The sequence below is a fragment of the Bufo gargarizans genome, chromosome 2 (genome assembly GCF_014858855.1).
Source record: "Bufo gargarizans isolate SCDJY-AF-19 chromosome 2, ASM1485885v1, whole genome shotgun sequence".
NCBI lineage: Eukaryota > Metazoa > Chordata > Amphibia > Anura > Bufonidae > Bufo > Bufo gargarizans.
In genome coordinates, this window is record NC_058081.1 from 172,798,161 (window position 1) to 172,870,249 (window position 72,089).

The window sequence follows — 72,089 nt, forward strand, 5'->3', positions numbered from 1 at the left end:
CATGGAAAATTAAAAAACAACAAAAATTCTTTAAAAATGTCAAAAATATGATTTAAATAGGTCATATTCTGGTGACACATTCCCTTTAAACACTTGTCTAGAAATGCTCTTCCAGTTTTCCCCACACACTCCTCTACTGGCATGACTTCAATTTTTTTTTGTTTTGTTTTTTAAAAGGCCCAGACATAAATGACAATTGAAATTTAACAGCTTACCATGTCCACTTCTCAACCTACTTTTTAAATCTGGATTGGGTAGTGTAAAATGCAAGGTTCAGAGCTGAACCCGGACATACATCAATTTTTCACCCAGGCAGCCCCCCTGACTTGAGCATCTCCTTTGCCCTGTGCTAAATCGCGCAGGGCAAAGCCATTTTCAGGCGTTCTGGTGACAAACCAGACTCTCCATGGGGCTGCCAGGAAGCCCGGTGAGGTCACTGATGGGCAGGCTTTAGCGCTACCCTAGCCAGTAAAACTGCTATGGGAGTTCTAAAGCACGTCCATCAGAGCCGTTGATGTCACCGAACACACTGCCAGGCGGAAGCTTCCGCCCAGCAGTTTGTTATTGTAAACAAAAGAGCCCTTGCCCTGCACACAACCGTGCCATTTTTTGCGGTCCACAAAAAACGGACTGCCGCCCGTGTGCCTTCCGCAATTTGCGGAACAGGAGGCCCATTATAGAAATGCCTATTGTCCGCAAAACGGACAATAGGACATGCCTCAATTTTTGCAGGGCCACTGAACGGAGCAACGGATGCGGACAGCACACAGAGTGCCGTCCACATCTTTTGCGGACCCATTGAAATAAATGGTTCCATATACGGAATCAAAATACAGTTTGTGTGCAGGGCTGCCTGGGTGAAATTATGGGTATGTCCAGGTTCAGCTCTGAACCCGGACAACCCCTTTAAGATGCCAGAATTCCAGAGTGTAAAGGCATGATACATTCTCAATTGTATTTTAGGACTTTGACGGCTGTTTTGGGTTTTGTTTTCACAGTGTGCAGTTTATTATACCAATATTAAATTTGGGCTTTTTTTTTTTTATAATGCTTTTCTATTTTTGCACAATGTATATATTTTTGAAAATAGTGTTTGTGTCACTGCAAAGATGAAATTTTTTATTTTATCCCCAATGGAGGACAATAACTCGTTTTGCCAGATGACTTTGTTCCTATTAGTACCTTTTTAGGGTATATTTCTTCACTTTTTACGCATTCTTACGGAGGCAAAAGAACAGCAGCCATTTTTTACTTTTTTTTTTTTTTTTATGTATCCACTATGCAGGAGAATTTTAGGGGTCAGTAGGAGTGTGGCAATACTAATTACGTCAATAAAGCTCTTTCTACACCTTATATGTCCAAGTAGATGCCTTAAACATGCACCGGTAGTGTGAGACTGAACTATTTCTTTTTTTAAATCAACGACACATACAGTATAATTCAGCATCCAATGGCATGTATAATAAAATAAATTAGTGCCCTTTTTTAAATATAAATACAATGTTGTTGTGTCAGCTTATTATTTCCAAGGAGTACACATTAATCACAATGTATCCAGGGCGTACATACATCATAATAAAACCCAATCATTAAACCAAACTCCCCACCACCCTCAAGCATTTCAAACCTGTGAGACAACCGAGCCCTACAAAAGCAGCATCTCTTCGGTGTTGTGTTTCGCAGTGGAAAGTGCTACTAGTGCACAGCCATGATGCCCAGCGTTCCCATTATACCAAGCCAACCTACTGCAGTCGCAGTCCCAGAAATTTGGTCTCTTATGCATTCCGTAGCGAGGGTCCATGACACAAGACCCGGAGCACTTAACCAGCCCTGACAAATAGAAACTTATTGGGACACTTCCTTTTGAAGTATATTCCCCTTTCATATCTTAGGATGGTGTTCATTCTATTAAGGTATTCCCGAGAGGTGGGCAGGTCATGATCGGTCCAGTGTTTAGCTATTACTATTTGGGCCTGGAACAGCATTCTCTGCATACATATAGATAAGTTAGTATCCCGTTCAAACTTCTAGCAGTCCCAGAAGACAGAACCTAGGGTCTCCACGAACATCCATTTGGGTAACTTCTCTGATAATCCTGGCAATATCCATCCAGTATGTACCTAACTTAGATCAATCCCAGAACATATGTATAAGAGAGGCATTCTCAGCCCCGCAGCAGGAGTTAGGGCAAAGACCAATTTTATATAGGAAGGCAGGGGTCCTATAGACTATGTAATAGATAGAGCTGAGACAGGCGCTGCGCTTCATTAAGAGTCAGGCTGGGTATTAAGGCTAAGGTATCATTCCATTGCTCTTGGGAGATAGCACCCAGATCTCTTTCCCATTTGTCTTTAACTGGAAGGGATCCACCAGGAGTAGCCCCCCCCCCCCATGCAATTGGCGATATAGTAATGAAATCCCCCCTTTTGTGCTCCCAGGGCTCAATAATTGTTGCATTAAGAATGGGGTAGATGAAACGAATCCACTTCCTGGAAATTGTGCCCGATACGCATGTCTCAGCTGTAAATACTGGTAAAACGCTGTTTGGGAGGTTAAATTCCTCCTTCAAACAGGCAAAGGTCTTCAAGATGCCTCCATCCTGTATGTGCTGCAGGCAGTGAACACCCCTCTTTTCCCATGTGGAGAAACCCTCCAAATCGGAACATTTCGGGCAGGTGTGGATTTTGCCACAAGGGGGTACACCCATGAAATCATGTGAGACCAAGTACAGCCTTAAATTTTGACCAGACTTTGTGAATTAGAGATAGCGTGGGAGTATCTCCAACTCCCTGTATCTTTTCAATTTCCACCATATGGAAGGGGCCATCATGTCCCGATAAGAAAGATATTATCCTTGCCAACAGTCCGACGCCCTTAACCTGTCCCCAGCCTTTCAAGTGCTGCAACTGCGCAGCTATAAAATAGTGCCATGGGCTCAGAACAGCAAGTACTCCCTCATCCTTGCTTTTCTGGAAAGTTTATAATCTGATCCTAGGCATCCTTTTTTTTTCCAAATAAGGGAGTGAAAGAGACCCTGAATTTTGTAAAACACTCTCTGGGTAATCCAAACAGGGGAGTTGTGGAGAACATACAACAATTGAGGCATAAGGATCATTTTAATCAAATTGCAGCGTCCCACTACAGACATAGGAAGTTTAGACCAGGTCAGCACCTTTTCTGCAAATTTACCAATCAGGGGGGTCTATATTGACCTTAACGTAATCTGTAACCCTTGGCGTGATAGTCACCCCTATTTAAAGCTGTCCACTATCTGCAGCGGGATCAGCGACCTATCCAACTGAGGGTGGCAGAATTACCAATTTGCTCCAATTAATATGCAGACCCGACCACTTGCCGAATGCCGCAACATGGCTCATCACCAGTTGGAGGGAACGCTCTACATCTCCTACATAAAGGAGCATGTCATAGGCGTATGATAGCCACTCCTCATGGGAGCCCAAACTGTCTTTAAGGGTGGGTTCACACTGATCATCTGTGGCAGGCTTTGCTGCTGGTAGAGTGCCAGCAGACCTGCCAGGCCTTCATCTCTCAAGCCTGCCTCCACCATGCTTGCAGCACCATCTTTGCACCACCCATGTTTCCCATTTTCAGCCTCTGCTGGCATATTATTGGGGGGGGGTGAATTTCTCCAGGTGGGACTCGGCATCCACCGCTCTGCCCACAGCACCATGTTTAGCCGCCGACAAGCCCGAGCCCTCCTTGATCTCCTCCTCCCTCTGGCCAGCTGTAGTCATTCGGGCAGGGAGGCAGACTACTTCCTCACCCGCTGTGCGGTGTCCACAGGCCTCCGGTCGCAGGATGTTGTCAGTGCCAGGCGGGAGCGCTAAGATGTGCAGCTGACCAGGCCACACCCCCAGACTGAACCATTTCTAACCACCTATATGGTATTTAAACAGCAAAGACCACCATTCTCTCAGTGTTGGGGCCCATGTTATTAGAGCAGTTCATCCTAATCAGCTGCTTACCGTGACATACAATGCCACAGGACAGTAACAGCTTGAACCAATAAAGGGAATCTGTCACAATGCTCTTGCACTTATCTGCAGTAATTAAGAGTAGTACTGCACATACAGAGTCCAGAAATATATATTTGTTTTCCAACTACCCTCCCTTCCCACAAGGTCTTCCCTCAAAGCTGTAGTGAAATACATAGTCTAGACTACTGTACCATGCCAAATATTGGAGAGGATGCCTGTGCGCATGCATGGAAGTCCCAACAATCTATTTCAGCACAGCTCTGAGCGCAGTGGGAGGACATATGAAAATAGTGATCTGGACTTAAACAACTAATCATGCATTACTGCAGATAATAGTCCAAAATCATGGTGACAGGTTCTCTTTAACCACTTCAACCCCGCTAGCTGAAACCCCCTTAATGACCAGGCCACTTTTTACACTTCTGCACTACACTCCTTTCACCGTTTATCGCTCGGTCATACAACTTACCACCCAAATGAATTTTACCTCCTTTTCTTCTCACCAATAGAGCTTTCATTTGGTGGTATTTCATTGCTGCTGACATTTTTTGTAATCAAAATTTCACGATTTTTTTGCAAAAAAAAAAGACATTTTTCACTTTCAGTTGTAAAATTTTGCAAAAAAAACGACATCCATATATAAATTTTTCACTAAATTTATTGTTCTACATGTCTTTGATAAAAAAAATAATGTTTGGGTAAAAAAAAAAAATGGTTTGGGTAAAAGTTATAGCATTTACAAACTATGGTACAAAAATGTGAATTTCCGCTTTTTGAAGCAGCTCTGACTTTCTGAGCACCTGTCATGATTCCTGAGGTTCTACAATGCCCAGACAGTAGAAAACCCCCACAAATGACCCCATTTCGGAAAGTAGACACCCTAAGGTATTCACTGATACTTCACTGATGAAGTGATCAGGAAGTCTATATGGGTGATCACCCCCCTGTAAGGCTCCATTCAGACGTCCGTATGCATTTTGCGGATCCGATCCATGTATCAGTGGATCCGTAAAAATCATACGGACGTCTGAATAGAGCCTTACAGGGGGGTGATCAATGACAGGGGGGTGGATCAGGGAGTCTGTATGAAGTGATCAGTGGTTCATAAAGGGTTAATAAGTGACAAAGGTGGGGGGGGGGGGGGGGGGTGTAGTGTAGTGGCGTTTGGTGCTACTTTAGTGAGCTGCCTGAGTCCTCTGGTGGTTGATCCAAACAAAAGAGACCACCAGAGGACCAGGTAGCAGGTATATTAGACGCTTTTATCAAAACAGCGTCTAATATACCTGTTAGGGGTTAAAAAATAAATAAAATTGGGAGATCCACTCGCTTACCTTCCGTTCCTGTGAGCGCGCGCGTTCACAGGAAATCTCGGCTCTCGCGGGAGGACGCGTATATGCGTCCACCCAGAAGAGCAGGGCCGCCGGCAGGCCGCAATCCTGCGTACGGCGGTCCTGTAGCGGTTAAAGCACATAGGACCGTAAATGAGGAGTTGTTCCACCATGAGTATCTATACAGTCATACCATTCACTCAAGGATCCCCATTCCATGACTGGTGAGGGAACCAGTGGTTGGGCCACCATGATCACATACCTCTCTCCCATTGAGTGGATGGTTACAAGTTATGCTGTGACTTTTCTATGACAGACCCAACAAACAACTATCAAAAGCAATGGTATATTAACATAGGCCTCTATGTACCAAGAATATACAAAAGTGGCTTGTAGGCTCAAAACAAGATGTAAACAGAGCTTTATGCTTCAGTAAGACAAGAGCACCAAGAATCTCTAACCCCCCCCCTTTCCTTTATTTCAGCTCTGTACTGAGCCTCCCAAGTAGAGAGGTAAAAATAAACCAGGAAGATTTTTTTTATATAAGTCTGGGTGCTGTTGCCTTACTGGAGAACTGGACTAACATAGCAGGGCTGGATGCACCCTGGTTGATGTGTTACAACCAGTTGTGTGTTTTTATGTAAACAGAGTCTTAGTCATCTCATCATGCATCATTGCTCAGTACTTTTCTATTCCAAACAATTTTGATGTTCATGTGGCAAATTGTATACAAATCGGTATACTTACTGCCATTCAGAATTGTCCCCTTCATGGCTAAATTTATCCTACACTATAGCTTAGAATTGAAGCAGGTCAATGCTAAGCTAGATATTGAGAAGTTAAATAAGAAACAAACTCATAAAACAAAAAACAAAGCTGTTTATTTTCACCACCTAAAAGTGAACAAGACATCAAAGGAGGAGAAAAAAAAAAAAAAACTAAGTACACCAATTCTGTAGCCTGAATTCACAAATACAACACTGTATCCAGAGTAAGAGCAAATAAAAGAAAAATAATACTATACAATGCTCAGGGACGTCTACATCAGGTTTCCAAAGCGTGTATAAAAAAAAAAAAAAAAAAAATATATACTACAATCTGGAAATGGAAACAAAGTCTAATAGAAAGTGTGCCATACATACAGCTTTCTTTTTAGAATATTGCTTAGATCAATTTATACTTAGTTTGGTTTCCATACCCTCAATCAATATACTGATCACATATCAAGACCGAAACATCAATGGTCGACTGTTCGCTTCATGAAGTGCAACCTTAAGTTATAGGTACAGCTATACAACCAGTACACATTGGGACAGATTTATTAATGTGGTTTTAAATTTAGACAGAACTAGACTACACGCGTCAAATTTATCAAAGTGGCTCATGTTGTATGATAAATCTGGCACAAGACATGAGCATATTTTCGGCGCAAACTGAGAACGGATTCTGGTGCATTTAGCTAAAATTGGCCCCACTGACTAATATAACCACATAAATTGTGTCTTTCATTTTTACCTCATGAAGCAAAATGACAGGCTCCTTGACAGTCGGTGCTGGACTGTTTGAAGTACGGATGTTATTGGATAAGGAGGATTTTACAGATTGTTTACAATACGTTAAATCAACCAATGAAAATCCTCCGTGATAAAACTAAATCAAAACACGGGACAATGTATTAAAGCCCTGTCAAATGTAGTAAGGTATATAATAAATGAATAAGTTATCCTGAAACACGTCTTAATATCTACGAGGAGGTGCTCCCTTAAAGGGCTTGAATCCAGAACCACTTCCTCGGGGAACAGATCCGGGCATCGGCACAACTCTGTTGATTGCAGAATTACTGGAAAGGTCAAAAGGTGAAAAAAACATTAAGATGATTTAAAACTACTAATGCACTTAAAATCTGAATATGAGTGAACTTTGTAGAAGACTGAATTTTGGTGTCAGTTATAGCTATACAGATGAAGTACGAGCAACATACCTAGAATTTGATGGCATCATGCCTCCACTTCGATTATCTGGCATCCTTCTGCCATCATATCCACTGCCTTGTGTGCTGGGACCATGCCATTCCTTTCCTGGCCCAGCATTGTCACGGCCAGGGCCAATATTTCTTCCTTCGTTGTAATGCTATAATGCAAACATTAATACTTGAATGAAGGAAATAATTGTCGCCTCAAACCTCTCTTGCAGGAAGCTCTGTGGGGCCTCTTTGGTTATATGTTTCACTAAAAAGTAATAGCCAGAACTCTAACGGCACAATTTGTCTACTGCTGTAGAAGAGTGAATGTCATAGCAATGTACAGTGCCTCACATTTAGGCTTGCTGCGTTGGAAAAGTTGTGTACAAATATATGTCCATGACTTACCCAAATATAAATGGGAACAGTTAGCTGCTCCCTTCAACCCCTTAAGGACCAGCCCAGTTTGGCCTTTTAGAGACATTAATTCCTTACCACATATGAAGGAGCCATAATCATTATGCTATTATAGTGGTATGAAGGCTTTTTGTTGCATACTGTAATAGAACCATTTTGTGGTACACAATTTACTAATAGTTTTTTCCATTCCCCCCTCCCCCTTTTAATAAAAAAAAAAAGCCATTTAGCCACTGTATTTAGAAAGTCATTTTGAGGTAGTTATACTAGAATTACTAGAATGGAAAGTAATCTGGATCTAGACACCGCCATTTTACACTAAGGGTTACGCCTGAAAAATGCATAAAATACTGACTTGTCCACCACTTCCACGGTCTCCTACAATTACACCTCGATCATCATCTCTGCCACTATAACCGGATTTACCACCACGATTGCCATGCCCATGCCCACCTCTGGCAGGATGACCAGGAGCATCTCGCCCAGGTCGGTCAGGTCTGTTGAATTAAAGGAAAAAAAAAAAAAAAAAGCGCATTTTTAAAGGAGGAGTAGAAAATCTTTGTATCATAATCTTGTGTGTATTCCCTGTCAGGAGGGTCTGAATCTTTGACAAACTCAGAACAGGAAGGACTGTCATGGATTCACGTCCTTCTATATCAATTGCATTATGCAGCACTCAGACCTGGTGGGGGTATCACAACCATGGATTATATCTCACAGGTAGGGCTGAAACGATTATTCGAATAACTCGATTAAATCAAGTCAAAAAATTCATTGATGCAGTTTCCCTGCATCGAGGAATCGTTTAGATCACGTGATCACGGAGCGGGAGTGAAATTAAGCGTCTCACTCACCGCTTCCGTGTCCTCCGGAGGCCAGAGAGGCAGGACTGAGCCGGCCGGCACAGCTGAGGAGGCGGAGGGAGTCTCTCCCTCCCCACTGTGCGCGGCTGCCGCTGAAGACCAATGAGGACAGAGTAGGAGGAGGAGGGGAGGGACTGTGGCCACTGCGCTACCAATGACTGTGCCGGCCATATCCCACAGGGTCCTCCTCCTCCCCCCCATCATCAAGCAGATCAGAGGCTGGGGGCAAGCAGATTAGAGGCTGGGGGAGGCAAATGGAGAGAGAGTGGTTAATGGAGGCTGCAAGCACCACCTTGGCATGTATAAAGTTATTGGTTTAGAGAGGGGTTAATGAAGGCACCTCCAAGGTGCTTTCATTAACCTCTTCAAACCAATAACTTTATACATGCCTAATGCCAAGGTGCTTTCAATAACCCCTCCAAACCCAATGGGCATGTATAAAGTTATTGGTTTGGAGGGGTTAATGGAAGCACCTTGGCATTAGGCATGTATAAAGTTATTAACCCCTTCAAACCAATAACTTTATACATACCTAATTACATACGTTATTTTAAGTAGCTTTTTCTTATTAGATTACTCGATGAATCGAGAAATATAATCGATAGAATACTCGATTACAAAAATATTCGTTTACTGCAGCCCTACTCACAGTACTTTCTCACTTCTATCTATGAACTGCTCCATACTGACTGCAGTTTCACATCACTTCTCATTTACCACACTGTCCCTACATCCTTTTGTGTATAAACAGGTGAGTCCTCAGATACGGTCTTACACCATGCTTGATGAAGAGACCTAAAAACTTAGTAAACCTAACCTAATAAGACCTATATTATTAAAAAAGCTTAGGACACCATTAAAGGGCCTCTCTTCTGCATAATTATACAGGTAGTTGACAATTTTCCCAAAGTAACATGGTGATTAAAGGGACTCTGTCACCACTTTCTAACCCCCACTTTTAAAACTATAGTTCTGTCCATGGAGCCCCTGTGTTTTCAATGGTGTTGTTATACGCGAAATCCGCAGGCTCGTTTTGATAAAAAAAACTTTTATCTAACCTGTCAGTCATGAGGATAAGGTGCCCAGGGCGTTTCTCCTGGTCTGAACATGCCGCCAGCCGCCGCCGCCGTTGGTGCCCAGCTCCTCCTCTGCCTTGAATTTGCGCCGCCTGAATGTCAAGAAATACGCCTCCGGCTCTCCCTCAGTCCCCCCTCCTTCTTTTCTAAGATCCCGCGCGTGCGGCAGTGTTCGCGTTATCGGGAGGTTGAGCGAAGTGCGCATGCGCACTTCGCTCAATGAGGCTGAATCGAAAAGTCTGCACGGGCGCATCAGGCACAGGCCTGTGCGCACGCGTGAAATTTTAGAAAAGGAGGGGGGACTGAGGGAGAGCCGGAGGCGTATTTCTTCACATTCAGGCGGCGCTGAAAGGATCAGAGGAGGAGCTGGCCACCAACGGCGGCGGCGGCGGCATGTTCAGACCGGGAGAAACGCCCTGGGCACCTTATCCTCATGACTGACAGGTTAGATAAAAGTTTTTTTTATCAAAATGAGCCTGCGGATTTCGCATATAACAACACCATTGAAATCACAGGGGCTCCATGGACAGAACTATAGTTTTAAAAGTGGGGGTTAGAAAGTGGTGACAGAGTCCCTTTAAAACTACATATATGAATGATTTTTTAAGTTGAGATCTGAAGTACCTTGCTTCCCGTTTATCTGTTCCCATTCCTCCATCTTTCCAGTTTGACGACCGTGCTGGTTGTCCATGCTGCATATCCGGATTACTGAGTCTTCTATCTGGGCCTTGGACCTCAGCTCTGTTTGCGCCTGGTCTGTCAATACCTACTGGCCTTCGTTCATCCCGATCTCGCCGGTCAGTGTCTCGTGGCTCATTTCGTGGCGGTCCTGGATCATTTCTCCTTGAATCGTTAAAACCCTTGTTAAAGTTCTTCTTATCTCCCTGGTTCACAAAGCGGTCACGTCTAAAAAAAAATTATTTAACAGAAGTTCAACATAGGTAAAAACAATAATATTATGTAGAAGAAAATTACTAAACACTTTGAATTATTACCTTTCAAAAGATGAACCCTCTGAATACCGACCCCGTTCTCGAAGATCAAAGTCATTGAATCTGGTCTGTTGTCGACTGTAATCAGATCCTTGACCAAAGCGTGAATCAGTATCCACATTCATTTTCTTGCCCTCACCCCAGTAGCTATCTCTTCTATGGGAGGAAAGAAACAGCCGTATGTAGATTACCAGTACAGATACCAGCATACAAACATTAACATACACACACACACACTATCTGCATGTATCTCACAAACATACCCTTCTATAGACTCAGAGACCCACACACTAGCAGAATGACCTGGCTTTGCACAGGTCTATTTATTGTTTGGATAGTGACATCCACAGTGCCCCATAAAGATGAAAAATGGTTGGGTTATGTAAATCTGGTGTAAAACTGTACATCACTGAGGCTAAGAATAAAGGACCTGCAAGCTTCTATTAGCCAATAGATGTCATGTGACAGAAAGGCTAAGAACGAAGGACCTACAAACTTCTACTGGCTTATACAGGTCATGTGATTGTGTAATTTTTTTTCTTGAATATCTTAGGTCCTAGAGAGCTGAAACCTAGTCTAAACCCTTAGGCTGGGTTCACACCTGAGCGTTTTACAGCGCGTTCAAACGCGCTGTAAAACGCTCAACACATGAAAACCAATGCTTCCCTATGGGAATGGTTCTCACCTGGGCGTTTTACAGCGCGTACGATCGCGCTGTAAAACGCCCGATGCTCAAACAAGTACTTGAGCTTCTTTGGGGCGTTTTGACGCGCGTTTGTGGCCATAGGACGCGTCAAACGTGCGTTTACTATTACAAAAAACACGCATAAAAATGCGCGACAAAAACACGCGTAAAACGCTCGTTTGCGCAACGCTCAGGTGTGAACCCAGCCTTAGGCAACCTTCACTCGCGTTCTGGGCAGATCATTGATCTGCAAAAACCAACCCGATACAATAATATAACCGCATCTATCCGTGCTAAACGGATCCGTTTGTATTATCTGTAACATAGCCAAGACGGATCCGTCATGAACTCTATTAAAAGTCAATGAAAGACGGATCAGTTTTCTATTGTGCCAGATTGTGTCAGCGAAAACGTATCCGTCCCCATTGACTTACATTGTGTGCCAGGACGGATCAGTTTCGCTCAGTTTAGTCAAGCGGACAGCAAAATGCTGCAGGCAGCGTTTTGGTGTCTGCCTCCAGAGCGGAATGGAGACTGATCGAAGGCAAACTGATGTATTCTGAGCGGATCCTTTTCCATTCAGAATGCATTAGGGCAAAACTGATCTGTTTTGGACCGCTTGTGAGAGCCCATGATGGATCTCACAAACGGAAAGCCAAAACGCTAGTGAGACAGTAGCCTTAGGAAGCTCTGTGTTATACGCACAAAATGGAAAACCCAAATCATTAAATGTATAAAAATAGTACCTATGGTCAACATCTCGTGGACGCTTCAAAGGGTTTCTTTTCTCTTGCTCAAAGCGAAGCTGTTCTTGCTGACGTCGTAGCTCTTCTCTCTCTCGTGCAATGCGCTCAGCTTCTTTGCGTCGTTCCTGCAAAGCAATTAAGTTGCGCATAGTAAACAGTACATCCCAAATTTCTATAGTGATTCTCCCCCCCCCCCTTTTCTTTAACCCCTTAAGGACATGACGCACCGGTACGTCATGTGTTGTTCCGATCATTGCCTGCCTCCTCTTGAATAATCATTGGTGGCCAGTGGGTATATACCAGTGTTAGCACATTGCTGACACTCTGGTATAAACTGCTGACATCTGTGCTGTGATGTCAGCCGTTTAACCCTTTCCATACCGCTGACCGTACAGACCATGGTATGGAAGAGCAGAGGTTAACAGTTGGTAGCTCCCTCCCTAATTTAATTGGCCCCAATTTTTGGTCTATGCAGATCACTTTACTGCAGTTACATACTGTATTCTAATCCTGCCTGTGATAAGGAGTTATCACCTCTGTGTATAGATCAATCAGGATCCACTATCCACAATAGGTGATTGTACAAAGAAAGAATATATAAGCTTTGACAATGACCTCTGCACTGACCATAGAACATGCTTAGAATACTCTCCCAGTGCAGGCAGACTCTCGTCCCCAGAACTCTGACATGATCTGGTTGTGGTGCAATTTTAATAGACTATATTATTTGGACCCCTGATCAGAGTAATAATCTCTGGCACGCCTTGATTACACAGTGCTGCATCCTTAGTTAATTTTAAATTATATATTTAATAATGACTATACAGACGTGCTTTTATGTTCTTGCAAAATAATTTAATGAAAGAATGAACATTTGTAAGATCTGCTGGGTACAGACTTATTTGCTTACCTGTTCAATACGCATACGCTCCCTTTCCAGACGTTCACGCTCCATTCTTTCACGCTCCAACTTTTGTCTTTCTATCTCTAATCTCTCCCGCTCCCTCTGTAAGCGGTCTAGTTCTTCCCGCTCTCTCATTATTCGCATCCGCTCTCTCTCACGGCGCTCCCTTTCAGCCATCTCTCTCCGTCTAAAAACACAAAAAAAATAAGAATGAATACACAACCTAAATACACTTGTCACAAGAACAGAAAGGCTGGGTCTGCCCATTTTGTTAGGTATGCTACAAACACCACTAACTGACAAAGTACTACAATGCATTTGGAAGGTCTTCAGACTTACACATTCTTATGATGCGGCCTTGTTCCAAAAAAGCAGAAAAACAAAAAACACAATCTGAAAGAAAATCTCGCCTGGACATAAGTATTAATACCCTTTGCTTTAACACTTGAAACTTTGCTCTAGAGAGCACCCAGGATGGTTGACCTACTGGAAGCTTCTTCCATCCGCACACAGAATCTTTGGAGCTCAACAAGTGACCATTAGCTTTTTCCTCTCAACAAGGCCTCTTTGGCTTTTTCAGTATTTTGCAGTCGGCAAAGAATACGGATGACGTCCGGGTGCATTCAGTTTTTTGAGGAATAGAACAGCTGGCCCCTGATAGAACAATACTATCCTTACACGTTATGCGGACAGTAATAGGACATGTTCCATATTTGAACGGAACGGAAATACGGAAGGCATACAAAGTACATTCAGTTTTTTTTTTTTATGGCAGATCCATTGAAATGAATGGTTCCGTATACGCAATGCAAAAACTAGAAGGAAAAAAAAAATACTTGTGTGCAAGAGGCTTAAGGCTGTTCTCCCCCGATTACTTTGGTGGGGCGGCGAGCTCTAGACCTTGTTGTTCCAAACTTCTTTCATTTAGTAATTATGGCAGGACTCTACCAATCAGGGCTTCATAGCAGAGTGGCCAAAAAGTAGTATGAAGGCATTGCTTTAGTTTACAAAAAAGGACTGCGAGAAACAAGATTCTCTAATCTGATGAACCCAAGATTGAACTTTTTGGCCTCTGTTCTAAGAAACAGGTTGGCAGAAAACCAGGCACTGCTCATCACCTGCCCAATCCTTCAGTAAAGTATGGTGGGTCAGCATAATGCTGTGGGATGTATTTTATCAGCTGGGACTGAGAAACAGGTCAGGGTTGAAGGAAAGCTGAATCAAGCAAAGTACAGATATTTTTAAAGAAAACCTGACCTCAGACTGGCCCAAAAGTTTACATCCGACAAGACAATGATCCTAAGCACACAGCCAAGACAACACAGAAGTGGCTAAGGGACAACTCAAGAGTGCAAACCTTGTGGCATCATACCCAAAAGGTCTAGGGGCTGTAATCGCTGCCAAAGGGGCTACAACAAAGTTCTGGACTAAAGGGTCAGAATACTTATGTCAATTAGAGATTTTCCTTTCGAATAAATTAGCGAAGATTACCATCATTCTGTTTTCACTTGGTCATTATAAGCATTGAGTTCATAATAATGGTGAAAACTAATTTTCACACAAAGTGAAAAGGTCTGAAGAAGCATATGGGTGTTCAGCCTAACCAATCAGGTGACAATCAGATGACATCACCTAGATCTTTACAGATCCATAACAATGTCGGAGCATATTTTTTTATAGCTCTGTCCTGTTCCTATGCTTGGCTGGGAGTCCTCCTACGATAGACATTATCCAATTAGCGCTGTCCGTGTTAGACTGTGTAAGGACACTTTTACAAGAGGGTATGGTAAAACCCACTTGTCAATTCATTCATAAACTGAAAAAAGTCAAGAATGGCGCAAGACAGTTCGAAGAAAACATGCACCAGAATGAGATGTTCCATGTAAAATATCAAAAGACAAGGGAGCACTGCCTCAATCGGGGGGGGGGGGGGGGGGGGGGGGGAGATGTGGAAAGTCACCTCAGGTTGTGGTCACAGCAGTGAAGGTGTTAACTGAATTAAAAGTAAATAACATGGTTCTCATTTTGCTTTAAAAAAATAAAATAAAAAATAGCCATCCCCACCTATGCCTTGGTTGAACTTCATGGACTCGTATTTTTTCAGCCTAACTATTCTATATATAAGAATTGTTGCTTTATGAGTAATTAAATAAAATGGCCAGGGACAAATCACCAATTCAAAAAAGTGAGAAATTCGTAAGGCCTCTTGCACACCCCGTGGCAGTGCAGCGGCCTGCAATGCACGAACACCCACTGTGGGGCAGCCGCAGCGGACCCATTCACTTTAATGGGTCCGCGATTCGGCCGTTCTGCAAAAAGTTAGGATATGTTCTATCTTTTTTGCGGAATGGACGCAAGACGAAACCCCACGGAAGCACTCCGTAGTGCTTCCATAGGGTTCCGTTCCGCACCTCCAGACCCTTTGAAGTGAATAGGTCAGCATCTGGGAGGCGGAATGCACACAGAACATTGCCCGTGTATTGCGGATCCGCAATACGCCCACGGAGCACACACGTCCGTGTGCAATAAGCCTAAATTCTAGATGGCCATGCTTTTCTGAGCATGACCTAACTCACTTATTAATACCCTCTATGGCTACTTATGTCCGACTGACACGTGGTGCCAGGGGGCATTACTGTAGAAAAATGGAGACTATGCCTTAGGCCACCTGCACACGTACGTGTGTGCCCCATTGCCGTGCTGCGGTCCGTAATGCACAGACAGCGACCGTTGGGCAGTCCTCTCGTTCCGCAAAGAGATAGGACATGAAGGGTTCCGTTGCACACCATTCCGCATCTCCAGATTTGCGGACCCATTGAAGTGAATGGGTCCGCACCCGTGCATACGGTTACGGAGCGCACACATTCGTGAGAAAGAGGATTTACATAAAGCCCACACCAGTATCCAGAGTATTCCATTTATTTCCCCATCTAATGACCATTGCTAGACAGCGTTACATGATTGAAATCATAGGTTTCTTGTGCCCATTACCTTCGCAGTTCCACCGCTCTGTGGTATCGCTGTAACCTCTCCAAACGTTCAACGTTTTCTCTGAGTCTTTGGGCTTTCATTTTCTGAAATGTCATAATTTCCTTTTTATCCCGGAACTCATGGAATTTCATCTTGTTTGGGATAAATCTTTCCCTTGGTCTTGGCTAAAATAAATACAAATTAAACAAGTAAACTGGCTGCCCATAGAATAATTTAACACTTTAAAGGGGTCTGTCAGCCAGATCGAGACTTTGGGCACGGCCACAAGGGATGTTTTTAGGTGAACAAAATCTAATTTTTCACATGCGTACTCTGGTGCAGATTTGTGAAATCTATAAAGGAAATACACAGTATAGGATGACACGCTGAGGACTTCAAATCCACACTGCAGGTCAAGATATGAGTAGATTCTGTTGCAAAATGTGGCTGAGATTTAGCAAAATCTCACCTGTTTTGCTGCATATTTTAAGAACGTAGCTCTCCTGCGGAAAAGCCACCACAACCGCCATGCCATTTGAGCATTAGTAGAGATTTGCTCTTTATGGTCAATAAAGCACTTAAGAAAGCAGCTGTTAATTTTACCTTTTCAAATCTTCCTCTTCTCATTTCCGGTCTCATGTTGCTCAAATCCCCTTTTGTCTGGTCTATCACCACCATTTGTCCTGGGCTTTTACCTACAATTTTAAAAAAAAATTAACGAAAAATATTGAACTTCAGTAAAATAAAACTGAATAGTCACATCCTAATATAAAGTTATTTTTGCCCAGCACTCTTTACCAATTCAAAGTTATCATCCTAATACTTCCAAATAAAATATACAACACACACACTCACTCCCTGTTCTCATTAGACTCATGTTCATTGATTTGCTTAAAATTTCCTGATCTTCTGGCACCAAGCCTAAAAACTATATACTTTCCATTATACCTCATTTCCTGTCACTCTGCATAAACCATCTACCTCCAATTCATGGGTGATAAAGATAGGTGTCATTCTGGGGGTGCTCTGCACCAAGGAGGAAATGTCACGAGCAGTAATGCTTTGTATTCTCAGGGTTTAAAGTGCTGAGAAATTGGCAAATAATGCAAGAGTCGTTGATTAGGGTCAGAGGCAGCAGGGTCTGTGGCCATATTACATCAGGGAAACACCACATCTTGGAAAGTACAAATCTATTAGTAAGTGCTGTAAACTGTAGAGATTAGCTGAATTATCACAAAAATATTGGTCAGAGGGAAGAAATGGCATAAAAACCACCAATACTCGCCTGTTTAATCCCAAGATCCTCAAGATCTTTCTTTACTGGAGCAATAATATGCCCATCTAATCACTGGACTCAGCAGTCTTGTTTTGGTGTATACCGCTAACAGTTCACATCACATTTATGTCTCCCGTTTAATGTACACTACTGAATTCTGCAGGATGGAAAAGCTTAGAGTACTGCGCTTTAATGGGGTTATCCAAGATCTATAATGTCCCCCATAGCGGTTGTACTTACCTCGCTCCCCATACCTGCAACAGCTGCTGCATCTCCCTGTCGCACAGATGAAAAAACATACTGCGACGGGCAGGGCAGCCAATAGCAGGCCGCAACGGGGACGAGCCTCCCTAGCATTGCAGGTGACGCTAAGGAAGTCGGTTCCCGTCGCAGCCCGCTATTGGCTGTCTCCCGCCTGCCACCGAATGTTTTCATCTGGGCAACAGGGAGAAGCAGCGGCGGCCGTGCCGGTAGGAAAAGCGACGCCGGGGGGTGTTGGGATGCGAGATAAGTACCTCCTCTGTGAGCGAAGAAAGTTGGAACCATTTAGCATAAAAGGGATTTTCTAAGGGGAGCATTTACTTGAAGGATTGCAGCGAAATACTATAGTGCTAAAAGTCATTACACAGGCATATCACACAACATGGTTAACCAGCGGGTTAAACATAGATCGTTCCATTCCGCACATTTGAGGCTCTTCTTACCTGGCCGCTTCCTTTCTTCGTTCTTGTCTGCATTGTCATGGTGAGAACTTCCAGCTCCAGTATCACTCTCATTTTTGCCATCCTTCTTGACATCTTTGCTATCTTTTTTTTCAGGCTTGTCAGATCTTTTGTCCTCTTTCTTAGAAGAACTTTGACTCCTTCAGCGGGATCAAAAGTAGCCATTTTAGTGTCATATATTGGACAAGTAGAGAAATATTTCATACCAGAAGTACATGTGTGATTCTTACTTGCTTCTTCTGTCCCCTCCAGAAGATCTTCTCTCAGACGTTCTGCCAGACCCACTTTTCTCATCACCTTCCTTCTTCTGCTCTCTTTTTGAAGGATCATTCTTCCACTGGACGAAAATAAAAACCAAAAAATAAATAAAGATACATACAAATCTTATAGGGAAGGGAGAGCAACTCAATGTACAATTAGGAAGGGGGAAAATAATGTATACCTTTTCCACAGATATCTGCTGGCCATGCAATTCTGTGCGGTGGAGGTGAGAGATACATCTGGAAACATCAGCACTACATGACATACTGACAATCCCATAGCATTTTGCCCCTGGACTCCTTGCATTGGTAACTACCTTTGCACTTAAAACCTGAAAAGATAAAAACATAAAAATAAGAATCAGATGGTCATCAACTTTCTGCTGACCTCACGGAGCATAAATTAGTGACAAATGCTGATTTCAGCGGTGTGTCACTCAAGAGCTAGAAGTGGTTGCGGAGAACTGGCATCATAACCATTGCAGCCCAGGCCTTGTAAAGAGTCACATCTACCTGAGAAGAGTCATGGTTATTCCTAATCTCCTCGCCCATCTGCTGATTATTAGCAGTTCTCTCCTAGAGATAAAGGGAGAAAGCTAGGTAGAAGACTGTCAGTCATCAGCAGGAGGGCAGGAGAGCAGGAATTCATGAATACCCAGGACTCTTCTCAGGTGGCCGGGACTCTTTTCCAGGCCCAGACTGCAATGATTGTGATGTTGGTTCTCGGCAACCACTTTTAACTTATAAATGACAGACCGCTGAAATCAACTCACCTGTCTCTACTTTATTCTGCTGTTAGTATGGGCAGCATAAAGTTAATGACAGGTTCCCTTAAACAAAAGTGGCTCTTCTGTACTTTTATTAAACAAAAAGTTAAAGGATATATAAACAAGGTAGCTGCTGAACACTAATAATGCCCAGTGGCTACTTTCATCTCCTCAAACATGCACACTTGGATCAGCTGAGCTTGTATAATTCACTAGGGTGTTGTGGATAAGCCACCTGATGTAGAGAACAACGTATACATCTACCGCCATACTGTGAAAATGAAGATAAATGGAAACACAAAGTATATTAGTTGCTGAAATTAATACTACAAGCGAATTAAAGAGTAGAGGAAGCCAAATACTGTCTCACAAAAGAAAAGCAACCAGCATCTATGTAATAGAAAGTGCTGCATTAGAATTGCATTGTTTTGAGGGACAAGTTGCATTATTTTAATGGCACCGTTTACTTTACAATAGCTAGTGTTGGAAAAAAGGGGGAAAATTCTTTGTAGGGTGAAATGAGGAAAAAAAAATTCAAGCTTTTAACATTTTTACTAAGAGTTTTTATTTTGTTTATTTTCAAAAGAGTAAAACCCCTTAAAAAAAAAAAAAAAAAAAAAAAAAAAAAAAGAACTCTTTGCATCACTAATTTCTGACAGCCATAACTTTTTATATTTCCATTTACTGAGCTCTGAGGGCTTTTTTTTTACTGGGTGAAATAGTTTTTCTTGGTACCATTTTGGGGTACACATGACTCAACACTTAAAAGGGATTCTGTCACCAGGTTTGAGGCTATAGAGATACAAACATGCACAGCTGGATCGCCGCTAGCATATCCGCAATATGTGTCCTATAGGGCTGTGTGGTTTTAATATCTTTAAAAAAAGATATGTAAATGAGTGCTGAATGTGTCCAAGGGGCTGTACGAACCTTACTTGTGGCCAGCCACGCCCGCCTGTGAAGGAGCCCAGCACCACCTAGGTCTCCTCCTTTCATTAACGATAGCCGTAATCTCACGATGCGCGAGCTCGCGCATGCACAGTTCTTTCCCTGAGGCTGATGCCAGCACAGGGAAGGAACACTACCGGCACTGCGCATGCACGAGCTCGCGCATCGCGAGATTACGGCTATCTATCGTTAATGAAAGGAGGCGACATAGGCGGTGCTGGGCTCCTTCACAGGTGGGTGTGGCTGGGCACAAGTAAGATTCGTACAGCCCCTTGGACACATTCAACACTCATTTACATATCTATAAAATCCTTTTTTAAAGAAATTAAAACCACACAGCCCTATAGGACACATATTGCGGACATGCTAGCGGCGATCTAGACGTGCATGTCTATCTCTATAGCCCCAAACCTGGTAAAATCAATTTTGGGGGGGATAAAGTGACAAAAAAAGAAAAATTTGATTTTCATTTTTATTTCTACTGCTTAACCTTCTGGGGCATAGGGTGACATGGTAGTCTGCAACAACCACCCAAGACTGTGCTGATGCTATTAGGCCTCCTACCCGCAACGTGCTGTGTTAGCACAGTGCAGCAAGCACAGCACCACACAGTGTACAGCAGATGTACTTGCTATTGCAGCTCAATCCTATTCACTTGAAGGTAAGCAAGCTGCAGAAAGGCCATGTGATGTCACAGGCCGAGAAAGATGGCAGAGATCTAGATGTTCATGTTGGGGTGCATTCAAAATACCATGTCAGTTCTACGGACTGCAAACTGTGGATCTTCAAAACATGAATACCGGCTGAGTGCACCCCAAACCAAGAAGCGGACCCACTGACTTCAATGGATCCGCAATCCGCATGTTAAGCAAGAAAAATTTCCAAAACAAACAATTACATCCACCCATAAATCAGAAAACGTCTTACCTTTCCATATTTCCCAAAAAGATTTTTCAAATCAGCAGCCTTTGTATTCGATGACAGTCCGCTTACCCACAGGTTTCTCACTGAGCTTCCACTTGTGCTACTAATACTTCCTTTAAGAAAACACACATAGCATGACATGAGTATGGAAGCACTTCCAAAACATGCAAGCCATAAATCTGCGACTGATGTTTATAGTGTAACAGATTTAATAAAAAAAATATAATGGACATCGTGGCGTCTAAAGTATCCTCAGCCTATTTTGTCCACTATTTTATATGACTTTCCAAATACACTTAAACGCTCTTTGTACAAACTTTTGACATGTCAAGTGACATGAAAGGTATCAGCTGGGGTCCGACTGATAATTAGGTTGCTAAAACTAGGAGTTAGGGCGCATCCCGACAGCCGTATGTTGCTTGGCGCATTTAATCCGCAAAATTACGTATCAGATGCAGACCTATTCACTGCTATGGGGCCCTTTTCTTCTGTTCCTCGGCTCCACACAACAAATAAAACATGTCCTATACTTTTCAGTGAAAATCAGGATGTCGCCCCATTGAAGTCTATGGATACGCAAAAATACAGAAGGCATTTTTGCAGACAGCATACAGCCGTCTGAACGAGTCCTTAAGGTTATATTAGATGGGCAGATTTTCTGCCCGATAATCTCTAATGTCCCGGGAGGTAGTTAGCACAGAGATGCTAACCAGGATGGGCCAGTTTGCTGGTCACACCTGGGACAGGAGACTGCAGACTCTGGCACCTTTTGTCAGCAGGGGGCTTCCTAACCAGAGAATGAATAATTTGTAATCCTTCATAACTTGTTCAGGAGGGTGCAGATGTCCCCAAAATCCAGCTCATCGCATCTGGTATGATGGGGGCATCGCATGGACACTAGACAAGGCGTATCAACTCACCATCTTCTTAAAAGAAGGATCTCACCTTCCGAGCGTCCTGGAGTTGTCACATTTGATATGCTAGGACTCGGAATGGTGAGATATGAATTAAGAAGGCCTGGGGCCTGTATCTTCACCAGTGCAACTGGGAAAATATATTTTGGATATTTTAATGCCTGTTCACTAGATGGCCAGTGGGCCGGCTGCATGTGTAATGAAGCTCGGCCCAGAGGGGCCGAGTCAAAGATGGGAGCGAGAATCCCCCTCAGGCCTGCCGCTGGAGGAAAGACATGAAAATGTGATTCCTTGGATATTTGGCGTCACAAAGTGGGAGATCCAATCGAATTGGTTTGTGCACCATTACTCTGCCCAAATCTCCTGGGAGGAAAGGACTTACCACACAACTTCTAAGTATCAGAACTTTCTCCTTTTTATTTTACAATTGTTTGCCATTTATGTATGTCGCTTGTTAATCATTTTTTGTAACCAAGTACTGTTTATTTTTTATACATTAAACCTAAAAAGTTTGATGGTTTGTCTTGTAACCTTAAGAACCTGTTAGCTCCACGAAGAGTGTGCGCAGTCTGAGGCTGTATGTTGCTTTTCCGTGAGGCTTACTACCGTGCGTATGTGTCTGCTTGCGAGTGGAACACTCAGGGGTGTCCTGTCGACCTTATAACGGGCAGGTGGCGGCTGCAAAAGTTGTGTGTTATTGTGTGGGTGTGCTTGCAAGCTTCAGGTGGCCATTAGTGTTGAGCGAACTTGTGTTTTAAGTTCGGCGTCTAAAGTTCGGGTTATCGAAGATTTGAGTTATGGATTCCGCTACCACGGAGCAAGTTATGGTCCATGGTAGCGGAATCTATAACGCGATTCTTCGATAACCTGAACTTAAAACACAAGTTCGCTCAACACTAGTGGCGATTTATGCTCGAATTATGGCCTGGTGCAGGGCCTAACAGCGTGTGAGGGAGTGAGGTGAATCGGCCTGAAGGGCAACCCTAGTCACGTGACATTGTGCCGGTCTGGTCACCGGTACGTGAAACCCCCACAATAGGACAGTGGAAAGTGATTCAACCACTCCAGTGTGCGAAAGACTGATCCATTTCTGCACTTGGGCTGACCGCATTTATTTACCTCTTATTGCAAGAGGATCTGTCCAGGGACAGCACAAAAAGCGTGGATATGGGAGAATCACGTCACTACAGTCATATTCCAGAAAGTTATGATGTGACCTATATTGTTTACACAGCCCACAGATGAGGACTTGATGTGCCTTACAGATGCATGTCACAGTAAATATAATTAGAAATCGACAACCCACTTTACACTGCAAGAGAGACTTTGGATGGCTGATAGATTTACACCATTGTCTTGCAATTATCAGCACTATTCTGACATACGCTCACTGAAGGCAGATATATGTGGAAAAGCTGATGCCACGTCAGATATTTTTCAGTGTGTGCTTTGCTATGTAAAGTTGCTGGTGGCATCCCAGAAGTGGGAGTTCAGCTCAGGCCACCATTCATGGCAGAGATCAGACATTTGTCATTTTAACTTTTAGCACTGTCATCCAAGACTACAAATTTTACCAACCAGACATTCAGAAAAAGGTCAGTAAGTTGTTCACTGCAACTAAATGGGTTGTCAAGCCCTTTTATATAGATGTCCTATCATCAGGCTAGGGGCAGGCTATCAATGTGGTCAGCAGAGGTTCACCACCACATATCAGTCAGCTGTTTGGGAGTAGCTCTGATGGTGGAACTAAATAGATGTCCCACTGTGTACTACTGATTTGACAGGGGTGTGGGGTGTCTGATCGGATATTGATAGTCACAAATATAAAAGCTGATAACCCTGAACTAACCCTATTATACCAGGCATATTGCCTGGTGGTGCTGGTTAAAATGGTGCTCAACTTGTGTAAATCTGATGTTCCCAAGAAAACTACTTTTAATTTTCATAAAATGAGGTCTAATGGGTGTGGGCAAAATGGGACAGCCAAGGAGCACTGAGGGGCGAGACTCTGCCCCTCCGTACACAGAAGTAGATATTTGCATAAAGAAAAAAAGGGAAGCTTTATCAAAATGTGTAAAGGAAAACTGCTTGGTTACCCACAGCGACCAGCTTCCACCTTACATTTGCCTTTGAAAAAAATTAAAGGATCAATTGGTTGCTATAGGCAACTAAGACAGTTTTCCTTTACACCAGTTTTGATAAATCTGCCCCATAGCCTTTTTTTATGGGAACACAGCAACCAATTTTCACAAGACAAAGTATCAGCAGGATCACCCCTACCAGACAGTATGTCTGGTTCAATGAGGTTCATCCTGCTGACAGGGTTCACACATACTATCACAGGCCTAAACTGACTGATGCAAACTAATATCCATACAATCATTTCCTGTAATAAGTTCTCCATGCCCTAAAGGGCAAAAAATAGCAGATTAGTTCAACCACCCTAAAAACAACCTGTCAATTTTGAAAAATACAAACACTTGTGTAAGGCTGTGTTCACACAGACAGCATGGACAGAAAAGACCGACATCTCACTGTTGTAGCCATGTCTGGTTCAAGAAACCGTTAGAACAGGAACAAGAGCAGCATGTGTGAATTCAGCCTAACAATAGCGGTAAATCACCCCAGTGCATAAAGCTTATATTCAGTGCTCAGAACAGTATCCGATCCAATAACAAAAGCAGAGAAGCCTTTCCTGAAGGGTCTCCCATGGTTACAGACTACAAACAAACCCTGTGTAGTCTGATCTTGATTTCATACTCCAATCACTGACCTACCTCTCTAAACATACTGTGGTGTATAATATAGAAATTAAAAGTTTGATTTCAATTCTAAATACACATTAAAAACCTAGGGATGAAAACTGCCTACCTTTATCATCTTTAGATGCGGTTTTGTCCTTGGAAGAGCTGCAAAAGGTAAATGATTAAGAAAGATAAAGTGAAAAAGAGAACAATATTTCCTATGCAAAACAATCAAAATACACATAAAAACACCTTGCAATGGTTCAATTGAGTCTTAGAGGATCAATAGGTTTCCCTGAAAGCTTCTTGATCTCATTCTCCCCAGGAAGCCTGAAGATCGAGATTTTTTTTTCTGACAAATATATTCAGTGTGGAAATATGGTAAATCTTCTCCAGAATTCAAGAATGGGACTTGGCTTCATTTTGTGTTCAAACGGGCAGCTGCTCCTTACCATCACCAGGACGAGTTTTTATAAACTTGTCAATTTGGAAAAATAAAAATAAAATTGCTGGCAGTAGAACTGGGAAAATCTTGTATTAAAAAAATAAAGTAAAAAAATAAAAATAAAAAAAAGGAACTTATGAGGCTCAAAACGTATTACACACACAAGGCAAGGTGCTAATTAAATTCTTGATGCTACCCCTTAATGTAGAGTGCTCTTAGGGAACGCTGGTAATCAGCATCTTAATGAACTGACATAGAAAAACAAACCTCTTTGCTTGACCAGAGGCCCCTGTGGATGATGGACCTTTCTTCTGAGAATCCTTCTCTTTATCTCCAGATTCAGCTCTCTTTGAACCTTCTCTGGATTCCTTCTTAACACCATCGCCTTTAGCACTCTCCTCTTTCTCATCTTTTTTCTTCTCCGACATATGATCTTTTTGTTCCTCCAGGCCATCCTTGGGGTCACTGGCCGCCTCCTCCTCCTCCTCCTCTTTTGGCTTGCATGCCTCCGAATCTGCAAGTTTCACATTTTTACCTGTTTCTAGGAGGTCGTCTCCATCACAATCGATAGTGATGGCATCTTCAGCCTGGAGTGTGACAGAAACATTATCATCCTCGGCTTCTTTCAGAGAAGTGCCAGCTTCCATGTCTTCTTTGACAGCTGGATCTGATCCGTTTTCTTCTGAATGAACAGGTTTAGAAACTTCTTGTGTACCATCACCAGAACCTGTTATATCTAAGAGGATTTAACAGGAATAAACATGGCAAAATCAGAAGTTTAAACAATTTCAAAGTGTAGCGCAGGACCTAGAAAAAGAAAATCTGGTTAACAGAAAACATTGCTTAGAATGTTAGACAAACAAGAGGACATTCTTCATGGCAAGACAGCATAATCGATATGATAGCGGTCCATGGCTCCAGGCTTGCTAATGTGCTTCATAATATGGGGTGCCAAATCCATGAGAAGTCTTTAGAAAAGTCAGACCTATTTCCCACAAATTAACTTCAAACATCATGCTCCTCAAAGCAGGTCAGTCTCTTCATCCATTCGTAGATTCATGACACAATGTCTTCCTAAAGATACCACAAGTCCAATGACAGGAAATTCTTCAATCACACCCAACTCAAAAGCAGATCTTCATGTCCAAGGTAATGTCAGTACAATTATTTCATGTCGTTCATCAGTGTCCAAGTGTACATGCCAAAGGCTGGACATACAATTCTGCTTACTTCACGAGCTTCAGTGCAGCCAGGAATGACACTCCAAGAGATCTCCTCACTACTATGTGAGGACAACATGGCTATCCGTGTATCTCGTATATGCATATGAGCTGGTTCCAGATCTTGTAGAAAATCCCATATCCAACTGTTTATACAATCCACATAATGGTAGGTAGCAAGTACATTAGTAGAAGTCCTCCTCAGGCATAGACAAAGTGTTCCAGAAGTGAAAACCTTTAAATTATAAAGGTTTTCTGTACTGATGTGCGAGCAGAAACCTGAAGCTCAAACTTACCTTTCAGAAAAACAAAAAAAATTAAAAACATGCTACATTTACTTCCGAGTCCAATGTGCATACAGATATTTCGTCTTGATTTCTCTTGAAATATTTGATTGCAATTGTTTCAGTCGGGAAATCTAGGCTAGGTTTTCTTAAACTAAAAGCAAAAAAGTTTTATACCAACTAACCTTTAGCATTGTCATCCTCTTCTCCTTCCTAAAACAAATAGGAGGGGGATAATGAATTAAGGCTTTTTACTTTGCCATTTAAATCACTATTAACATGTTTGAGCATTTTAAAAGGGATTGTCTCACTTCAACAAATGGCACTTATGTAGAGAAAGTTAATACAAGGTACTTACTAATGTATTGTGATTATCCATATTGCTTCCTTTGCAGCGCATATATGAGGTGACCAGGACAGGATCTGCGGTGCACGCATGCTTAAACCCATCCCACAGTACCAGACAGGTTGCCGCTTTTTCCTATAGTGTGCAAGCAGGACCACAACTGCTCAATTACAGGGTGGTCATTAACTTACCCTACATGATAAATGCCATTTGCTGAAGTGAGACAAGCCCTTTAAGTCAGATCCATTTATGAACAAGTCTATAATACCGCTTGTGTAACTGTACAAACCTTTTCTAAAGCAAACTGCCCAATACATCAGCTACCCTACACTTCTCCAGTGAAAAAACATGATACACACACGCACACACACACACCCCCCCCCCCCCCACCCCCTCCCCCCTTAGTCATCAATGCTTGGGAAATGTAGAATTACATGACATATCAAACAAATGAGCCACCAGCCATGCAATACATAGTGGTGAAGGGCAGCAGAGGCAGATCACTGAAGATACTGGGTGTATAATGAACATGTATGCCATTGTAAGTTACAAAGGCTTGGTTAAAGGTCTTCTATTTAGCAAACTGCTAAATTGTGGAGCTAGAGCCATGAATTCTGGTTTGGAGCCACTTGATTATATGTAAGAAAATGTATAACTTATTCCTTAGAGATGCCAGAATTGGCCCGAATGAGTCCATTAAACAGTCATCTAATGTTTTATTCAGGGTCTCTGCCATTAGCTTATGCACCCTTAGATGGGGCAGGGCAAGACTGGCATCAGGTCCCCCTTGGTCCCTACATTTCTACACAGATAAGTAATTTTGTCAGATGAAGAAATTCCAACAATATTGGGATAATGTGTTTAGGTTTTAGGTCCTGCTCTGTATCCAAAGGCCGATATTTCAGTTAAGGCCCATATTAACATACAAAAATACATTAAATACAATTTCATCTACATGTCACAAGCCATTATGACAATCATCTGCAAAACAAATATTGTTATTGTACCAGGTTAATTAACTATTAGCCAACATTTGGTCAATCAATTTTCAGTGAACAGGTCTGCTCAGCGAGGACACAGCTCTCATTAAAGGAAATGTGACTCCTCTGCACCACAGCATCCGTCAGGTATCACATGCTTTACTGGAAGCACTGCTTCTAGGGAACAATATTTCCATAAGTCAGGGAAACTATGGGGTTCCACACTAAGGAGCTAAATGTCAGCACTTCTGTACGCAGGATCCCTAATATACAGTGCCTTGCAAAAGTATTTACCCCCTTCACTTGTTTCATGTTTTGTTACATTACAGCCTTAAATTCAATGTTTTGTTAATCTGAATTTTATGTGATGGATCAGAACATATAGTCTAAGTTGATGACGTGAAATGAGAAAAATATACAAATAAAACTATTGTTCAGAAATAGAAAACAGAAAATTGGCATGTGCGTATGTATTCACCCCCTTTGTTATGAAGCCCATAAAAATCTCCGGTGCAACCGATTACCTTCAGACGTCACAATTAGTGAAATGATGTCACCTATGTGCAATCTAAGTGTCACATGATCTGTCATTACATATACAGACTTTTTTTTAAAGGCCACAGAGGCTGCAACACCTAAGCAAGAGGCATCACTAACCAAACACTGCCATGGGACTGTAAGGGACAATGTTGTTGAGAAGTACAAGTCAGGGTTAGGTTATAAAAAAAGATATCCATATATCTTTGATGATGATCCCCAGGAGCACCATCAAATCTATCATAACCAAATGGAATGAACATGGCACAACAGCAAACCTGCCAAGAGACGGCCACCCTCCAAGACTCAAGGAGGGCATCAGAGAGGCAGCACAGAGACCTAAGGTAACCCTGGAGGAGCTGCAGAGATCCAAAGCAGAGACTGGAGTATCTGTACATAGGATGACAATAAGCCGTACGCTCTATAGAGTTTGGCTTTATGGCCAGAAGAAAGCCATTACTTTCAGCAAACAACAAAAAGGCATGCTGCAAGTTTGTGAAAAGGCATGTGGGAGACGCCCAAAATGTATGGAGGAAGGTGCTCTGGTCGGAGACTAAAACTGAACTTTTCGGCCAAAGAAAACACCATGTCTGGTGCAAACCCAACACATCACCCAAAGAACACCATCCCCAAAGTGGAACATGGTGGTGGCAGCATCATGCTGTGGGGATGTTTTTCAGCAGCCAGGACTGGGAAACTGGTCAGAGATGAGGGAAAGATGAATGGTGCTAAATACAGGGATATTCTTGAGCAAAACCTGTCCCACTCTCTATGTAATTTGAGGCTAGGACAGAGGTTCACCTTCCAGCAGGACAATGACCCCAAACACACTGCTAAAGCAACACTTGAGTGGTTTAGGGGAACATGTAAATGTGTTGGGATGGCCTAGTCAAAGCCCAGATCTCAAGCAAATAGAAAATCTGTGGTCAAACTTAAAGATTGCTGTTCAGAAGTGCAAACAACCAACTTGAAGGAGCTGGAGCAGACTTGCCAGGAGGAATGGGCAAAAATCCCAGTGGTAAGATGTGGCAAGCTGATAGAGACTTATCCAAAGCGACTTGGAGCTGTGATTGCCGCAAAAGGTGGCTTACAAAGTATTGTCTTTAAAGGAAAGGAGGGTGAAAAGTTATGCACATTGACTTTTCCTGTTATTCTGTCCTATTTGTTGTTTGCTTCACAATAAAAAAAAAAAACATATTCAAAGTAGTGGGCATGTTCTGTAAATTAAACTATGCAAATCCTCAAACAATCCATGTTAATTCCAGGTTGTGAGGCACCAAAACACGAAAAAAGGCAAGGGGGTGAATATTTTAGCCTCCGCGCGGCCAGGCGGACACCTGAGCGGAGGCCAAACTGCCAGACTGATGCATTCTGAGCGGATCCGCATCCACTCAGAATGCATTGGGGCAGTACAGATGCGTTCAGGGCTGCTTGTGAGCTTTTAAACAGAACTCACAAGCGGAGCCCTGAACGCTAGTGTGAAAGTAGCCTAAATCATACCTACAAAACTGGCCAAGTGTATTTCTAAGACAGGGATCTAAGAAACCATTCAAGACAAGAACTAATGTAATCGCTAATCTGAAGCATTTTTTAGATTAACCAATGAAAATCACTTATTTTCCATTTAACTACAACTTTCCATAGGGGAAAAATCTGCAGCGATCTAACCAAAATTAGAGATTCAAGAACCATATCAAAGTCTACAAATTTAGCTCCAAACACTGGTGCATAAACAGAGCAAATTTGAAGCATATTTCACCTATTGCAAGTGAAATCAGAGGAATTTCATGAATTGTGCATTTTAAGTCTATAAAGTTTTGTGCAGATTTAGTTGTGGAAAATTTCCTCAACACAAATAAGTTTTTTTTAAATCTGGACTTCCATGAACAATTTCTAAGCGTACATATGGCTGTACCCTTAAAGGGGCATTAGGCTACTTTCACACTTGCATTCGGGGCTCCGCTTGTGAGTTCCGTTTGAAGGCTCTCACAAGCGGCCCCGAACGGATCCGTCCAGCCCTAATGCATTCTGAGTGGACGCGGATCCGCTCAGAATGCATCAGTCTGGCACCGTCTGTCCTCCGCTCCGCTCAGCAGGCGGACACCTGAACGCTGCTAGCCGTGGGGAGGCAATCGGATCCGTCCAGACTTACAATGTAAGTCAATGGGGACGGATCCGTTTGAAGTTGACACAGTATGGCTCAATTTTCATTAATATGAGCGTAGCCTTAGTTCCCACCACAGACAATGGGGGCATACCGCTAGGATATTCCCCCCCCCCATTGTCCGATAGGTGCGGGATCCACACCAACACCAAGAACGGAGCGGGAAGGCGGTGTAGGACACACTGCGCATGCACCATTTATCAGCTAAGTGCTGGCTTGGCCATTTCCAGCCCCACAGAAATTACTGGGAACGCAAACTTGGTGCGCTCCCTTCACACTTGTATGGGGAAAGCGCTTGGCGCTGGCCAGACCACGGGAAACCCGGAGTCCTCCCGCCACCGCCTTCCCTGCTCAGTTCTTGGCGTAGGTGCGGGTCCCAGTACCTATCAGACAATGGGGGGCATATCCTAGAGATATGCCCCCACTGTCTGTGATTGGAATACCCCTTTAAGGTTACCCATACACGCTTATTGGCTTGAGACCATAATAGAAGCCATGAAGCTGTGAGAAATCCATCATAAATTGCTCTGATGGTAGGAATATCAATGCATGTTCTGTCCTAAATGGCAGAAACCATGAAAGAACCAATATAAAAAAAAAAAAGAAAAAAAAAACTTACATCAGGAACCACATCATGATCTGAGGAAGCCTGCATGTCTTGATTTTCATTATCCTTAAAATAAAAAAAGAAAGAAAAGAGTTTAGTTATTTGTAGGCAGATAAAAATGACACTATGGTACATAGAAAACCTAGAAACATTTCCTTCCATTACTCTTGGCACATCAGACATAAAGGTAAACCCTCTAGAAATGTAACCCTATAATGCTGAATACACCGGTAACCGCTTGCATAATGAAGCATTGCTGAAATTAACCAAGAATGGCACAGATTTGAGGACTACCATACAAAGATGCAGCTTCAGAAACACCACTTTACATTGACCATAAGGAAGAAGTTAAAGGGAACCTGTCAGCATAAGAAAGTGATGGACAGACGCCGATTTCCGTGGTCTCTTAACTGTCAATGTACTGTAGCATTAAAGAACTTACAAGTTTAGTTCCAGCACAATTCTAGTGTTGGAGGAAGAAGCCGATATAACATTGAGGTGCAGGCTCCTACTGCCCTCCCAACACAGTCACAACGTTCTCCCTATTCATCTACATAAGGAGGAAGCGGTCAACATCGGCAGGTGGAGTCAGCCCATCGTGAATACACCGCAATCCTGTATAAGATATTTGCCGCAGAACAACGTGCAAGTTCTCAAAAACTACAACACACAAAAGTACCCCCTCTGAAATCAGCTAAAGGGGCTTTAACAATGGAGGTGCATACAGTGCAAGACCACCTACACGGCTTAGTACCGCAACATAGAAAAACTTCTTTTCACATCAGCAAAGACCCAACAGGGCGTTGTGCAAAAGTCCATTTATTTCAGTAATGCAAATTAAAAGGAATTGCATTAATGCAGCTTAAACTTAGAATTTCGTGAAAAGGTTCAATATTCTAAGCCCAAAGTGTCTCACTCTAGTCAGGTAATTAATCCATACCCCCTGAGCAAAGGGGACCTGAGATTATGACTTTGGTGTTTCATAAACTGTACGCCATAATCATCCAAATTATAACAAATAAAGGCTTGAGAGCTCACTTTGCATGTAATGAGTCTATCTCATATTAGTTTCACATTTTAAGTTGCATTTCTGAAATAAAAGAACTTAGCACAATATTCAAATTTTTGGGAGTTCCCCCCTGTATGAACGCAGGGAGGATCACACAATACTGATGCAGCTTATGTAATTCCTTGGTGCAGAGTTTCTACATCATGTTTTACCTAAAATAAAAGAAAATTGCACCTGCCCCTGGTTTCCTCATTTTAACATTAGTTACTCCACATTACACCAAATATGAGGAATAGTGATATTTATAAGGTGAATTCTTATTGGCAGTTTGACCATAATTTAGGCCAAACTTCGCACAACGTTTGGTAAATCTAGTGCATTTGTAGAGATGTTACTCTACATTCCAGACCCTTTTACAGGAGCAAAAGTGAGACAATGATAGCTTTTTAGATTAGCCAGATGGACAGGTTAACCATGCACTTCACCACTGGAGTGAACAGTCTAAAAATGCAATGGTCTAAACATATGTGAGCAAGTAAGGGCAAAAAAGTCTTAATGCACTCCTAATAAATGCCCCATGTGTGACATTGGTATACAAGTTGTGGTAACTCACAGGGCGGTCCAAAGCACATGGATGATGAACACGAGTCTCTGCCGTCACTTACCTGCTGTTCTCTTTTCTCAGTGCTTAGCGAACCTGTCTAGAATTAGTGTGAGATGTCCATACAGAATTGCTGCTCACCATGAGGGCAATGGCAAGCAAACTTCCATTACAGCGACACCATAATAAGTGAAAGTCATACAGAAAATGAAGGACGATACATAATATGACTACAGAGGAATACTGCCAGTCAGACATGAGGGTTCAAACAAATCACCAAAGTGATAGAAAGCCTAGGTAAAGCTATCCAAATCAAAGTCATTAATGGTGAGCTAAACGATGGCCATGGCAGCTTTGTGAGCCACATCATGTGTGCAAACCAAAGCCAATAATGCGGCTACGAAAAAATAAAAATATGTCAAGATAACTTTACATGCAATCTTAATGCCATAATGTAGATGGGATAGGCAGCCTGTTGATTTAGATCCACAGGATCAGTGATTGCTGGGGCCTGTGAGCAATCCAGAGATCAGGGGTCCCCAGGTGGCCCATTTGAATGGAATGTTAGTGCATCTGTCAGTTCCATAGATGTGAATGAAACAGCGGAACATGCACAGTATGTTTCCATTCACAGAAATGGAAGACCCCCATCATACATGTATTGTCAGTCCTGCAGAGAGGTCATAAGTGTAGTTTGACAAATAAGCCAACTTGATCCCAGCAGAATGTTACAGCACACGGTGTGATCATTTAGAATCTCAGAAGCAAATGCTCGGCTGCACTATAGTATTTATTCAGGTCATTTAGATTAGGCTCTGTTCACACATTATATGTTTTCTATACAGAAGTGCCGTGTCCGTAATAACGTGCACCAACAGTGAATGGGAGAAATTAGTACTGCACACTGCGCTCTTCTTCCCACCAAATAGGACGGTGCATTTGAGAAAAGTATTAAAGCCCTAGGCCTCATACACACTATACTATTTGATAAGCAATTTTGATTTAGACTGGATAAAAGAAAAACTATAAAAAAAAAAAAAAGACAAAATAATCCCATCATGTTTCTAGATTTAGGATCCACCCCTAAATTCAGTTAAAAATAAATAAAATTACAGATGAAAATATTCAGGAGTCCTAATCAGCTGACCAGCTACAACAGGGATGGCCATCCTGAGGCTCTCCAGATGTTGCAAAACTACAACTCCCAGTATGCCAAGACTGCCTACAGCAGGCCATGGTGGGAATTGTAGTTTTACAACAGTTGGAGAGCCACAGGTTGGCCATGCCTGAGCTACACGTTTACGTGTGCCAGTTACTGGAATGAGCGTACCTTTGAATACTTGTTCCCAATATTTGCGCCTTAAAAGGAGCTGTCCTCAGATAGGTCATCTATTTCAGATCAGTGGGGGCACCCCCAATGATCAGCTGTTTTAAGAGACTGGAACATTCATACAACCACTGGGTTCTCTTCAAAGAGCTGATCAGTGGGGGTGCCAGCAATCAGACCCCTGCCCATCTGATATGGATGACCTATCCTGAGAATAGGAAAGTGGACAACCCCTTTAAGAGTTCAAGCCTAGCAGTGTTAACACCCACTAAAAAGAAAGCTGGACAGAGTTTAATAAATTAACGCTCTGAGCAAAACAATAGTAATCTAGTGCAAGGTCTGAGCGGCCTGGGAATAACCTCAGCTCAAGAATTCTGTATCTTTGAAGATGCTTCATAAGCTCCTTCTTCAGGCCTTTAACTACAGCACTGCCAAAAGCTACAGCATTGCTGTCCAGCCCCAATAACTATAACCGAGGTTGGTGACGATCTGGCCACAACCCAGCAAATAAGCCGGAAAAATACTGCAACACTGTAGCTTCCCGCAATGCGGGATACAGAAAGAACTGACAGGCTGTTCCCTGACGAATCTAACAAGCGCTAGTGTGAAAGTAGCCTAATACAGCATTTTCAAAAGGAACAAAAATGGAGCTGAACACCCCATCTGCGGCACATATATCCTATGTAATTTGCCCACCTTCAGAGACTGCCACGTTGAGCGTTTATCTCCAATTGGTATCAGTGCAGTTGGATGTCTTTTCTGGAGACGTTAATTTACAAGGGTATTTTCCAGAAGTAAAACAGCATTTTCTGGCATGCAGATTGTTAAAAATAAAATCAAGGATCACAAGCATAGATTGACTGAAAATCATTCCAGTCATGTCGACTACAGGAGCAGGAGGCGTATACCTCCAGTCAGTAACTGTACAGAGCTCAGATCCTGATACACTGTACCTTTAAGCCTTCCGCTTCACAGTTCAGACTGCTCACTTGGGTTCACCTACAGGAGCATATTGCCTGCCATGTCACTGTCTACAAGACTGCTAGCTAAAATTCTGCAACCCAATTTCTCACACTAAAGACAAGACTGCCTTCTAGAACCCCTGAGATACTGCTGTCCACACAGGACTCGGCCAAGTTTTACTCTACGGACTTCTTTTAATTACCCTGTTTGGGCAAGATATAAAAAGGGAGATTCCATAGTGGTTATCTTTTAAACATTTCCAGAACCCCCACCCCTGTGCCATAGACAAGCCCATAATCTCAGAAACACCACCATTAGTAACTGTCCCCTCAAACATTCCAGACAAAATGTAAAGACCACTAATGGGGGACAGATTCCCAGCAAACAGTACCAGGCCAAATGTGGTCTATGTACCACATGTCCTACCGGGGGTCTCTATGCAAGTGTAACTGGTGAAAAGCAAAATCTACTTTTACCTAAACATATTTGCAGCTATGATCACAGTTATCACAGACATGAAAGTCTTGATATTAAAAAGGAATTTCAAATCTGGGACAATAGTACTGACTCCTCATCTGTAACTGATAGAACAATTTACCTCTACAAATGTTAGGGCTGTATTACATTAAAGGGAACCCATCACATTCAACATGGTCTGAGCTAAAGGCAGCAAGTTATAGAGCAGGTGGAGCAGAGTAGATTGATATGTATTTTCTAGGGAATAAATTCAGTAAAATGTGTAATTTAGCCATTTAAATTCCTGTTCATTCTGGGCTTTGAGGTCCAGGAGGCGGTCCCATCAGTGATTGACAGCATTCCCACCAAGACTGTGCATACACAGCTGTCAACAATCACTGATAGGACCACCTCCTGGACCTCAAAGCCCAGAATGAACAGGAATTTAAATGAATTAAACACAAGTTATGATACTTCTTGCTTGTTCATCAGATTATCGGCGGCAGTATTACACAGACAGATCGATAACAAGAGGGAACGCTCGTTAGCGATGATCTGGCCGACCTTTATTTCCCCCCTCTATTCACGGACCTGCTTTACATCAGCTGTCTCCTCTACCTCACTATTCCCATGTATTTTTGTATATCAATATTCTGAAGCCGTGTTCTAACATTAAAAAAGGTATAAACCACTAAGGAATCCCATTTTTATATCTTCTAATTACAGGTAAAATAGTTTACTTTAACTGTTTGGGCAAGATATTCAAGTTAGCTTCATCATCAGTCCTCCTACTCAAATGAACGTGGGGTGCAGTCCTCCTAGTCAAATAAACGTGGTGTGCAGTCTTCAAGTGAATAGAACTCAAAGAGCTCCTTCTCTATTCCAGGGTACAGGGAGGTGCACTTTAGCTTCCAGTTCCTTATGTTATATTTCGGTTTACTATAGCGACAAAACATCCGATGCAAGTATCCTATAACTAGTGCACTTTCAAGACCATTACAGTTACAAATTGACAGAAAGCAAGAGAAAAAAAACTTTTTGAAAGCATAAAATTACACCAATAGATCAGCGAGAAATGGAAAAGCAGAGCACAATTTATGACAAGCAGTAGCCATAAAAGGAAACTGTTCCCAGCAGGAGAAAGTAGTTAAGACGTTTGGTTCGTCTCCTGATGGGACCCACCGGAACAGACACTAGTCTCGCATTAATAAGGCCTAACTCTCCACCAGCATACTTCACACGCAATTTGCAGCCAACAAATACAGACTCTACAGTGTGATTGGAAGGTAACCACTTGTCATACTTGGTTTTGAGGTTCTTGCGCAGCGTCTTCGTCCGGATTAGTAAGCTTTGGTTCGCTGTCCTCCTCATCTTCTGGACATAGAACTGTGACAGACTTTGCATCTTCTTCATTTTCTTCCGAATCCTTTACTTCGTCGTTAGCATCTTGATCACTTACATCTCGTGACTCCATCTCAATGTCCTTTTTTGAAAAAGGCAAACAATGTGAATCTTTTAAAGCTCCATGAAAGGCTTACCCATTCAGAGAAAGAGGGGTACGCAGGAGGCTTGCCATAGCAGTACAGGCTCGCTAAGAAATTTGTGGCCTATGAAACAACCCATTCGCGTGGGCAGAGGATGCAGAATGAATTGTGCAAGCAGGCATGCTATTTTGGCCACTTTCACGCGGTTGTAATAGTAACGCATTTTAGCCTCTATTACAGATGGGACATCTTAAAAACCCTCATGGCTCTACTGGAACAAACAATTACCATCCACATGCTGCTCCACTAGACAGTTCAGTAAGAACACCGGCCCATTTACCACTAGTGACTACCATTAAGACAACTGAGTGATGTTAGGCTCGGCTAGCTTAAAAAATCCTATTTAAAGGTTCAGTTAACCACTAAACTGTCCCAATGTGCCATACGTTGTCACATGCCATGTCACTCCCGCTTGTGTAGACACTTGAGAAGTGTTGAGCTTGTTTTTTTTAACACAAAAGTGTGCAAAAAACAGGTACACCAAAATGCTGGTGTAAAGTCCAACACTCAGGCCCCTGATCAAGTACGGGCCATTGCATCTACACATCTAGCACTATCCGCCATTACTGGTGTCCTTGTGACTTTAGCTTCTGTCCAAGCTTGATTTGCTGCTGGTAACTTTCCTTGTAGCAATACAGTTTCACATCATGTACAAGTCTAATGAAATGGAGCAGCCAGTTCTGCCAAACCACTTAAAATGACATAACGGGAGGGAGGATGGGTGCACGAATCATGTGTGTGTCCGCATTTAAATACTTCAGTCTTTTCGCCTCTAATGCAATATTTGACGATCACCAAGTTCACCGCACAGAAAACAATAAATTGTGTTAAAGGAGAATGAGAAGCCCCAAGAAGTATATCCATTTACAACTTATTAATTCTAATATTAGATGGATCGGACAATAAAATGAGACCAAATCAATTTTTCTATGTCATGGGACAGAAATCCTGAGATCACTGGAGATTCTTAGCTACCTTGTATGAAATACGCTTGAAGATTATACCGCACCAGGATAAAGGACCCCTCCATGAAAGTACAAGTTAGGTTAAACACTGAAGACCCAAACACTTATTCTTCTGTGGCGTCATGAATGAAAGGAGCCAAGTAATCGATTGAGCAAATGGGAATCACTTTATCATAATGAACTATCAATCTTTACATACATAATTCCTAGAACGCCTCTATCCCCACTAGATCATTAGGACTGTTAAAGGGATGGGCGATTGTCACATATGCAGCTATTAAATCACCAAACTAAAATGTGATACCCAGCTCTACTGTGGCGGCTCCTACAAACTCTGCACACTCCGCAGCCTTATTAGAGGCAGGCATCCGAGTGTCACTGAACATTTGTATACATTTAAAGAGGTTGTCTGGGGTTTTAATATTGATGACCTATCCTCTGCATAGGTCATCAATATTAGACTGGTGGGGGTCCGACACCCAGCACCTCCGCCAATCAGCTGTCACTGCGCATACCCTCTACCCTTCCTGCTGCATGGCTATGGGACAGCAGACAGAACAGAGATGGGAGACAGCACGCCGTCTCCTCAATCAGCTTATCGGAAGGGGGGTGCCAGTCCCCTGCTGATCTGCTATAGATCACCTATCCTGAGGATAATTCATCAATAGAAAAAGCCTGGACAACCGCTTTAATATACCCATAATGTTTTGTAATAAAATTCCTTTCTAATTGAGCCAGAAATACCAACAAACTTGTAATTCTGGAAAGTGGGGAATTGTCCATAAAACCTCACTGTGCACAAGTACCTCCACAGTCAGAGGGAGATCACCAGACCGCACGATAGAACTTCACCCCTTACCATCTCCTATACACATGACTACAGGATACTGGGCAAAACAAATATCAGCAAGGGGGCCAAATAAACCTTTATACTCCCAATGGCCTGTCCAGTCAATACAGGGATGTTATCAATACAAACTTAGCCCAACTTCTAAAAGGAAGAGTTCAGGGGAAGGGTTAGGCCAGGCTCACATCTGCACTGTAAACTCTGGCTCACACACATTGTCCAGCATACATGCCGGCTTTCTGCCGGACAAACAAAATCCTACATGCAGCATTTTTTGTCCATATGAAAGTAGACATATATGCTGGAAAGCGTTGGATGACCGGCAGATCCCATTATAGTGAATGGGTATCCGGCTACAGTCAACTCCGAAAGTCTCTTCCTCCGCCAGAGTTCACAGCACAGATGTGAACGCGGCCCTAACTGTTCACCCTATTTTACACTACGGGACGAATGATAGTAAAGCAGGACTTTACCTTAAATACATCTTCTTCCATTGATGCTTCGCAACCGGACTCATCGGCTTCCTGCTTCTTACCTAGAATGAACATAATGCACAAAATGTAATTGGTTCACACGGCTTCAGAGGTTGGACAGTCTATATCAAAATTTAAAAGACACTCTGGGAAAGGTCTCCTTTCCTCCACTTGTAACATCCATTTATTTTCTTACTCTACGGTGGACCCGATTTCAGTCTCACTATGCATCAGATTCTCAATCTGCATCTAGAAAGCCTAGAGACCATGACATCTGGTCCACAGTGAGGACAGTGCGGTCAAGTGGTAAGAGTAAAGAAACGCTGATGAGGGCAGGAAGAGCTGTAGCTTTTTTTGTACCGTTTAGGGGTACAAATTACTTTTAGATCACTTTTTATACAATTTTTTTTAGAAGGTGAGTTGGGCAAAAAATGTAATAGTCTTTATTAAGGTTCCTCAAGTGATAGGAATAGATTATAGAATGAATAATATATATATATATATATATATATAATCACATATATATATATATATATATATATATATATATATATATATATATATATACACATACACACCTACAGACCAAAAGTTTGGACACACCATTCAAAGGGTTTTCTTTATTTTCATGACTATGAAAATTGTAGATTCACACTGAAGGCATCAAAACTATGAATTAACACATGTGGAATTATATACATAACAAAAAAGTGTGAAACAACTGAAAATATGTCATTCTAGGTTCTTCAAAGTAGCCACCTTTTGCTTTGATTACTGCTTTGCACACTCTTGGCATTCTCTTGATGAGCTTCAAGAGGTAGTCACCTGAAATGGTTTTCCCTTCACAGGTGTGCCCTGTCAGGTTTAATAAGTGGGATTTCTTGCCTTATAAATGGGGTTGGGACCATCAGTTGCGTTGTGGAGAAGTCAGGTGAATACACAGCTGATAGTCCTACTGAATAGGCTGTTAGAATTTGTATTCTAGCAGCAGACATCTCTAGAACAACTGTTAGGCCTCATGCACACGACCGTTGTGTGCATCCGTGGCCGTTGTGCCGTGTTTTTTCTCGGACCCATTGACTTTCAATGGGTCCGTGGAAAAATCTGAAAATGCACCGTTTGGCAGCCGTATCCGTGATCAGTGTTTCCTGGCCGTGAAAAAAATATGACCTGTCCTATTTTTTTCACGGCCAACGGTTCACGGACCCATTCAAGTCAATGGGTCCGTGAAAAATCACAGATGCACACAAGATTGTCATCCGTGTCCGTGATCCGTGTCCGTTTTTTCCTATCATTTCAATGGCAAACTTGACTTAGATTTTTTTTTCTTCATTTTTCATGTCCGTGGATCCTTCAAAAAACAAGGAAGACCCACGGACGAAAAAACGGTCACGGATCACGGACCTACGGGCCCCGTTTTTGCGGACCTTAAAAAAAAAACGGTTGTGTGCATGAGGCCTTAAGAGGAGACTGTGTGAATCAGGCCTTCATGGTAGAATATCTGCTAGGAAAGCACTGCTAAGGACAGGCAACACACAGAAGAGACTTGTTTGGGCTAAAGAACACAAGGAATGGACATTAGACCAGTGGAAATCTGTGCTTTGGTCTGATGAGTCCAAGTTTGAAATCTTTGGTTCTAACCACTGTGTCTTTGTGCGAGGCAGAAAAGGTGAACGGATGGACTCTACATGCCTGGTTCCCACCGTGAAGCATGGAGGAGGAGGTGTGATGGTGTGGGGTGCTTTGCTGGTGACACTGTTGGGGATTTATTCAAAATTGAAGGCATACTGAACCAGCATGGCTACCACAGCATCTTGCAGCGGCATGCTATTCCATCCGGTTTGCATTTAGTTGGACCATCATTTATTTTTCAACAGGACAATGACCCCAAACACATCTCCAGGCTGTGTAAGGGCTATTTGACCATGAAGGAGAGTGATGGGGTACTGCACCAGATGACCTGGCCTCCACAGTCACCGGACCTGAACCCAATCGAGATGGTTTGGGGTGAGCTGGACCGCAGAGTGAAGGCAATTGGGCCAACAAGTGCTAAACATCTCTGGGAACTCCTTCAAGACTGTTGGAAGACCATTTCAGGTGACTACCTCTTGAAGCTCATCAAGAGAATGCCAAGAGTGTGCAAAGCAGCAATCAAAGCAAAAGGTGGCTACTTTGAAGAACCTAGAATGAGACATATTTTCAGTTGTTTCACACTTTTGTTATGTATATAATTCCACATGTGTTAATTCATAGTTTTGACTATACCTAAATTATATATACTTTTGTAATGTTTTACTACTTTTGCAGCGTTAAATCACTTATTAAAATGTTGGTGGCCGTGGGACATGGCGTGCACAGTGTGGAGGCAAAGCATTACCTTATTGCAGGACAGGAGCTGTGGAGATCAGAGCCTGCAAACACCATACACGCTCTGATTGGCGAGTCTATACAGACCAACCAGAGCGCTTGCAAACAAGTGGCCGCTCTGATTGGTCCCTTGTCAGCAGCTGCCACGTCTCCTGTCAGGGAGAATGGAGACTTTATAGTGTCACAGACTCCGGTAACTGTTTGGCCTCATGCACACAGACGTTTTTTTTCACGGTCCGCAAAACGGGGTTCCGTTGGTCCGTGATCCGTGACCGTTTTTCCGTCCGTGGGTCTTCCTTGATTTTTGGAGGATCCACGGACATGAAAAAAAAGTCATTTTGGTGTCCGCCTGGCCGTGCGGAGCCAAACGGATCCGTCCTGAATTACAATGCAAGTCAATGGGGACGGATCCGTTTGATGTTGACACAATATGGTGCCATTTCAAACGGATCCGTCCCCATTGACTTTCAATGTAAAGTCTGGAGTTCTGTTATACCATCGGATTGGAGTTTTCTCCAATCCGATGGTATATTTTAACTTGTAGCGTCCCCATCACCATGGGAACGCCTCTATGTTAGAATATACTGTCGGATATGAGCTACATCGTGAAACTCATTTCCGACAGTATATTCTAACACAGAGGCGTTCCCATGGTGATGGAGACGCTTCAGGTTAGAATATACAAAAAAACTGTGTACATGACTGCCCCCTGCTGCCTGGCAGGTGCTGCCAGGCAGCAGGGGGCAGACCCCCCCCCCTGTTTTTAACTCATTGGTGGCCAGTGGGCCCCCCTCCCCTGTTGTTAACTCGTTGGTGGCCAGTGTGCGCACCCCCCTCCCTCCCTCCCTCTATTGTTTTAATACATTGGGGCCAGTGTGCGCGCGCCCCCCAACCCCCCCTCCCTCCCTCTCTTGTTTTAATACATTGGGGCCAGTGTGCGCGCCCCCCAACCCCCCCTCCCTCCCTCTCTTGTTTTAATACATTGGGGCCAGTGTGCGCGCGCCCCCCCAACCCCCCTCCCTCCCTCTATTGTTTTAATACATTGGGGCCAGTGTGCGCGCGCCCCCCCAACCCCCCCTCCCTCCCTCTATTGTTTTAATACATTGGGGCCAGTGTGCGCACCCCCCCACCCCCCTCCCTCCCCCCATTGTAATCATCATCGGTGGCAGCGGAGTAGAAGATTTTCATACTTACCTGGCTGCTGGCTGCTGCGATGTCTGCGTCCGGCCGGGAGCTCCTCCTACTGGTAAGTGACAGCAATGCGCCGCACAGACCTGTCACTTACCAGTAGGAGGAGCTCCCGGCCGGACGCAGACATCGCAGCAGCCAGCAGCCAGGTAAGTATGAAAATCTTCTACTCCGCTGCCACCGATGATGATTACAATAGAGGGAGGGAGGGGGGGGGGGGCGCACACTGGCCCCAATGTATTAAAACAATAGAGGGAGGGAGGGGGGGTTGGGGGGCGCGCGCACACTGGCCCCAATGTATTAAAACAATAGAGGGAGGGAGGGAGGTGCGCACACTGTGCCACCAACAGTTAACAACAGGGGAGGGGGGGGCCGCACAATGATATTCAAACTGGGGAGGGGGGGGGTCTGCCACCTGCTGCCTGGCAGCCCTGATCTCTTACAGGGGGATATGATGGGGTTAATTGTACTATCATATCCCCCTGTAAGAGATCGGGTGCTGCCAGGCAGCAGGGGGCAGTCTTGTACACAGTTTGTAGTGTATTCTAACTAGAAGCGTCCCATCACCATGGGAACGCTTCTGTGTTAGAATATACTGTCGGATCTGAGTTTTCACGAAGTGAAAACTCAGCTCTGAAAAAGCTTTTATGCAGACGGATCTTCGGATCCGTCTGTATGAAACTAACCTACGGCCACGGATCACGGACACGGATGCCAATCTTGTGTGCATCCGTGTTCTTTCACGGACCCATTGACTTGAATGGGTCCGTGAACCGTTGGCCGTGAAAAAAATAGGACAGGTCATATTTTTTTCACGGCCAGGAAACACGGCTCACGGATGCGGCTGCCAAACGGTGCATTTTCCGATTTTTCCACGGACCCATTGAAAGTCAATGGGTCCGTGAAAAAAAACGGAAAACGGCACAACGGCCACGGATGCACACAACGGTCGTGTGCATGAGGCCTTTGGGTGTAACCATCATGCAATCTGGAAGTACAGTTGCACCCATATGCGGGAAGGGGTTAAATGAATATAACACGTTATAGGGAATCATTTTCCACAGAACTGTATACCATCAGCTCAGCTCCTCCTGCTCTTTAACACGATAAACTGCCTACAGACTGCACTGCATTATTGTGACAGGATGCGGATCCATTCACCTCAATGGGGCTGCAAAACATGTGACCAGAACACTGTGTGCTGTCCATATATCCGCTCTGTGGCATCCGTGATAACACTGAACATGTCCTATTCTTGTCTATATTACAGACAAGGAGAGGACTGCTCTACCGTAGCCCGGAGGTTCCGCAGAATGCACACCGCTGGTACCCGTCACATGCATGAGCCCTTAGGCAGTAGGCTCATAGTAATATATTGCAGGTGGGAAACACCAAGAACACTGGGCCTAGCAGGGCTGCACACCTTTGCTCTTCATCTGCTTCTTTGAAGGAGTATCTCCACCAGAATTTATTTCGATATTCTCAGGGTCGCCTCCCTCTTCTTCAATTGCCTGTAAAGAAGGAAGTGTGTAAATAGAAAGCAGAAGGCTGCAGATCACAGTAAGGCGGCAGTTATACTACTAGCGGCACGTGCTGGGAACACCACGTGCATGCAGTTTAATAATGCTCATTACTACCAGTGGCCATAGTTTAACCCCTTTGTGACCACCCATACGCCTTCTTACAGCGGTCACAGATTGCTGCGTCAGGCTGCATTAGCAGTACAAGGGATTATAGAAGCAATCAAAATAACGCCTGTTAGAGCCCCCTTGTGGGAGTATTGTATGATTAAAATTAAACTTAAAAAAAAAAAAAAAAAAAGCTTTTCAATTTATTTTTTTGACAAAAAAGTACAGCATGCAGGATCGCTGACAGAAATGGCTCAAACGGATGCCAAACGTGCAACAGGGGGTCAGAAGAACGGAAAATGAAACAGGTGATATGGGGTTTTCTGACATTTTGATGACCAATGCCAATCAGCTGCCCCACCGATCAAATACTAATGACCTACCCTGAGGAAATGTTATAGAGGCTGAGACTTTACAACTGGTGACCACCGCCAACCAGCCGATTGAGGCGGCACCGACACTGGCAGTAGAGCCACGGCCTTGTCACAGCTTTCCCTAGGCCAGTGACTATTCATCGGTCAAATTGCCTAGGTGCAGCTCAGCCCCATGGAAGTGAAAGGGGCCGATTGTGATACCAGGCACAGCCAAGGAGAGGGCCGTGGTTCTCACAGGAGCGCCTCTCATCCAGCTGATTGGTGGACCCCACTGATCAGACACTGACAAACCATTTTACCCTTCTCTACGTGATAAATGCCATTTGCTGAAGTGACACGGATGCACTGGTGCTTTATAGGACACTTCCATAGAAATGTATCCTCGGAATCCATGATGCGTGCACCGTCTACATCGGGCCCGTACACGTGAGCCGCTGCATATCGCCCAGAATGGCGGCCTAGAGCGCTCCCCGCCTCCTCTACCTGCTTCAGCCGAGAGATCAGCGCGCTCTTCACCCCGCTGACGTCCAGGCCCCTCCGCTTCAGCTCGGACTTCAGCTCCATGACGCGCAGCTCACTCACAGTCTTCTTTTCCGTGACTGCGCCTGACGAAGCCATTTTACTCGGGGTCGATCCGGGCGCTGAAATGTCGCCGCATCACGTGACAAGAAGCTCTGGAGCTCAGGTCCCCGGATGTGCGTGTCACGTGGTCAGAGGACGCCGCACAAAGCGACTCACCAGCCCCCTCTATAGGAAGCTGCAGGTAACGGCGCCGTGCCGATCTACAGCGTCCAGTCGGATGCCCCAGTCCACACTGCAGCGGTAGCCCTAGCCCATGTCCCCAGCCGGTGCACCGCATTTACCTGCAAGGCTAAAAACCACTTGCGCTGGTCATTACTAACTATACTGCTGGGTGATGTTCCCAGTCTCCTGCATATGACCCCATGTTCAGTCCACATCCCACCCGCGGTTTTGGTAGTTCACTTTAAAACCTGAAACCAAACATGCCACTTGAAAAACACCAGCAAAATGCTACACTGAAACCACCCCTAAAAAGATAACTCTTCTAAAACCAATGATTTCCATCTCCATAACTAATCTATACTTCTGTATACAGGGCAGTACATGGGTCCTCCCCCAGACTAGTACCCGGGAAGCAAAGTCGAGTTCGGTTTCAGGTTTTAACAAGGTTTCCACGTAAAAAAATAAATAAATCAATGACCGAAGTAAAGTTATTCAATGAAGTCACGCCAACCTTGCGAATAACTTCTCCTCGGAGCCCATACATTCTAGCACTGTACGGAGACGGCCTCCCCTCGCTCATCGCTAATTGTGAGAGCTGGGCCATTAGTAAGTCCTATAGAAGTGAATGGAGAGGGCACCAGGCAGGCACGACCTCAGAACTCCCATAGCTTGGACAGTGTGCTCTCCTTCACTTGGGGGAACCCATTCTAACAGGAGCAAACACCTAACATTGGCGGTATGCCCTAGAGATCACCAGGGCAGCCCTATAGGCCAAATACCTGTAATTGGAGCAAGAAGGGTGAGGAGGGTCATGCCCCATCTTTTGTTTCCCTGGGAGATCGGTGCTGCCAGTTCACCATGCAGTGAAAACACCACATTTCTGGGAATTTATTATGACCCCTTACACCAGAAAATGGCATATTTCAAATTTTTTGAATGCCCATGAGCCTACGTTTACCCCATACTTGGAGTATCTACGCCACCCTCACTACTGGGGGGAGTTGGGGGGCACATTCCTGGCATAAATGACAATTTAAATCTAACAGACTGCTTGCGACTTGTCCTCAGTGGTACTGGGTATCAAGGACCGGCGTAAAATGTGGGTCACTGATAAATGACCCCCATTATCTTTATTCTGTGGGTCATTTTTAGCTTTTGCTGCATTTTATTTTTTGCAGACAGTGGGGGTCCATTTATCAAAGAGCAGCATTTTATACTAGTCTGACATCCCCGCACCTCCATAGGATGCACTTAAAGGGGTATTCCCATCTAAGACAATGGGGGCATATCGCTAGGATATGCCCCCATTGTCTGATAGGTTCAGGTCCCACTGCTGGGACCCGCACCTATATCAAGAACAGAGCAGGGAGCGCTGTGGCTGGAGGACCCCAGATTACCCGCGGTCCATCCACCATCAAGCGGTAATCTGCGCCTCTCCCATAGAAGTGGGAGCGCACTGCGCATCCCGTGCTCCCATTCATTTCTATGGGGCAGACTGCAATAGCCAAGCCAGCGCTCGGCTATTTCCGGCAGCCCCATAGAAATGAATAAAGGGCGGCTGCACATGCGCAGTGCACCCTCCTTCACTTTCGGGGCTCCGTCCTCTATATAGGTGCGGATCCCAGCGGTGGGACCCACCCTATAAGACAATGTGGGCATATCCTAGCGATATGTCCCAATTGTCAGATGAGAAAACCCCTTTAATTTATGATGAAGCGTAGACAATCGCAAATTAGGCACATCCTCCGGCAGTCTGTGTGCCTAGAACGATAGCCGGAGCAGATTTACACCAGTAAAATAGCTGGTGACCGTAAGCGGCCGATGGCCCCTTTTCAGAAAGTGGCAAGTTAGGTCCAAAATTAAAAAAAAATTAAGTCACAAACCATGGCTTTTTTTTATTTTAACGCCATTTTAAAAAGTCCCCCCCCCCCCCCCAGTGTGTTTTCCACCTAGTTTTCTTCATTACATTTCCCACTACAGGGGTGATGCAAAAACAGCAGAAAAACACCAAGTGCTCCAGCAAGCTGCGTTTTTAAGATAAAAAAACAAAGAATACTACAAAATAATATTCACCTAATTAAGCACACCTGTATCTAGAAGAGACCTGTGTGCCCTGCATTTCATATTACCTATAGACCTCTAGCTAACACCTGGAGCTGGCGTCTTTACCAGGGGGATCTTTGTTCTATTTAAATAGGTGACTGTTGAGAAACAAGCTTTTTATTCTATGCTAATTAGTCCCTGGGTGCCATGTCCCACAATTAAAGGGAACCCGTCCCAGGGATTTTGTGTATAGAGCTGAGGACATGGGATGATAGATGGCCGCTAGCACATCCACAATACCCAGTCCCCATAGCCTTGTGTGCTTTTATTGTGTAAAAAATAAAAGATTTGATCCATATGCAAATTAACCTGAGATGAGTCCCGTCCCTGACTCATCTCACGTACAGGACTCATCTCAGGTTAATTTGCATATGTATCAAATCGTTTTTTTACACAATAAAAGCACACAGAGCTATGGGGACTGGGTATTGCAGATGTGCTAGCGGCCATCTAGCAACCCATGTCCTCAGCTCTATACCCAAAATCCTGGTGACAGGTTCCCTTTAAGACTGATAGGGACACCAAGTGAAAACTCCCTCACGCCCAGCTCCGAAGAAGCGCAGCAGTGCGTTCAATGCACAGGACATACAAAGAGGGCTCCAGCCATGTACCGCACGTGTGCCAAACACACTGCAGCAAAACTTCAGGACCGGGCAATAGTATGTCTTCACTACCTGGACATGTCAGTCAAAGTGATTGAGCACAGCCGGGAATGAAAAGGAGCAGAGCTTTAGGTGCAAAGGCACAGTCCTCATTGCACCCAAGGTCTTCAAAAGCATAAATAAAAAAAATATATATACCGTATCGACAAATATCGAAATAGGATAAGACCATTACAACACGCCGACAAGTGTGTATCTTGCCGATTCATAAAAGTTGTGAAAAAAAAATACATTTGGTATCACTTTAATTGTACTGACCTGCAGAATAAGGCTACATACACATGAACGTTGTTTGTTTCCGTTCTTTTTTTTTTGCGGATAGGGTGCGGAACCATTCATTTCAATGGGTCCGCAAAAAACACGGACAGCACATCACGTGCTGTCCGCATCAGTATGTCCGTTCCATTGCCCCGGCCAAAAAATTGTGCAGGTCCAATTTACATACAGTGGGTCAGCAATACATGGGCACCGGCCGTGAGCACCCTGCATCACGAGTGCAGACCTATGCACTTGAATTGGTCTGCAATCCGTCAGATGCGTTGCGGAACGGAAGCACTACAGAGTACTTCAGTGGTGTTTCTGTCCGTGCCTCCGCACCGCAAAAATATAGAACATGTTCTATTGTTTTACGGTGCAGACGGATGACGGACCCATTCAAGTTAAAAGGGCCTCAACCGCCCCGGCCGTCGCGCGGATGTTGTCCGTGCATTGCGGTCCCCAATGCATGGAACTGCCGCACATCGGCCGTGTGCATGATGCCCAAGGTTCTTTTCTGAAGTCCCATAGCAGCGAATGGAAAGTGCACCATGCAAGCAAGACCACCACTCCATTCACCGCTATGGGACTGCCAGAACCCGCCAAGCTGATGCTCAGCAATTTCCAGAACCCCCATAGCAGTGAACAGTGTGGCCTCGGATGCTGCTCTCCGTCCTGGAGATGGCAGCAGGTGCCAGAAGTGGGAGCTACACATATGCAACACTGATGGTAGATTCTTGCAATATGCCACCAATGCCAGAGACGGGCTACCCCATGTCAAATGTGCAGCATTTCACAACAAAATGTATTCTGGCATAAAATTATGGCAAAGAAAACCAATAGCCGATATAAAGTTAGACCATGTCCAGTCACGCACCAAATGTATCATCCAGCGTCAGCCACTGCGACAAATGTGCTGCAGGTCTATACAGCTGAACAGCCGAAATCGTGGTGCGAAAGCCTGAGCTGCATTTTTTGTTGTTCAAACGTGGACCCGTTCATTTCTATACTTGCTCAAAAAACAGCAGCAAATCTCCTTTTTATCTAACCAGTTTTTATTTTCTGACTGCAGATTTTTCTATTATGAACATGATCACTGGGCGGCCATCTTTCCTGAGTTGTTCTTAACATTTACAAAGCATCAAAAAATTGATCTGGTTCTGATCGGCGGGGGACCGACACCCGGGAACCCCGCCGATCAGCTGTTTGAGAAGGCAGCGGCGCTCCAGGAGCTCCGCGGCCTTCTCACAGTTTACCGTCAGCATACTTCGATTTTTTATTGTAATGAAAAGTCCTCTGCATAAATGATATTCATTGGTGGCGCAGTGGCCATGGCCCCTCCCCCCTCCTCACTTCTATCAGCCCATTGGTGGCAGCAGTACAGGGGGCAGGGACTGCCTTCTTCTCCCCTGTACTGTTGAGAAGAACATGACACGTGCTGACAGCAGCGCGTCCCATGTCAGTAATGTAAAAGCGGCAGAGGCCTAGGCGCAAATGGAGACAAGACTACAAAGTTTTGTCGCCATTTAGCAATTCTAGGTCGCATTTGCAACCATTTTGGTCGCCATCTGGAGCCATGAATGACATAGCTGACACCTGACCTTTATGACAGGGAGCTGCAATCAGTGGCAGTTAACCCCTCAGTTGCAGCACCTGAGGGGTTAATTGCCACTGATCGCAGCTCCCCGTCATATGCCAGCACCCACCTCCTGCATCTGTATTAGGGTGCATTCACACGGCCGTGTGTGTTCCGCATTTTGTGGACCGCACATGGCCCGTGCTATATAGAGAATGCCTATTGTTGTCCGAACAAGAATAGGACATGCTCCATATTTTTGGCGGGGCAACGGAACAACTGATGCGGACAGCAGACTGTGGGCTGTCCGCATGTTTTGGGGCCCCATTGAAATGAATGGGTCTGCAGCTGAAACATCTGAAGTCGATTTGCATAAAACCAGAGTTAGGCCCCATGCACACGGCCGTTGTTCACAGCCGTGTGCGGGCCGTGAAACAGCGGCCTGGATCCCTCCTGAGAGCAGGAGCGCACGGCGTCACTGGTTGCTATGACGCCGTGCGCTCCCTGCTGCCGGCACAGTACAGTAATACACTAGTACGATCTATACCAGTATATTACTGTACTGTGCCGGCAGCAGGGGGCGCACGGCGTCATAGCAACCAGTGACGCCGTGCGCTCCTGCTCTCAGGAGGGATCCAGGCCGCGGTTCCACGGCCCGCACACGGCTGTGAACAACGGCCGTGTGCATGGGGCCTTAAGAAAATGTTTTTTTTACAGTACAAGTTAATTTATGAAGTTATTGCGCAAAGTCTCGCAAAAACTTTGGCTCATCGGAGCCAATACATTCTAATACTGTACAGAGCCCCTGCTCTGTACAGTATTAGAACAACGTTTTATGCAAATCGACTTTGGATGTTTCATGCAAAGTTAATTCGCTCACCCCCAACGGCCACCACTGATGGACTGCAGGGTGGTCGTAACCATGGAAATGACCAGTGTATAATGTGATGGAAAAATCCAACCTGCAAAGGAGGTAATATGGACCATCACAATACAATGCCACTGGCTGAAGTTACAACCCCATTAACAGGATTATTATTTTTTACTAAAGGGTTTGTGCAGTACTGGAAGCACATGGCTGCCCCACCCTGCCCATGGGGTGTACCTGGTACTGCAGCTGTGCCCATTGACTCCAATACCAGACAACCCGTGGACAGGGTGGTGCAGCCATGTGCTTACACACATCAGCGTGCTGTCCGTTTTTTGCAGAGCCGCAGAAATGCATATAACTGGGCATTGTATGCAGTGAACGGGCGCGGCTGCCATGTTATCATAGGTAAACCCCACCTCGGGGCCTCACGTACTGCCATCCGCTACAGCGAGGCTCAGGCCGCCACAACACACCCGACCACCTCCCCCCAGGCCCGCGCCTACCTGCTTCAGCCTGGCCACCAGCACGTTCTTCACCCCCGTCACGTCCAAGTTCCGTCGCTTAAGCTCGGACTTGAGGTCAATAACGCGCAGGTCAGCCACTCTCCTCCGCTCGGACGGACTGCTGGCGGAACTGGAAGCCATACCGGACGGCCCGAACACAATCTCAAAAACCACGAGAAGCTCAAGAACAAGGCCCGAGCGCCGACCGGACGTGAGAAGACCAACACAGAGACTGCGCTTCCGGTGACGTCAGACGCCAACGTGCAACTGCCGCGCACATACCAGTAGGTGGGCGGGACTTACTCTGAACTACAGGCGGCGCGCTCTCTAGCGATAGAACTGCGAACTACAACCTGAGCTCAAGTAACGTGTAGCCATAGTGGGAAATGCTTCCCAATTGAGTTCTGGAAGCCAAAACCAGGAGTGAATTCAAAAAAAGGTACCTGCTGTATTCCCACTTCTGCAGGAAGCCTGACCGTGTGGCCATGCTCTTAATTTTTTTAACCCTTCATCACAACTACATGCAGTATAAGTGCTGTGAATTTTCAGCAGTGGAATTGCATGCGGAAAATTCCCTTCATATTGCAAAATACACTAAATCGGGTGCAGAATCCGGCAGTCCATGCACCTCAATTGAGATCTACGATGGCAGGAAGTCCCTCCTTTTCACGCCCCCTTTCCGAAAAAGTGACGAGGCCAGAGAAATGCCCCTTCCCCAAAAACTTTGCACATGTGGCACTGAAACAGTCGTAAAAACCCAGTTTGCAACTTTTTCACACCACGAATGTGGCGTATCCTAATGATAAGTCTGGCCCACAAGCTCCATGCAGATGTTGTTCTTGGTCAGATTTGAACCCAAGACCCCAGCGCTGCGAGGCACCAGTACTAACCAGTGAGTCAAAAGGCTGCCAGACGGAAATACCATGGGAAGTGGATCGGGAGCAGATACTGCACGGATTTCGACGCAGAATACACACTGAAATCCACATGGAAAATGCAGTGTGAAAATACATTAAAGGGTTCGTCCGACTCCCACTGCAGTATTACTTGTGCCCCAAAAGTGATTAGCCTCAAGAAATAATGCCACTTACCTGTTCACTGGTGTGAAGGGTCCCATCCGTGCTCTTTCGGTCCCCTGTGGACTGGCACTATTCCATATGTCGTCACATGCACTGCAATTCACTGGCCTCGGCGCTGACATGTCTCTGAGAAGCACAAAATGATGGTGGTCGGTGAATGGCTGCAGTGGTGGACATGACGATGGACGAGACATCACACATCCTGTCCACAGGAATCCAGAAGCAACGGGAGAGGACCCTTAGCGAAGGAACTGAGTTCCAGTGAATAGGTAATTGGTTTCCCCTTTAGGCTGCGCACTTTCAGGTGCCTGGGAGTCAGACAAGCCCTTCAAAGTCTTTTTATTTTCATTCTGAACATATCCTTACATTGCAGATATTTTTTTAGCAGCATATAAATGAGATTTTCCAGCTTTTCAAAAGTTTTTACATTCCTTCCCCCTCCGGCCAGATTGGTTCCTTTGTCCACCGGTCTTTTTGCCACACGGCGGTCCCCACATTTAAACTTTTAGACACGTCACCGATGAGGCTAGTCATTGGCTGCAGTGGCTAACTTGACGCCTGTCCATGCCATCCGTTTACATGCAAGGACCAGAGTATGGTGAAGACAGCAGTGGACCAAAGAAGCCGGAGCTGCCTGGCAGGGAGTGGGTAAGTATGCTTGCTCCACAGGTCCGGAAGGGAGAGGTAGAATTAAAAATCTGATTAAAAAAAATGGAAAACCCTGAATACACATTGATGACCTGTCCTAAAGGCTGTATTAGACTGACCAATTCACATTCGTTAGCGATAATCCGGCAGTCTAATACTGCCACCGAGTACCTGATGAACGAACAAACGCTCATTCATTGGACAATCGGAATCTTTCAGCACGTTTCAAAATTATCGTTTGCCGGCAGCAGATTGTGATTAATCATGATCCGCAGCCGGCAAACAACTAGACAGCATGAGGACGAGCGAAGGCATAACGATCGCACCTCCGTATTCTGTGGAGGTAAACGCTTCCCTCCTCATAATTGCCTGCAGATCTGGGCTGTCTAATACAGCCTTTAGAATAGGCCATCAATGTGTGACTGGTAAGGGTAAAACCACATTGTCCAACTACCACAGACTCCTGCAACCTCTCTCACCATTGGACTGAGTGCTTACACCCTGAGAGTCTGAAGCCAGGACCTCATAATCATGAAAACAATGGAGCCAAGTTGTCATAAAATTGCCTATACCTGGTGACCACCTTCTTTATCGCCTGGAGAAGCTATATCTGACCATGTCAACATAATTGAAACCTTGATGGAACCCCAACAGACCTCATTATAAGTCAGTGGGATTGGATGGTCTCTGTTTGGACCTGTCATATGATGGGTCCGGCACAGTGTTCAGCAAAGTTTACATTATAAATGGAAGCTATGGCACCAGTATGAGCATAGTTTAACCGGACAGTAGCTCAGCACAGATGTTAGGGCTGTGTTTGTCAGTGTGAGAGGTAGGTTTTATTTCTCTCTATATATGTACTGTATTACTCTTTTCTGTCCACAAGATGGCAGCAAACCAGATGTGTGAGCCTCATATGCATTTCACTGGGGGAGGGGAGTTAGGTTGCCATTTTTGAATGTGCCAATGAAACTTAGGGATGAAATTAGCAAACTTCTCCCATTTTGTCAAGAAGATAATAATCTTTTCTTAAGGAACACCCCTTTTGTGATGTCATGTCTGCTATTTAAGTGAATGTATCTTGAATAAAGCTCTCTGGCTCAGGGGGGTGAGGAAGTGCTTTTCCATGGAACTTGTGCGTCTGGTGTCATTATAAGGCAGTATAGAACGTGCATACTTATACTTCTAATTGATTTGGGACAAAGAAGATGAGAATTGCATGAATTTCGATAACATTAGCAGGCTATAAACCAATTCTACCTACATTTCACTCATCTAACCATTAGGCTGCTTTCACATGGCTGTGTGTGGTCCGTGGAATGTGGTCCATATGATGTCTGCATTTCCCATACTGACCGTGGCTCATGTAAGCAAAACTCACAGCATCACATAGAATTTTTTTTTACAATACAAAATCTTATGTAACACAAACAGTAACATAATACAACGTGCAATACCCCCAACAAGAAACACCTCTACAACAACTCTTATCCCTTGGCCCCAAGCCATTAATACCCTTCTTTTGGCCGCTTTCAGACGAGCAAGTTGCATACTGCGGACTCGCAGCGTTAGTATAACACAGCTCCCATCCTGAACCCCCAGCACTGCTGGGGTCGCATATAATTATATTGATTTATGATGCTATGTAACCCTTAGGCTGAGTTCACATGGGCGAGATTTCCGCGCGGGTGCAATGTGGGAGGGGAACGCATTGCACCCGCACTGAATCTGGACCCATTCATTTCTATGGGGCTGTGCACATGAGCTGTGATTTTCACACATCACTTATGCGTTGCATGAAAATCACAGCATGCTCTATATTGTGCGTTTATCACGCAACGCAGTCCCCATAGAAGTGAATGGGGCTGAGTGAAAATCGCAAGCATCCGCAAGCAAGTGCGGATGCGGTGCGATTTTCACGCATGGTTGCTAGGTGACAGTCTATTCACTGTATTATTTTCCCTTATAACATGGTTATACAGAATGCTTAGTAGGTGATCAATTGAGGGTTAAAAAAAAATAAAAAAATTAACTCACCTTCTCCTCTTGATCGCGTAGTTCCCGGTCTCTTCTGATGAGCTGTCGGCTCCGTGGTGATGGACCATGTGATTGGAGCATGTGATCTGACGTCACCACAGGTCCTAGCCGGTAATTCATCATTAAAGAAGTAAAGAAGAGACCGGGAACTACGCGATCAAGAGGAGAAGGTGAGTTAATTTTTTTATTTTTTTTAACCCTCAATTAGAAACATAGAAACATAGAATGTGTCGGCAGATAAGAACCATTTGGCCCATCTAGTCTGCCCAATATACTAAATACTATGGATAGCCCCTGGCCCTATCTTATATGAAGGATGGCCTTATGCCTATCCCATGCATGCTTAAACTCCTTCACTGTATTTGCAGCTACCACTTCTGCAGGAAGGCTATTCCATGCATCCACTACTCTCTCAGTAAAGTAATACTTCCTGATATTACTTTTAAACCTTTGCCCCTCTAATTTAAAACTATGTCCTCTTGTAGCAGTTTTTCTTCTTTTAAATATTCTCTCCTCTTTTACCGAGTTGATTCCCTTTATGTATTTAAAAGTTTCTATCATATCCCCTCTGTCTCGTCTTTCTTCCAAGCTATACATGTTAAGGTCCTTTAATCTTTCCTGGTAAGTTTTATCCTGCAATCCATGTACTAGTTTAGTAGCTCTTCTCTGAACTCTCTCCAAAGTATCAATACCCTTCTGGATATATGGTCTCCAGTACTGAGCACAATACTCCAAATGAGGTCTCACTAGTGCTCTGTAGAGCGGCATGAGCACCTCCCTCTTTCTACTGGTAATTCCTCTCCCTATACACCCAAGCATTCTGCTAGCATTTCCTGCTGCTCTATGACATTGTCTGCCTACCTTTAAGTCTTCTGAAATAATGACCCCTAAATCCCTTTCCTCAGATACTGAGGTTAGGACTGTATCACTGATTTTATATTCTGCTCCTGGGTTTTTACGCCCCAGGTGCATTATCTTGCACTTATCAACATTAAATTTTAGTTGCCAGATTTTTGACCATTCCTTTTGTTTTCCTAAATCCTTTTCCATTTGGTGTATCCCTCCGGGAACATCAACCCTGTTACAAATCTTTGTGTCATCAGCAAAAAGACACACCTTGCCATCGAGGCCTTCTGCAATTTCGCTGATAAAGATATTAAACAATATGGGTCCCAGAACAGATCCCTGAGGTACCCCACTGGTAACAAGACCTTGGTGACTACAACCCTCTGTTGTCTGTCCCTCAGCCACTGCCTAATCCATTCAACAATATAGGAGTCCAAGCACAAAGACTGCAATTTAGTTATAAGCCTTCTATGTGGGACAGCATCGAAAGCCTTACTAAAGTCTAGATAAGCAATGTCTACTGCACCTCCGCCATCTATTGTTTTAGTCACCCAATCAAAAAAATCAATAAGATTAGTTTGACATGATCTCTCTGAAGTAAACCCATGCTGTTTTTCATGTTTCAATCCATGGGATTTTAGATGTTCCACAATCCTATCCTTAAGTATGGTTTCCATTAATTTCCCCACTATTGATGTTAGGCTTACTGGCCTATAGTTGCCCGATTCCTCCCTATGAGGAGGAATTGACCACCTACTAAGCATTCTGTATTCAGAATGCTATTATTTTCCCTTATAACCATGTTATAAGGGAAAATAATAACCTCTACACAACACCGAACCCAAACCTGAACTTCTGTGAAGAAGTTCGGGTCTGGGTACCACAGTCGGTTTTTTATCACGCGCATGCATAACACATTGCACCCGCGCGATAAAAATTGAACATCGGAACGCAATCGCAGTCAAAACTGACTGCAATTGCGTACCTAATCGCGCGGGTTTGCCGCAATACACCGGGACGCATCCGGACACGCCCGCGTGAACCCAGCCTTAGAGGTCTGGAATGTAAATGATAAGACTGACAGCATTATGTCAGTGTAATCCACTGACGGAGGATAGTTTAGCTTACACAAAAATGTCAGTGAGGTCCCTATGTCCCTATGTAGAAGGTCACCAAAGTAACTGGAGCTCCCCATTTCATCACCATCTCTGATGTTGCCCCTGAAACCAAACTCAGTAATTTACTTTTCCCCACATTCACCCTATACCCAGAGAATTGGCTAAATCGATAAAAATACATTTAAGGCTACTTTCACATCGGCATTTAGGATCTCAATACCTGGAGGAAAGCGCTTCTGTTTTGTCCCCATTCATTGTCGATGGGGACAAAACTGAATGGAATGGAGTGCACCAGAATGCATTCCATTCCATTTGGTTGCATTCCCAAGATGGATCCATCATGACTCACAATGCCGGTCAATGGTGCTGGATCAGTTTTCTCAGCCACAAAGAGATAATACAACTGGATCCGTTCATAACGGCTGCAGATGGTTGTATTATCAGTAACGGAAGCGTTTTTGCTGACCCATGATGGATCCAGCAAAAACGCATATGTGAAAGTAGCCTAAGTTGCATCGCTGGATTACTCAAAAAAGAATGTCATCTACAAACATGGTTACATAGTTAATACAGTTGAAAAAAGACATACGTCCGTCAAGTTCAACCAATAGGAGAGGATATGCAGCAGGGGCCTCCCCCCAGGGCCCTTTAAGAGTGAGAAGTACTTGTTTTAGTGATGCCTTAATGTTGGTGCACGTGTCATGGTGCTCCTACCTGAATACGCTGGACCCTAGATGCAGCAATGAAAAGGGGGTTTATTGATGAAGGGGATGATTAAATAAATTGAGTCCAGACCTTGCGATGAAGTTCAGTAACAGCTTTACTTTGCATAAACGTTTCTCCAAACAGTTTCAGGCTTTGGCATTAAAGGGGTTGTCCAAGTTATATTTATTGATGACCTATCCTCATCAATAGGTCATCAATATCAGATCGGCGGGGGTCCGACACCCGGCACCCCCTCCGATCAGCTGTTTGAAGAGAAGGCGTGGCGCAGTGTCAGCGCTGCCTCCTCTTCACTGTTTACCTTCTAGCCGTTGCATCTGCAGTGGTGAGCAGGTGTAATTACACCCAAGCCTTCCTATTGAAATGAATGGGACGGCGTGGGTGTAATTACACCTGCTCACCACTGCAGATGCAACGGCTAGAAGGTAAACAGTGAAGAGGAGGCAGCGCTGACACCGCGCACGCCTTCTCTTCAAACAGCTGATCGGAGGGGGTGCCGGGTGTCGGAACCCCGCCGATCTGATATTGATGACCTATCCTGAGGATAGGTCATCAATAAATATAACTTGGACAACCCCTTTAACTGTGGCAGGCAAACTCCTCTCTGCTACATCTGTCGCTCTCTGGCTCTGCTGTGCTGACAGGATAGCTGTATAACTTAGCTTTAGCAGTAGGCTGCAACTTGTTTCTCTAGTCTGTCTCTAAACTGGTCTAGGGAACTTTACTCCTGGCTTCAGAGGCTTCAAGCTGTGGTCTCCACATCCAGCAGAGCTGAAGGTGCTCTAGCTGGCCTAGACAAGGCACATCCAGCAGGGACGTGCACCTGCACCCTTCCCCAAGCAGGGGGTAAGCTAAACTGTTTAGGGACTGAACTCCAACCTCCCTGCAGCAAGTGGGACAGGCCCACCACACCACACCACAGAGGGTTGTTAGAATGGAAAATAAATCTTAATTGTCTTTACCTGTAGCTCCGCCGTGTTGGCTGCCACCTGCTGGTGAACCAGACATATTACACGTGAACATAACAGTTGCAAAATAGGAAATACACATTATATAGGACCTGGAAATAAATACACGGAATGACATTAGGTTAACCATAGGAGATAGTAGCGAGGTGCAGAAGTGCTAATGCCACTCTGGGGTGTTACATACCCCCTTACTTAAAAACCAAGCCACCCTCGGCTTGTGCTTAGGGTATATATATATATATATATGCTCTAAGGCAATGATGCCCAACCTACGGCCCACGGGCCAAATGCGGCCCGCGAAGCCGTGTCATGCGGCCCGCGCAGTGACCGGACATTATCAGCGCTGGGCGCGCTGCGAACGGCAAAGCGATGCTGCCTGTGCCTGCAATCTGCAGTGGCTCTGGGTGGGGGGGCTATCTGTGGATGACACTGAGGGGGGGATATCTGTGGATGACACTGAGGGGGGGATATCTGTGGATGACACTGAGGGGGGGATATCTGTGGATGACACTGAGGGGGGGATATCTGTGGATGACACTGAGGGGGGGATATCTGTGGATGACACTGAGGGGGGGATATCTGTGGATGACACTGAGGGGGGGATATCTGTGGATGACACTGAGGGGGGGATATCTGTGGATGACACTGAGGGGGGGGGGATATCTGTGGATGACACTGAGGGAGGGATATCTGTGGATGACACTGAGGGAGGGATATCTGTGGATGACACTGAGGGGGGGGGATATCTGTGGATGACACTGAGGGGGGGGGGATATCTGTGGATGACACTGAGGGGGGGGTGTATCTGTGGATGACACTGAGGGGGAGGTGTATCAGTGGATGACATTGGGGGGGATATCTGTGGATGACACTGAGGGGGGGATATCTGTGGATGACACTGAGGGGGGGATATCTGTGGATGACACTGAGGGAGGGATATCTGTGGATGACACTGAGGGGGGGGGGATATCTGTGGATGACACTGAGGGGGGGGGGATATCTGTGGATGACACTGAGGGGGGGATATCTGTGGATGACACTGAGGGGGGATATCTGTGGATGACACTGAGGGGGGATATCTGTGGATGACACTGAGGGGGGATATCTGTGGATGACACTGAGGGGGGATATCTGTGGATGACACTGAGGGGGGATATCTGTGGATGACACTGAGGGGGGGGATATCTGTGGATGACACTGAGGGGAGATATCTGTGGATGACACTGAGGGGGGGGGGGATATCTGTGGATGACACTGAGGGGGAGATAGCTGTGGATGACACTGAGGGGGAGATAGCTGTGGATGACACTGAGGGGGAGATAGCTGTGGATGACACTCAGGGGGGATCTGTGAATGACACTCAGGGGGATCTGTGAATGACACTGAGGGGGGATCTGTGGATGACACCGAGGAGGGGATCTGTGGATGACACTGAGGAGGGGGGGGATCTGTGGATGACACTGAGGGGGGGGGAATCTGTGGATGACACTGAGGGGGGGATCTGTGGATGACACTGAGGGGGGGGATCTGTGGATGACACTGAGGGGGGATCTGTGGATGACACTGAGGGGGGGGGGATCTGTGGATGACACTAAGGGGGGGGGGGATCTGTGGATGACACTGAGGGGGGATCTGTGGATGACACTGAGGGGGGGGATCTGTGGATGACACAGAGGGGATCTGTGGATGACATTGAGGGGGGATCTGTGGATGACACTGAGGGGGGGGGGGGATCTGTGGATGACACTGAGGGGGGGGGATCTGTGGATGACACTGAGGGGGGGGGATCTGTGGATGACACTGAGGGGGGGGGGATCTGTGGATGACACTAAGGGGGGATCTGTGGATGACACTGAGGGGGGGGATCTGTGGATCACACTGAGGGGGGGGATCTGTGGATCACACTGAGGGGGGATCTGTAGATGACACTGAGGGGGGGATCTGTGGATGACATTGAGGGGGGATCTGTGGATGACTGAGGGGGATCTGTGGATGACACTGAGGGGGATCTGTGGATGACACTAAGGGGGGGGGATCTGTGGATGACACTAAGGGGGGGGGATCTGTGGATGACACTGAGGGGGATCTAGGGAGGGGTGTGGGGATGTTGGGGTGGTAGCTCTGGAAGGGGTGGGAGGTCCAATAGGTATGTGGGGGTGGGAGATCCGGGAGAGGGGGGCCCATAATTATTTTTGCTATGGGGCCCAGTAATTTCTACCTACGCCCCCGATTGGTAAGATTGGGCGGACACTGGAGGACGTGCACCTGCTCCCTTCTCTAAGCAGGGGGTAAGCTAAACTGACTAGGGACTGAACTCCACCCTCCCTGCAGCAAGTGGGACACGCCCACCACACCACAGAGGGTTGTTAGAATGGAAAGGAAAGCTCCATTGTCTGTACCTGTAGCTCTGCCTTGTTTGCTGCCACCTGCTGGGGAACCATGCATATTACACGTGAACATAACAGTTGCAAAATAGGAAATGCACATTATATAGGACCTGGAAATAAATACACGGAATGACTTTAGGTTAACCATAGGAGATAGTAGCGAGTTCTCCAAATACCTCGCCATAGGCTCAACGGTCAGGTCAAATGGATGGGGTATTTGTTTGTAATTTTTAATGTAATGTAATGCTAGAAAAAGGCTAGGATATAGCTAAAACGTCACAGTTTCTGTTCCTCTTGGAATGTCCTAATAAACCGTGACTGATGGAGATGCTGATATCAGTGTACTTTACGCCTAATGTGGATCCATCGGCGAGACGTTGTGCTACATTCTGGAAGTGTGAGGGACTTTGTGCTGCTCTTATATTGTGAATAAGTGACTGCCCCAAGATGTCTATGTTGATCTGATGCTATCAACTGAACCATGCAAAATATTTCATTGATTAGTAAATGAAAGATAAATGTTCACTTTTTTAAATCAGAAAACCCTTAGTCAGTTATAGCTCACAAGCATTCTTGGGATTTTCCTTTTGACTCCAGTCCCTTTTGCATCAACAAGATGAATTCTACTTCTTCCTGTGTATTAAACTTCTGTTGGCATCTCTATCTGTGGGAGGGAAAATGAAAACAGATGTGTTACTGCAAGCAGGAAATTGGAACGCATTTCCTATACGTGCTGAAAAACAGGTATTAGAATTGTTTTCTTTTTTTTTTTTAATCAAATCTAGAAGCTGCACTGTTAACCTCTTAAGGGATTGTCCCATCATTACATGCCACATTCATTGTATAGGTCATCAAAATGAAACATATTTGCCTTTTACATTTGGCAAAAAGCGAAATCTACCTAAGAATTTTCACATTTACCTACATAGTATGGCGCCACCTGGTGTTCAAAGTGTACAGCAATCTCTTAGTGGCTGGCGTAGACTTCAGCTATAACTTATGCCAGTAAATCCACACAAAGCCCTTTAAAACCTCTAAATTCACAAATTATGCCGTAAATATGACTTGTCCCCCATAGATCAAAGGAATACAGTAGTGGTCAATTCACACTGAACTTGCACTATGAAGCTAAAGGCACTCTATGCACTGCAGTTTGGTACCTTTGTATTGCAGTGTTTAATGAAGGTATTCTCCCCTTAAAACAATGCTATGTATCAGGGGCGTCGCCAGGTCAAAACATTCGGGGCTTGAGCCCCTGATGTTTTGTCCAGGGCCCCGAATGTTACGGCTGGTGGCTATACAACTGCCTCGCCGACCTGAGGATGGCGATACAGTTGAATTACTGTGACCACTTGCTTGTAGAACGGCGCAGGCAGTCGCCAAGCAACTGCCTATGCAGTGTACTGTCTTCTTTCATAGTTTGTTAATGTGAGTGCTCATGTGTGTGCCTTCAGCACCATCTAGTGACCTTTAGCTGTAAGTGCATCTTCTGCCTTGCTAAGTTATGCATATTCATTAGGTCACCTGACTTCCTGCTCACAGTGCTTTCTGGGAAAGAGACAAGCTCCTGCTTCCTTTTCTCCTCACCTCATGGAAGGAGCAGCTGCACATTGTGTGTCTCTTACTAAAGCATCGTCGGTAAGGGATTTATTTATGTTTTTGTATTGGTTTTGTGTACATTGTGCTGTATACTCAGTTATTGTATGTTCATTTTCCTATAGTTTACCTTATCTACTGCCGGTTAATAAAAACCACAGACTACAGAAACAAGTCTCATATTATTAACTAGTAGAATGGTGATATCTGCCTGTTGAACTGCATACAGACCCCGGGGGTACATGTTGTGAGAACAGGACAGTAAACGACGACTTCTAGCAAGAGAAGCACACCTGACTACACAGAAGTCTGTTACGGTCCACGCAATATCTGCAAACGGACACCACAGCGACTTCTATACAGTCCAGTGCTGCAAGGGGATAGCCGCTTCAAGCAATGTAGACACATTTGATTGCATACTGTGACCGCTCTCTAAGCACAGCGACCGGCATTCCACCGCACAGTAGTCTCCACGCGGTTAAGTGTCTTCATCAACACCATGTCGCGTAGCACAGTATCAAGCTACAAGACAAGATCAGGGAAGGATGGTTCCACTAAGTCGTCTTCTGTTAGCAATGCGGCTGCCATTGCCCGCGCAAAGGCAGAAGCCGCGAAGGTCAAAGCAGCCTTTGCCGAACAAGAAATGAAGATGAAAGAAGAAAAGGCACAGCTGGAAATGAAGATGAAAGAAGAAAAGGCACAGCTGGAAATGAAGATGAAAGAAGAAAAGGCAAAGCTAAAGGCTGAGAAAGCAAAGCAACAGGCTTCAATAGACATGCAAAAGGTCCTCTTAGATGCAAAGCTAGAGAAACTCGCCGTAGAGAAAGAAACGGCAGCCGCCATAGCTGAAGCAGAGTTCTTGGAGGCAATGGAATACCCAAAAACCGGAAGTCACCGCAGCGTGCTTAGCCCAGAACTCGGCCAGCAAGATCCTGTACAACGCACTTCAGAGTACGTCCGTCAACACTCCAGACCAAGCAGCAATGCTGATCCATTCCCAGGAACCGAAGATGTCACCTATGCCACAGAAGAATCATACCGTCCAAAAGAAAGAGTCACACTCGGAACCCAGTCCTACAAACAAGAGAACCCAGAGCCACGTGACAAAACTCCAGCTAACTTCCCTGCACACCAAGGAAGCCAGCCTGCAGTCCAGCCTGCAGAGCCACCGCATCCCATAAGACGGTATGACACGGGCTGGCCTAAGTCAGAGACTCCATACAGGTATGATCGCACACCACACTCTCACTGTGACTTTCCACCTCCAACCAACCTTAGTAGTAACCAGAGCACAATAGACTTTGCCAGGTTCTTTACTAAACGAGAGCTTGTTACAAAGGGACTGGCGAAGTTCAGCGATCGCCCTGAAAACTATAGAGCATGGCGGGCCTCCTTTTATAACATTACAAAAGACTTGGGTCTGTCATACAGTGAGGAGATAGACTTCCTCGTAGATCGACTTGGAAAAGACTCGGTAGAACATGCCAAGAGAATCAGGGATATTAATATAAACTACCCAGAGATTGGCCTAAAAATGATCTGGGATAGACTTGATGAATGTTATGGTTCTGCAGAGGTCATAGAGGATGCGTTGTTTAAAAGAATTGACGAATTCCCTAAAATATCTAGCAAAGGGTTTCAGAAACTTAGGGATTTAAGTGATCTACTGATGGAATTACAGGTTGCCAAAGCCGAAGGGGATTTACCGGGGCTTGCTTTCCTCGACACTGCCAGAGGTGTCAAACCTATTGTATTAAAGCTTCCCCACAACCTGCAGGAGAAATGGGTCTCCCACGGGTCAAGGTACAAACATACCTACAATGTGCCATTCCCTCCCTTCAGTGTGTTTGTTGACTTTGTAAGGCTAGAAGCTAATATTCGTAATGACCCTAGCTTTGATCTATCACAGTCTTGTGCCACTCCCTATGACCACAGACCACACAAAGGATCAGTGGCAGTGCACAAAACTAACATTTCACCTGCAGATTCTTACAGGCATTACGGCTCCGCCAGCCGCGAAACAGTCAAAGATCCTGGTAAGCAGTGCCCTCTACACAAGAAGCCTCACCCTCTTCTGAAGTGCAGAGCCTTTAGAGAAATGTCCATAGGAGATCGCAAAGCCTTCCTCAAGGAGAACCGCATTTGCTACAAGTGCTGCTCATCTACATCACATATTGCCAAAGACTGTCAGGTTAGTGTAAAATGCACAGAATGCAACAACTCCGATCACAACACGGCCCTACATCCTGGGCCTTCCCCATGGACCTCATCACAAAGTAACAGTGCCAGAGAGCATGGCGGGGAGGAAAGTACCTCTGAAGCTAACCCACCAGCAGTTACTTCACAATGCACTGAAGTCTGTAAAGGACTCATAGGCGGCAGGTCCTGCTCAAAAATCTGCCTAACAAAAGTATACCCAAAGGGCTGCAGAGACAAAGCCATCAATGTTTACGCCATCCTAGATCAGTGTTTCCCAACCAGTGTGCCTCCAGCTGTTGCAAAACTACAACTCCCAGCATGCCTGGACAGCCTTTGGCTGTGCGGGCATGCTGGGAGTTGTAGTTTTGCAACAGCTGGAGGCACACTGGTTGGGAAACACTGTCCTAGATGACCAAAGTAATGCGTCCCTAGCCAAATCTACTTTCTTTGACATTTTCAGCATCAAAGGGCCCAACACTCCTTATTCCCTAAAGACCTGTGCAGGTACTGTAGAAACGGCGGGGAGGAGAGCTAGTGGCTATCTAATCGAATCCATAGATGGTAAAACGTGTCTTTCCTTACCAACTATTACTGAATGTAACCAAATTCCTGATAATAGACACGAGATCCCTACACCAGAGGTAGCCATACATCACCCCCATTTACAGCGTATAGCCCATCTCTTACCAAAACTTGATCCTAACGCTCAGATAATCCTACTCCTAGGGAGAGATATCTTACAAGTTCATAAAACTAGAGAGCAGATTAATGGCCCTCATCATGCTCCTTATGCCCAAAGGCATGACCTAGGATGGGTCATAGTAGGAGATGTCTGCTTAGGAAACATACACAAACCAACTTCCATTAATAGCATGCTTACAAGCACATTAGATAATGGACGTCCCTCTATCTTCCAACCATGTAAAAACAACTTCCTCATAAAGGAATTGCCACGTAGCACTCAACTACCTTGTTCTTTCATAGACTCTGTAGACCACGACATAGCTTGTGACAGTGACAAAGACCATCTAGGTTGCTCAGTGTTCCAAAGGACCAAGGAGGACAATCGGGTAGCAATGTCCCACGAAGACAGATTGTTTTTAGAAACCATGCAAAAGGAAATCACTAAGGATGAAACAAATAGTTGGGTAGCACCCCTTCCCTTCAGGCCTCAAAGGCAACGTTTGCCTAACAACAGAGAGCAAGTCTACAGACGTTTTGTCTCTCTAAGGCGTAGCTTCCACAAGAAACCAGAAATGAAAGACCACTTCTTTACTTTCATGAGGAAAATATTTGAGAATGGTCATGCTGAGGTAGCTCCTACCCTTAAAAACTCTGAAGAATATTGGTATTTACCCATATTCGGGGTTTACCACCCAAAGAAACCGGGTCAAATTAGAGTAGTGTTTGACTCTAGTGCAAAATATGAAGGCGTCTCCTTAAACGACGTCCTGCTCTCAGGTCCTGATCTTAACAACAAGCTCCTAGGAGTACTGCTTCGTTTTCGCAAAGACTCTGTTGCCTTCATGGCAGACATTCAGCAGATGTTTCATTGCTTTCTCGTTAAAGAGGAACACAGAAACTTCTTAAGATTTCTTTGGTTTGTTGACAATGACCCCACAAAAGATATTGCGGAGTACCGCATGCGGGTACATATCTTTGGTAACAGCCCCTCCCCTGCAGTTGCAACTTATGGTCTTAGACATTCTGCTCAGGAAGGCGAACTAGAATATGGGTCAGACGTCAGACAATTCGTAGAAAGAGACTTTTATGTAGATGACTGTCTAAAATCACTACCCACTGTTGAGGATGCAATAAGTCTCCTTAAGAGAGCTCAAGAAATGCTTGCATGCTCAAACCTGAGACTCCACAAAATAGCCTCTAATAGTAAGCAGCTGATAGAAGCATTTCCCCCTCAAGACCATTCAAATGACCTACAGAGCTTAGACTTAGGGACTGACTCCCTTCCTATACAACGTAGCCTTGGTCTCCTCTGGGATCTAAAATCAGATACGTTTACCTTCCAAGTCAGCCAGGAAGAGAAGCCCTTTACCCGTAGAGGTGTCCTGTCTGCCATAAACAGTCTTTATGATCCCTTAGGATTCACTGCCCCTGTTACAATCCAGGGCAAATCGCTACTTAGAGACTTAACTCAGGAAACATTGGATTGGGATCACCCACTATCCCCTGAAAAAAGAAACCTATGGATAGAGTGGAGAAACTCCCTAAAGACTTTATCTAGCCTGCATGTTCCACGTTCTTACGCTCCTGTGCCATCCACAGAAGTAAAAACACAAAAACTCTATGTATTCTCTGATGCGTCCATCAAAGCAATTGCCGCTGTAGCGTATCTTAAAACTATAGATAACAAAGGTCAGTGCCACACAGGGTTTGTCATGGGCAAAGCAAAACTCGCACCACTTCTCGAACATACAATACCCAGGCTAGAACTCTGTGCCGCTGTACTAGCCGTTGAACTAGCGGAATTAATTACAACAGAAATAAACCTAGAGATTCGAGACACCGAGTTTTATACAGACAGTAAAGTGGTCCTGGGCTACATTTACAACCAAACTAGGCGTTTTTACGTTTACGTTAACAACCGAGTGTTAAGAATCAGGAGGTCCACTATCCCAAAGCAATGGCACTTTGTACCTACTGACCATAACCCAGCAGACTTAGCAACCAGGTCAGTTGCTGCCAGTCACCTTAAGAACACAGTCTGGTTCACGGGTCCTGCTTTTCTATACAACTCAGAACATTCTTCTGCCTGTGACTCATATGAGCTGTTAGATGCAGATTCTGACAAAGAAATCCGCCCCCAAGTATCTGTACTACTCACTGTAAATTCGTACAATCAGCTCGGTAGTCACCGTTTCATCAGGTTTTCCACCTGGAAGTCACTTGTGCGAGCTATCACCTGCTTAGCACACGTAGCCCGTTCCTTCAAGCATGCCCCATTTGTTATGGAATGTAACTGCAAAGGTTGGCACCATTGTAAGAATGGATACTCAGTAAGTGAGCTAGAACAATCGAAAAATCTAATTATTTGTTCCATGCAACGAGAGACATTCGCTAAGGAACTCTACTGCATCAACAACAAAAAACCTGTGTCAAAAGACAGTGTGTTAGTGAAGCTCGACCCAGTCCTTGATGAGAATGGTCTGCTAAGAGTGGGAGGGCGGCTTAAAGAGGCCAAATTAGGGTTTAATGAGAAACATCCTATCATAATACCTGGTCATCATCATTTAGCTTCCTTGCTTGTAAAGCACTACCACAGTAAGATAAAACACCAGGGCCGACTATTCACCGAAGGGGCGTTACGTGCTGCTGGGCTGTGGGTCGTTGGTGTAAAAAGGTGTATTAACAAATGTATATTCAAATGCATAATTTGCCGCAAACTACGTGGGAGTTTACAAATGCAAAAAATGGCCAATCTCCCACCCGACAGGGTTAACATGGACCCTCCATTTACTAATGTGGGCCTTGACGTGTTTGGTCCCTGGTCCGTTATCACACGTCAAACTAGAAGTAGCCACGCTAGCTCCAAGCGATGGGCAGTTATTTTCAGTTGTATGTCAATTCGAGCCGTCCACATTGAAGTTATTGAGTCTATGGACACTTCTAGCTTCATAAATGCCCTCAGGCGCTTTATTGCAATCAGAGGTCCTGTAAAACAAATCCGCTCTGACAGAGGCACAAACTTCGTTGGAGCTGCTAATGAGCTAAAGATTCTCTCCAACTTGGATAATAACAGTGTAAAAAGATTCCTTAGTGAGCAAGGATGCACTTGGATTTTCAATTCCCCTCATTCTTCTCACATGGGAGGAGCCTGGGAAAGAATGATTGGCATAGCCCGCGGAATCTTGAACTCTATTTTCCTACAAGTAGGTAATGCTAGACTCTCTCATGAATGCCTTACAACCTTTATGGCCGAAGTCTCAGCCATTATTAATGCCAGACCCTTGGCTCCGATATCAAATGACCCAGGAGATCCAATACTGCTTACGCCTGCCTCTCTACTTACCCAAAAGACTGGTATAGTGAGTGCTCCTTCTGGAGAGTTTGGCACCAAAGATCTCTACAAACGCCAATGGAGACAAGTGCAAGGCCTTGCCGATACCTTCTGGAATAGGTGGAAGAGGCAATATCTTCCCACCTTACAGACAAGAACCAAATGGCACACAGTTAAGCCCAACCTAAAACCTGATGACATTGTTCTTGTTAAAGACTCTCAGGCTCAAAGAAATCATTGGCCTTTGGGCCTCATTACTAAAGTGTTCCCAAGTGAAGACGGACATGTCCGTAAAGTAGAGGTCAAGATTTTCAAACAAAATGAGACCAAACTGTTTATCAGACCTACTTCCGAACTAATCCTACTGTTACCTGTTGAGGACTCTAATGGTGACATCGGCTGATGTCAAGCGGGGAGTGTACTGTCTTCTTTCATAGTTTGTTAATGTGAGTGCTCATGTGTGTGCCTTCAGCACCATCTAGTGACCTTTAGCTGTAAGTGCATCTTCTGCCTTGCTAAGTTATGCATATTCATTAGGTCACCTGACTTCCTGCTCACAGTGCTTTCTGGGAAAGAGACAAGCTCCTGCTTCCTTTTCTCCTCACCTCATGGAAGGAGCAGCTGCACATTGTGTGTCTCTTACTAAAGCATCGTCGGTAAGGGATTTATTTATGTTTTTGTATTGGTTTTGTGTACATTGTGCTGTATACTCAGTTATTGTATGTTCATTTTCCTATAGTTTACCTTATCTACTGCCGGTTAATAAAAACCACAGACTACAGAAACAAGTCTCATATTATTAACTAGTAGAATGGTGATATCTGCCTGTTGAACTGCATACAGACCCCGGGGGTACATGTTGTGAGAACAGGACATGCAGGGTCTCAGGCGGCGTGATGATGTAATCGCGCACGCCTGTGCCAAGACACAGATGGTGAGGTGACTTCAACATGCCCGTCTGAATCCAGAAGCCTGTAACTTGGACCTCCGGCGGTGGGAAGTCAGGTGAGTATTTTTTTATATCTTGTCTACAGTAGGGGCTTTGTGAATGCTATGGGCACTAAATGTTGGCATTATACCTGCTGGAGCCACTGGGGGATTGGTTATAACTACAAGTGGCCTTTGCAAGTACTGGGAACACTGAAGAGGTCATTGGGGGCCATTATAACTGTTGGGGGGCACTATAAGTATTGCTGGAACTACAGGGGGCATTATATCTTCTGGGGCACTACAGGAGGGTATTATAACTATAGGGGGAACCACATGAGAGCCTTATAACTATTTGGGCACTATAGGAGGATATTATACGTATTGGGGGCACCACAGGAGGGACTTATTACTACTAGGGCACTACAGGAGGGCATTATAGCTTCTGGGGCACTACAGGAGGGCATTATACCTATACGGGGCACCACAAAAAAGCCTTACTACTGGGGCACTACAGGAAATTCTTATTACTACTGGGGCACTACAGGAGGATATCATACCTATTTGGGGCACCACACGAGGGCCTTATTACTACTGGGGCACTATATAGGAGGGAATTATACCTATTGGAGGCACTACAAGAGGATATTATACCTATTGGGGGCACCACAGGAGGGCATTATTAGTACAGTAACCACTTGGGGTCTCATAGGGGACATTATAATTACTGGGAACACTATAATGGTGGATAAGTACTACAGGGGGGCCTTATTAATATTATAGAGAGCCTTATTACTGCTGGGTGTACTATGGTTGCCATTAATATTGGGCACAATATGGAGGGCATTATCACTAACAGGGGAAAACTTGGGGAGTAGTATCATTATTAGGGGAATTGTAGGGGTCAGTATTACTAAGAAGGGCACTCTGGGAGGGAATTATTGCTATAAGTAGGACTTTTATATTATTATAGGGGGACTAATCTGTATGGCAGTATAATTTCTGTGGTATAGTATTTAGGGGCATTGGGGAGCACAGTATTCTGGGCAGCACCAGGATAATACTGTTGGGGTAGCAGGGTGGTGAGGATGAGGATATTAGAACAGTGAAGAAGATGTCTGTTTGGTAAACTCTGCAGAGACTAGACGCGGTTGAAAGAAGTTGTCTGGGCCGAATGGAGAAAATGGGGATAGAAAACGTCTACATCAGAGGAGACATCACCTGGGAGGCACTGGATGTGAGAGGTATGTGCTGCTGTATGTTTGTTAGTGTCCATGCAGCAAGTAAAATATGTCTTTAGTCCTAGGGTGAGCTTGTGTGTGTGTGTGTGTGTGTGTGTGTGTGTGTTTAGGGCAGATACTTTGAGAATATGGCACATATGTATTGGGATTTGGGCTCCAGATCTTTTGAGACCCTAGCAATGCCCCTGCTCTATGTTAAAGGGAATGTGTCACATATAACTTTTTCTGCTAGTTAAAGGGCATCTGTCAGCAGATTTGTACCTATGAAATTGATTGACCTGTTCCATGTGCACTTGGCAGCTGAAAGCCTCTGTGGCCCTCACTGGAGAGATGATGAATAACCAGGAGGATGTCTCCAGCAAACCATGGCTGAAGAACCCCTCAGCTTCAGGTCTCCACAGAGGCTTTATAGCCCAAAGTGGCCACACCAACACAGACACACTGTGGAAAGGGAGTTAACCCTTCCATCACCAAACAGGGTAGTGAAGCCACTAAAAGTGGACGTGCACAAACACCTATCACACAGCAGCTGTTACCGCCGGCAACGACATGCGTGGCAACTACAAACCGGATTCCCAAAAAGTTGGGACACTAAACAAATTGTGAATAAAAAGTGAATGCAATGATGTGGAGATGGCAAATGTCAATATTTTATTTGTAATAGAATGTAGATGACAGATCAAATGTTTAATCCGAGTAAATGTATCATTTTAAAGGAAAAATACGTTGATTCAAATTTTCACGGTGTCAACAAATCCCCAAACAGTTGGGA

The 72,089-nt window shown here is 44.6% G+C and overlaps 1 protein-coding gene and 1 long non-coding RNA gene across 4 annotated transcripts in view; one reads left to right on the forward strand and one right to left on the reverse strand.

The window, feature by feature from the left end:
- Positions 1-6,185: 6,185 nt before the first annotated feature.
- On the reverse strand, positions 6,186-51,790 carry SLTM (SAFB like transcription modulator). Of its 3 annotated transcripts, none has more exons than XM_044279705.1 (21): positions 51,534-51,790; positions 44,241-44,328; positions 39,263-39,324; positions 36,737-36,916; positions 31,090-31,143; positions 26,629-26,656; positions 25,207-25,675; positions 24,622-24,659; positions 20,840-20,949; positions 18,380-18,529; positions 18,168-18,274; positions 17,920-18,077; positions 16,543-16,634; positions 15,961-16,124; positions 12,976-13,156; positions 12,066-12,190; positions 10,638-10,790; positions 10,267-10,548; positions 8,059-8,200; positions 7,308-7,456; positions 6,186-7,166 (listed from the first exon to the last, which is right to left on the reverse strand). In XM_044279705.1, the coding sequence occupies exons 1-21, from the start codon at positions 51,672-51,674 to the stop codon at positions 7,064-7,066; spliced, it is 2,976 nt and encodes a 991-aa protein (XP_044135640.1). In that variant the 5' UTR covers positions 51,675-51,790; the 3' UTR covers positions 6,186-7,063. The 3 variants fall into 3 exon arrangements, with proteins under 3 accessions (XP_044135640.1, XP_044135641.1, XP_044135642.1); XM_044279706.1 differs by lacking the exon at positions 51,534-51,790 and adding an exon at positions 45,303-45,496; XM_044279707.1 differs by lacking the exon at positions 36,737-36,916.
- Positions 51,791-69,764: 17,974 nt separating this feature from the next.
- The window catches only part of LOC122927263, a 6,412-nt gene continuing 4,087 nt past the window's right edge, over positions 69,765-72,089 (forward strand). Inside the window, exon 1 of the long non-coding RNA XR_006387775.1 lies at positions 69,765-69,805. This is a non-coding gene — a long non-coding RNA (uncharacterized LOC122927263). The remainder of the gene's footprint in view (positions 69,806-72,089) is intronic.

Excerpts from the sequence above, each read along its gene's own strand:
- SLTM (XM_044279705.1), bottom strand. The coding sequence starts at position 51,674 with ATGGCTTCCAGTTCCGCCAGCAGTCCGTCCGAGCGGAGGAGAGTGGCT. Across the intron at positions 39,325-44,240 it reads GAAGCAGATGAAGAGCAAAG|GTAAGAAGCAGGAAGCCGAT; the intron begins GTGTGCAGCCCT and ends TGTTCATTCTAG. Across the intron at positions 10,549-10,637 it reads GAGGGTTCATCTTTTGAAAG|ACGTGACCGCTTTGTGAACC; the intron begins GTAATAATTCAA and ends ATTTTTTTTTAG.